We start from the raw sequence: 72089 nt of genomic DNA, 5'->3' as shown, positions 1-72089 counted from the left end.
TAACATATTCTTGCTCAAGAGTCAAAAAATTTAATTTTGTTAAGATGTCAATACAACCTATAGTGGTAAACAAATTCGACGTAATTTCTATAAAAATGCTAACAGCACAGGTTTTTTAAACAGAAATATTCTTTAAAGTTTTTAAATTTGATTATGAACTATAACTAGCCAAACACCCATGAAAAAGAGCAGCCAATATACGTTCTCATTTCAAAACATATTAAAAGCTATAACAAAACAATGTAGTACTGACACAAAGACAGATAAACAGATGAAAAATCAGAATAGGGAGCCCAGAAATGAACCCGTCTGTAAATAAGTGATCTTCCACAAAGCTGCCACGAGCACACAATAGAGAAAAGATAATATCTTCAAAAATTAATGCTGAAAACTGAGTATCTGCAATGATAAAGCTGGATTCTTTCCTTGAACCATACGCAAAAAAAAAATTAAATAAAATACTTAGATATAAAAAATAGCTAACAAATCTCTTAAAAAAAACATGGAGGAAAGACGTGACATTGGCCTTGGAATCATTTTCTTAAATGACATTAAATGCATAAGCAACAAAGAAAAGAACAGAAAAATTTAACTGAAATATACTTAGAAATTTTTGAACATCAAAAAAAAATTCAAGAGAGTGACAATGCCTCCTAGGAAATCAGTGAAAATATTTGCAAATCACATGTGATAGAAGTTAATATTCAGCATATATAAGCAACTCTTAAAACTGAACAATAAAGTTGAATAATGGGATTTAGAAATGGAAAACTAATTAAACTAAATTTTTATCAAAAGTATAAACAGGAAGAGTATTTGATCAGACACACAGAATTACTATTTCGTAGAGGAATGCATAAAAATTACAATGAAAGACAAAATAACTTCACACCCATTAGAATAGCCACTAACAATTTTTTAAGAAAACCAAATCTGTTGATGATGCTATAAAAAGGAAACCTATGTTAATTGTTGGTGGAAAACAAAGATGCAGGCATTATTTTAAAATGTTACAAATGTTCCTCAGATAATTAAACACAAAATTATAATCAATTACAGCAATCTTATTTATAAATTTATTTCCAAAGTATGCAACACAGAACCTGGAAGAGATATTTAAACGTTTATGCTTATTGTACCAGAATTCACAAAAGTCAAAAGGCTGAAAGAACTTAGATGTCCTTTGATCTGCAAGCTCCGCCTCCCTGGTTTACGCCATTCTCCTGCTTCAGCCTCCCGAGTAGCTGGGACTACAGGCGCCCGCCACCTCGTCCGGCTAGTTTTTTGTATTTTTTAGTAGAGACAGGGTTTCACGGTGTTAGCCAGGATGGTCTCGATCTCCTGACATCGTGATCCGCCCGTCTCGGCCTCCCAAAGTGCTGGGATTACAGGCTTGAGCCGCCGCGCCCGGCCTATTCAGGCTTAAAAAAGAAAATCTTGTCACATTTTAAGGTAATATTATGTAACGTGAAATAAACCAGTAACAAAATGATAGATATTACATGATTCCATTTACATGAGATAAGTTAAATAGTCAGACTCATAAAAACAGAAAGTGGAAAGGTGTTTGCCAAGGCTGGAGAAAGGGTAAAATGGGCAGTTGTTACTTAGTGGGTATTGAGTTTTAGTTTTACAAGCTGTGGAACTTCTAGAAGCCTTTTGCATAACCAGGTGAATATACTTTAACATGCCTGAAATCCACAGCTTTTTTTTTGACAGAAGGTCTCACTTTGTCACCCAAGCTGGTGTGCAGTGGCAAAATTATGGCTCACTTCAGCCTGAAACTCCCAGGATAAAGTGCTACTTGTCCTTTGGTCTCCCAGGTTGCTGGAACCACAGGTGCACACCACCATGGCTTGTTATTTTAAAGTTTTTTGTCTAGAGCAAGTCTTTATATGTTTCCCCAGCTTGTCTCAAATGTTTGGGCTCAAGTGTTTTGACCTCTTAAATTTCTGTGATTACCAGGTGAGCCACTACCATGCCTGGCCATAAAATGTACACTTAAATAGATTTTTAAATAATCAATTTTATGTTATCTGTTTTTAAAAAAATTATTTTAGAAGGAAAACTAAATGCAGAATTATAAATATTTTCTAAAATTACCTTCAAATCACAAAAGTGTTTCTCTCACACAAAGGAAATATATATTCATTATTAAACACAGGCTGAAAATAAGATTATTTCCACAACTGCTCAGACAAGATAAAACAACCACTGAAAATCGACTAAGAAAAAATATATACAAGATAAGCCATAATCATAATTGGGGTCATATTTATAGATAAAAACAGAAACATATAATCTGATGGTGATAGACATATGGCTAATTTATTTCTTAACTAAACCCTACATTGACTTAAAGTGCACAAACAGAATTGCAAATTGTCTAGAATTACAATATGTAAGTAAAACAAAAAAACACAATACACTGATATTAAGAAACGGACACTAAAAGCACACCTATAGAACTGCAAAATAATAATAAAAGTAATGTTTACTCATAAGATCTGGTATGCAACATTGATGTACCATTAAAAAAACTGTCTAGATAACTACAATATTTGACTGTATCTGTGTACTCATGGAAGGCAGGTATTTTGAATCATCGACATGCACTGCATGGCAGTAAAATTTAACAGAAATTGCAATATAATCATAAATAGAAGATTCCAATGATAAGCTTTTAATAAAAAAGCATTAAAGAAAACTAGAGGTAAATTTCATAAATGTCATGTTTATATATGCTATTCTTACACAATATATGCTACATATATTCTTGAATCTATGCTATTCTTTTTGTTTTTTTGGTATTTTTTTTTTTTTTTTTAGTAGAGAACGGGGTTTCACTGTGTTAGCCAGGATGGTCTCGATCTCCTGACCTTGTGATCCGCCCGTCTCGGCCTCCCAAAGTGCTGGGATTACAGGCTTGAGGCACAGCATCCGGCCTGAATCTATGCTATTCTTACACAAAATGAAACTGCTGTAATTTAACTTTAGAAGCAAAGAATAGTCTTACCGGGGCTGGGCACGGTGGCTCAAGCCTATAATCCCAGCACTTTGGGAGGCCGAGTCGGGCGGATCATGAGGTCAGGAGATTGAGACCAGTGTGGCTAACACGGTGAAACCTGGTCTCTACTAAGAAGTACAAAAAACTAGCCGGAGGAGGTGGTGGGCACCTGTAGTCCCAGCTACTTGGAAGGCTGAGCCAGGAGAATGGCGTAAACACGGGAGGTGGAGCTTGCAGTGAGCTGAGATCCCACCAGTGTACTCCAGCCTGGGCGACAGAGCCAGACTCCGTGTCAAAAAAAAAAAAAAAAAAAGAATACTCTTACCTTGCTAAATAAATAAAAAAAAAATCTTGCAGAATGTAATTAAAGCCTCTGATATATAAAACAAATATCTGGGAAAAACTTACTTTTTTATTTAAATATAAGCTGAAGAAAGTGAATGGAAATCATATAATTCCTTTCTGTCTGCAGCAAACTTAAATGTATAACTAAATATTATAGTAAATATGGAATGCTTACTAATTATCTAATTGACTTCAGGCATAACATGTAAATTCTAACATGTCCTAAATGTTTGAATCTAAAATAACAGAGAAATTTGAAATAGAAAACAGAAAGTAAAAATGTATAGAGTGCGACATAGTAAAATAATAATAATAATAAAAAAGGTGACCTATTTTTTTTTTTTCTGAGATGGAGTCTCTCTCTGTCGTCCAGGCTGGAGTGCAGTGGCGCAATCTTGGCTCACTACAACCTCCGCCTCCTGGGTTCAAGCAATTCTTCTGCCTCAGCCTCCCGAGTAGCTGGGATTACAGGTGCCCACCACCACGTCCAGCTATTTTTTGTATTTTTAGCATAGACGGGGTTTCACCATGTTGGCCAGGATGATCTCGATCTCCTGACCTTGTGATCCACCCACGTTGGCTTCCCAAAGTGCTGGGATTACAGGCGTGAGCCACCATGCCAGGCCAGGTGACCTATTTTTTTATCCCGATAGCAAAAAACTTGTGAGCCATCCCTGACAAAAATGTCGTTATGAAATATCCAGGTATCCTGGCTCATACCTGTAATGATAGCTACATAATACATTGAGGTTGAAGAATTTCTTCAGGCCAGAATTTCAAGAGCAGCCTGTATTATGTAGAAAGACTTCATCTCTAAAACAAGTACCTTCAAAAGAGCTTTGAGATCCAGGGATGGAGCTGTGAAACCCTCCTAAAGCCCAAGATTGAGGAATGTTCTTTTTTTTTTTTTGAGACAGAGTCTCGCTTTGTTGCCCAGGCTGGAGTGCAGTGGCACGATCTTGGCTTACTGCAAGCTCCGCCTCCCGGGTTCACGCCATTCTCCTGCCTCAGCCTCCTGAGTAGCTGGGACTACAGGCGCCTGCCACCGCACCCGGCTAATTTTTTGTATTTTTTTTAGTAGAGACGGGGTTTCACCGTGGTCTCGATCTCCTGACCTTGTCATCCGCCCGCCTCAGCCTCCCAAAGTGCTGAGATTACAGGCGTGAGCCACCGTGCCCGGCGGAGGAACGTTCTTTTTAGGAGACAGGCTTCTATTAAGGTGGCAAACTACAGAACCTCTGTTCTTGGCTATAGACCAAAAAATAACCAACCCAACTTGCTCCCACTGAGAATTCTGAACTTACCCTATAACCATTCCAAACTCCTCCCAGTCAAAACCTGAGAGAGTTTCTGCTCTTCCAGAGGCCTGGAGGAAAACACCCATTTGTAGCCATACAGTTTAACATTTTACTTCTAGCTCCAAGCCACAGTTCATGGCCAATTCTGCTGAAGTAGAATCCCACACAGTGACCTGGGAAGATGCTCTCTAGTACTCAGTGAAAGGCATCCTCATCCACATCCTGATGTAAGGCCCACCATATGCAGACCTGACTGCAACAACTTCCCCTAGTGTTTGCTCTGCAGATGAAAGTCCTGAGGGATATTCAGACTGTCCAATAATAAAATGGGAATTACAACTACCCAAGCCTTTTGTAACAAGCCAACTAAAGGTGAATCCTCTGTAGACGCAGCAACCTTGTGACCAATCTACCACCTCTGCCTATTACAAATGAAGAGGTCATTGTTTTGTTTTCTAAGACCACCAGAGCGGGTACAAAAGAACCAGCGACTAGGCAAGGGTAGGAGCAAAACTGCAAGTTTATTTTGGTCACCTAGCTTCAAGGGAAGAAGGTGGGTAGGGAGAGGTCTGTTGGCCCCCGACAAAAGAGACCCCCAGAGTCACCCGTGCAGCTCTCGGAGGGAGTTCCAACAGTCCTGACCGCAGTGGGGAACCGACCGCAGTGGGGAAGCTGGGAAGTCCGCACGTGGCGTTCATCCGGAGCCGCTTTTCTAGGAGTGGGAGGGCAATAGGCGGGGCACGGGCGTGTCGGGGGTGTTCCGCAGGTGCGACCAGGTAAATCTTGGTCTCTTCAGATTGACATCACCTGGCGCATGCCTAGTTGGTCTGCACCTTCCTGGGTCACCGGCTGCATTTTTGCGCGCGCAGGAAAAGTTGGGGGGGGATGAAGAACCCGGAAGTGCACCATCTTGCCTCCGTTCATCCAAACAGTCCAACCTTTTATTGATAATAGTGATAAAGGGGCGCCGTGGTCTGTCTGGCTACTTCCTGCTGTTAAGGGGCACTGTTAAGGTCGGGGCCCATGGTTGACATTTGGACATACGGATGAAAAATAAAATAAAGCACAGTATTAGTATAGGAACGAGGTATGGAAGCATTTGAGGGTTTGAATGTTAGTGTCTACTAGGCCTGACTTGCTAACATAATAGCAGCACTCTTCTCCAAGGAAGAGACAAGTGCCTCCTTTTTCAGCTGTAAACAAGCCTAGGGCTTGCCTGTTTTGGGCAGCTACTTGGGCTATTGAGGTAGTTTGGCGCTGCAGGGAGGCGAGGCTTCCAGCTGATTCCAATAACTAGAGGGAGGAAAACAGCCCGTTTTTGACGGAAGTGGCGTAGTGGCATGGAAAGTTGCTGGAAAAGCTCTGCTACTTCTGCCTGGTTGTATAAAGTTAGACTGGGGACCAAAGACACGGGGACATAGAGGGATCAGTTAATGGCTGTATGGTTAAGAGTTTTAGAGAGAGAGACCAGTTGCATCAGAAATAGCCTTCAATGGGGGCTGTTTAGCCTCCATTGGGTGCCTGAGTATGATTACCTCAGGATGAATTTGGAGTTGAATAATGGAAAGGAAGGATTGGGCTATTTGGATTTTGGTATAGTGGTGCCTGGAGTGTGAGTGAATTGTGGGATGTTTGACCAGTTGTGTTGAAGGCCCTGGGCAGGGGGGGCTGCCACTAGGCGGGGGCCTTCTAAAGCCTCACAGAGGAAGCAGTGGGAGAGATTGATTATATTCACAGTGTAGGTTAAGTTTAGCCTTTGGAGGATAAGTGTGAGCCATGAGAAAGGGGTCTCTATTGTGCGGAGAGAAGTTTGATAGCCTTAAGGAAGACAACTGGCAGAACTATGTGCTACTGAGTGTGTTCGGCTGTCTTGTGGCCAAGTTTCAGTGATGAGAAAAAAATTGCCATACAGTAGGCGGACTAGCAAAGGTCTGAGTGTATGAGTGAAACAGCAATATAAGTATAAAATGAGACTTCATTTTCAGTGTAGTCACGGAGTGTCCCTTGCCACTGGAGATGTTCAATGAAGGTTAGGAGACGGGAGAATCACTGCTCTGGACTATTGTCTGGAGGTAGATATGGGTCTGGGGTTATGTATTGAAAGTCTGATAGGTTTATGTAGAGGATGGTGAGAAAGCGAGCTAAGCGCCAGGGATCAGGGAGCATGAACTAGTTAAGAAAGTTTTGTAAGTTTGAGGCGAGTGGGGGAAAGTTGAACTGATGTCCACTGATTGTTCCCGGTGGGGGCCCTTTTTAGCTGGGAAATATGAATCCAATGCATGTGTCCTAGGAGTTTTGCTGCTGTATGTGTAGACAGGAGGACAATGTATGGGCCTTTCCACCTGGGCTGTAAGTCTTTGGCTTGGATATCTTTTATGTATACTTGGTCTCTGGGACTGAGGGAGAGATGTGGGTTGTAGGCGTCTGTTGGAGAAGGGTGTGCTAACTCAGCGTGTTGTCTTAGGAGTTGTCTGAGAAGAGTGAGATATGGGAGGTAGTTCGCCAAAGGGGCTGGCAGGGAAGGTATTTGTTGGAGGGTTAGGGGGCGTCCGTAGACTAATTCGAACGGACTGAGGCCTGTTGGGCTTTGAGGTGCTGCCCGCAGCCGGGTCAGGGCTAAGGGAAGGAGAGTTACCCACGACTGCCGGGTTTCGTTTGAGAGTTTGGTGAGCTGCCATTTGATGAGTCCGTTAGCCTTTTCTACCTTACCAGAAGACTGAGGCCTATAAGGGATGTGGAGTTTCCAGGTGATGTGTAGGAGGGCTGCCACGTGTTGGACTACCTTAGAGATGAATGCTGGACCATTGTCGGATTGAAGAGTGACCGGGAGGCCAAACCTAGGAATAATATGTTCAGTGAGTATAGAGGCAACAATGTTAGCGGTTTCTCCTGTGGTAGGATAGGCCTCGATCCACCCTGAAAAGGTGTCCACCAGCGTTAAGAGGTATTTGAATATTTTATGTCTTGGCATATGTGTGAAATCAATTTGCCAATCTTCACCTGGTTGGTGTCCTCTGAGTTGATGGCTGGGATGGGGATTATGCAACGCGCCTTGAGGATTTGCCTTTAGGCAGGTAGAGCACTGCTGGTTGATTGTAAGTAAGTGTTTTTATAGTATTGGACAGTGGAGGAGGGGATTTAGGAAATCATATAAGGCTTTGGGTCCTATATGTAAAGAATTATGTATGCCTGTTAGAATGGTATGGAGTTGTGTTTCAGGAATAACTAGTTTGTTATCAATATATATCCAGTCGTCTGTAGTTAGTTTGGCTGTTGGATTTTGTAATAGCTTAGCCTTTTCTTCCTGAGTGTAATTAGGGGCATACTGGGGGGAGAGAAAACAGGCAGAAGGAGGCTTAGGGGTGGAAAATCCGGCGGCTGACTTGGCAGTGACGTCAGCGAAATTGTTGCCAGCTGCTACCAGGTTAGAAGAAGTTTGGTGCCCTTTACAATGTATGATGGCTACCTTGGAAGGTGCCGACAGTGCATCTAGTAGTTTGAGTATTTGGTTTTTGTTAATAATAGGGGTACCGCCGGTGGTTAAAAACCCTCTCTCTTTCCAGATGACTGAATGGGTGTGTGCGATTAGAAAAGCATATTTAGAATCTGTGTATATGTTTACTGTTTCTCCTTTTGATAGGAGGAGTGCCTTGGTTAGTGCAGTGAGTTCTGCCTGCTGTGATGTGGTCCCTTGTGGTAGGGGTTTTGCCTCTAAAACTGTGGAAGAGGTAACTACTGTATATCCTGCCTGTCTGTTTCCTTGAGGGTTGATAAAGGAGCTGCCATCCACAAATAGGGTTAGTTGTGCATTCTGAAGGGGCTGGTCATGCAAGTGTAGGTGGCTGGGGGGTTGAGCCTCCAGAACCTCAGGACAAGAATGTTTAGTATGGGGTGGTTTAAGAGAGTCTGGTAGTAATGTGGCTGGATTTAGAGAGGAGCAAACTTCTAAAGTAACAGTGGGATCTTCTATGAATAAGAGATGGAAAAGTTGGAGCTGGGATGGAGTTAAGTGGCTAATACTTTTATGAGAGATGAGATCCTGAAGACGGTGTGTGGAGAGGACTGTTAGATTACTGCCTCTAATGAGCTTTATTGCTTCCTGGGTCAGGCAGGCTGCCGCTGCTAGCACACGCAGACAGGGTTGCCAGCCTTGTACAGTTGGGTCTAGCTGTTTGGATAGATAGGCCACAGGACGGTGGGTGTTACCGACAGGCTGGGCTAAGAGACCAACTGCCACTTTCTGCCTTTCATCTGTAAAGAGTTGGAAGGGGCGCTGGAAATCAGGCAGTGAGAGAGTGGGTTGTGAGAGAAGGCAAGCTTTTAAGCAGGTGAAATGAGTCGAGATTAACTTGGGGTTGGACAAAGGCCCATGTGGGGTTTCTTTAACTGCGGCATATAAAGGTTTGGCTAGGATTCCAAAATTGGGGATCCAATGTCTGAAGAAACCTATTAGACCTAGGAAGGATTGAATTTCTTTTGCATCTTGAGGGGGAAGAAGGTTACGTATTAGGGCCATGCGGTTGGTAGTTAGTGACCGGGTTGTTGGGGTGATTTCAATTCCTAAGTATATGACGGTTTGGCAAGAAATTTGGGCCTTGTGTTTAGATACTCTATAACCTAATGAGCCTAAATGGTTGAGGAGAGTTGCAGTGTCTAGAAGAGAGTCCTGTTTGGTAGGGCGACAGATTAGGAGGTCATCTACATACTGCAGAACTTTGCTATTAGTGAGATGGCAGGAGGCAAGGTCTTTTGCTAAGGCATGACCAAAGAAATGGGGGCTGTCCCGGAACCCTTGTGGGAGGACTGTCCACGTCAGTTGAGTGGAGGTATGTGTGTCTGGGTCCTCCCATGTGAAAGCAAAAAGGAACTGGCAGTCTGTGTGTAGGGGTATGGTAAAGAAAGCATCCTTAAGGTCTAGCACAGTAAAATAAGTAGAATTGGTGGGGATATGGGATAGAAGGGTGTAAGGGTTGGGAACTACAGGGTGCATGCGACGGGTGGCTTCATTGACTAGCCGAAGATCCTGTACTAACCTATACGTTCCATCTGCCTTTTTAACTGAAAGTATTGGAGTGTTACAGGGGGAATGTGCGCAGACAAGAATATGTTGGCTAAGTAGTCGCGTGATAATTGGCTTTAAACCTTGTAGATGTGTCGGAGAGAGAGAGAATTGGGGGCGGTTTGGGAAACGAGTGGGATCTTTGAGGTTGACGAGAACTGGTGGGTGGTGGGCAGCTATGACCGGGGTGGAAGTGTCCCAAACTTGAGGGTGTACAGAAATAGGGAAGATGGGGGGTGGGGGCGACATAGGAGAAGCGTGTGTGCTTGCACAAAGCATGAGTAACAGGTCATGAGGCAGTTGAAGGGGAGTGGATGGGTTGGTGGGAATGTATATGGAGGCCTTTAAGGTGCTCAGGATGTCTCGGCCTAGTAAGGGGGTAGGGCATGAGGGTATAATGAGGAACGAGTGCACAAAGTAGTTGTTGGCCAGGCAGCAACTGAGGAGTGGAGTTTTTCGTGGGGTGGATGGCTTTCCGTCTACTCCTACTACAGAGATATTGGATGGAAGGCTAGGTCCAGAGAAGGACGGCAAAACAGAATAGGTAGCCCCGCTATCTATTAAAAAATTAATTGTCTTACCCGCTACTAGGAGAGTTACCCGCGGCTCGGCGAGGGTGATGGGGGTCCCCGAGTCTCGGCACCTTCAGTTGTCGTTGTCGTCCAGATGCAGGAGCTGGAAGGAGCTCCCAGGATCCTGGGAAAGGGGGTCACGTGGAGACGCAGCACCTGTTCTCAGGGTGGGGCAATCAGACTTCCAGTGTCCTCCCTGCTGGCAAGCAGGGCAGGGAGTTGCTGGTGGACGAGGGTTAGGACATTCATTGGCCCAATGTCCTGACGCCTTGCACTTATAGCAAGGCTGCATTGGGACTCGGGGACCTTGCGGACACCTGCTGGCATAGTGTCCTGCCTTGCCGCACTTATAGCAGGCTCCTTTCGTAGCCTTGGAGTCTGCGGAGTGTGTACTCTCTGGTCTGGGGTTACAACTGGGCTATAAAGCCGCTGCTAGGAGCTGGGCCTTCTGTTTGAGGCGTGCCTGTCGCACTGCCTCAGCCGTCTCCTCTCTGGAGTTATAGACCTTAAAGGCTAATTTAACCAGGTCTTGTATTGGTGCCTGAGGACCATCCTCTACCTTTTGAAGTTTCTTACGAATGTCAGGAGCTGATTGAGAAATGAAATAAGACGCCAAAATGGTGGCCCCTGTGGGGGAGGCCGGATCTAACTGGGTATATTGGGTTAGAACCTCAGTCAGCCTATTTAAGAATGCGGCTGGATTTTCTTCTGGATTTTGAATAATTTCTTTTAATTTGTTAAAATTTACAGTTTTGTTTGAGGCTGCTTGCATACCAGCCAACAAACACTGAACCATTATGTCTCGCCTACGGTGCCCAGGCTGGTTTACTTGGTAGTTCCAGTCTGGGTCTGCCGAGGGGACTGCTTGCTCCCCTAGTGGGATGGCGGCGTCAGTTAAATGTAGTTGGTTGGCGTGCTGCCTGGCGGCCGCTAGGATGCGCTCTTACTCCTCAGGGTTTAGGGTGGAGGTTAGGATAACCTGGAGGTCATGCCAAGTTAAGTCATAGGCCTGACAAAAGTATCTAAACTCCTTTATGTAGATGGTGGGATTAGCTGAGAAATCCCCTAAACGCTTCTCAATTTTGGAAAGATCGGCCAATGAAAAAGGGACATGTACTCTGACTACCCCCTCCGCCCCAGCCACCTCTCGAAAAGGCGCTAACACTGTGGGAGGGTGTGGGGCAGGAGTGGAGGCATCAGCAGGGCACTTAGAGCGGGTGTGTGCAGAGATAGGAGACTCAAGACAGCCAGTTGGGGGCCCCGAAGGAAGCATAGGACTGAGTGGATTACTAGTAGGTAAGGAAGAGGAAGGAGGAGTCTGGGCGGAGGGAGGAGAAGTATAGGGCGGAAGTGAGGGAAAGCCTAGATCCTCCGGCTGAACAGAAAGGAATGAAGACTCCTCTTTTTCGGGTTCCTGTGAGCTGGCGTCCTTGGCTAGCATAACTTGGGCCAAAGAGCATCGGCTACACAGGTCGGGACGAGAGCGTAAGGCCCAAAAGCCTTGTATGTACGTAATTTCAGACCACTTGCCTAACCGCTGGCAGAAATTGCTGAGGTCGGTCAGAACATTGCGATCTAGGGTGCCCTCTGGTGGCCACTGAGACTGATTGTCTAGTTTGTATCGGGGCCATGCCACAGTGGAAAGGAAAATTAACCGCTTCCTCCTAAGGTCTTGTTCGAGCTGTAAGGTTTTACTGACACAATGGACACAATGGAAATGGAAATGGATCCCTGCCTGGCTTCAAAGCGTCCTTTGGAACCAGCAGAGACAGACCGGAGGCTCTTGATGCCAAAGTGGAGATTACCTTCAGGCGGACGTCTCCGTCCTGAACAGGTCTCCTGAGCCACTTGGTGGTTCCCAATGGACCTCGGACCTGCGCAGGATTTTGGCCGAGGGAGGTAAAGAGGAGACAAGGGCACTTACCCCAGAGAGGCCGTGAGAGTGAGGGAAGCGGGTCTCAGGTCCTGGTCCGTCTGCGGCGTGGAACGAGGAGGAGGAGGAGGCTCCCCAGACCCTGGGGGCCCTGAGGAGGGGTCTCCTCCCGGGTTTTGGCACCAACTGTTTTGTTTTCTAAGACCACCAGAGCGGGTACAAAAGAACCAGCGACTAGGCAAGGGTAGGAGCAAAACTGCAAGTTTATTTTGGTCACCTAGCTTCAAGGGAAGAAGGTGGGTAGGGAGAGGTCTGTTGGCCCCCGACAAAGGAGGCCCCCACAGTCACCCGTGCAGCTCTCGGACGGAGTTCCAACAATCCTGACCGCAGTGGGGAACCGACCGCAGTGGGGAAGCTGGGAAGTCTGCGCGTGGCGTTCATCTGGAGCCGCTTTTCTAGGAGTGGGAGGGCAATAGGCGGGGCACGGGCGTGTCAGGGGCGTTCCGCAGGTGCGACCAGGTAAATCTTGGTCTCTTCAGATTGACATCACCTGGCGCATGCCTAGTTGGTCTGCACCTTCCTGGGTCGCCGGCTGCATTTTCACGCGCACAGGAAAAGTTGGGGGGATGAAGAACCCGGAAGTGCACCATCTTGCCTCCGTTCATCCAAACAGTCATCATATAAATATGGGATCTTTGCCTCTTGTAACCAGTTTATATAAACGTGAAGAGGTTTTCGTTCAATGAAATTTTCAAAAACCAATGCAAAGCAAAACTACATTGTGCCCATTGTCAATGTTTCCATTTTAACATAACCCTGGAAATATGTAGCAGAAGAGTTAGGCAAAAATACATTGTTTAAAGCCATTGAAATTGAAGACAAGTAAAAGTTGCTGTTTGCAGATCATATAATATTATATATTTTTAAAAAACCATAAACGGTAAATTTAAGGCCAGGCACAGTGGCTCACATCCATAATCCCAACACTTGGGGAGACCAAGGCAGGCAGATCACCTGAGGTTAGGAGTTCAAAACCAGCCTGGCCAATATGGTAAAACCTTGTTTCTACTGAAAACAGAAAAATTAGCCACACATAGTGGCGGGCGCCTACCGTCCCAGCTACTCAAGAGTCTGAGGCAGGAGAATCACTTGAACCTGGGAGGCAGAGGTTGCAGTGAGCCATGATCACACCACTGCACTCCAGCTTGGGCAGCAGAGCAAGACTCCATCTCAAAGAAAAAGAATATATTTTAGCCTAAAATATTAACTCCCTGCTTCAGAAATATAAATTTTCTTGTTTCACCTAAGTTGTACCTTAAGAAATGCAATGAGACAGACAACAACATAAAAATAGTGGGGGACTTTTATAGTTTACTACAGCATTAGGCAGGTCATCATGAGAGAAAGTCAAAGAAACAAACAAACAAAAATCAATGGGCTTAAACTATACCTTAGAACAAACGGACTTAATAGATCTTTACAGAATATTCTACCTAGCAACTGCAGAATATACATTCTTTTCATCAGCACATAAAACATTCTTCAAGATAGACCATATGATAGGTCACAAGACAAGTCTGATTTTTTTTGTTGTTGTTGTTACAGAGTGTGGGGAATAGAAAGAGAGATCAGCCTGTTACTGTGTCTATGTAGAAGGAAGTAGACATAAGAGACTCCATTTGGTTCTGTATTTGAGATGCTGTTAATCTGTGACCCTACCACCAACCTTGTCCTTGCAAGAGACATGTGCTGTGGTGACTCAAGGCTTAATGGATTTTGGGCTCTGCAGGATGTGCTTTGTTAAACAAGTGCCTAAAGGCTGCTTGCTGTTTAAAGGTCATCACCATTCTCTTAATCTCAAGTAAGAGAAAAGCATTTGTCTCCTGCCCGTCCCTGGGCAATGGAACATCTCTGTGTAAAACCCGATTGTATGCTTTGTTTACTGAGCAAGGAGAAAACCGCCTTTAGGAACAAGGTGGGACTTGCTGGAGCAATGCTGCTAAAAGGTTTATGGAGAGTTTGCATATGCATCTCAAGGCACAACATTTTCCTTTAAACTTATTCATGTCACAGAGATATTTGTTCATATGTCTTATTGCTGATTTCCTCCCTACAATGATCCTATTGTCCAGCCACTCCCTTATCTTTTTGATGGTAAAGATAATTATCAATAAATGTTAAGGGAACTCAGAGGTCAGGGCCGGCATGGGTCCTCTGTAAGCTGAGCGCTGGCCCCCGGGGCCCCACTTTTCTTTCTCTATATTTTGTCTCTGTGTCTTATTTCTTTTCTCAAGTCTCTCGTTCCACCTAACGAGAAACACCCACAGGTGTGGAGGGGCAGGCCACCCCTTTAACAGAGTCTCACTCCATCACCAAGGCTGGAGTGCAATGGTGCAATTTTAGCTCACAGCAACTTCTGCCTCCCAGGTTCAAGGGATTCTCCTGCCTCAGCCTTCCAAGTAGTTGGGATTACAGGCACATGCCGCAATGCATGCCTGTTTTGTATTTTTAGTAGAGATGGGGTTTCACCATGTTGGCCAGGCTGGTTTTGAACTTCTGACCTCAGGTTATCTGCCTGCCTTGGCCTCCCAAAGTACTGGGATTAAAGCATGAGCCACCATACGCAGTCCCTCAATAAATTTAACAATATCAAAATTTTATCAAGTACTGTCTTAGACCACAGTGGAATAAAATTAGAAATCAATTCCAATAGGAACACTCAAAACCATACAAATACATGAAAATTAAATAACCTGCTCCTGAATGACTGTTGGATCCACAATGAAATCAAGATGGAAATTAAATAACTCTTTAAACTGAATAATAGTGACACAACATATTAAAACCTCTGGGATACAGCAAAAGCAGTGCTAAGAGGAAAGTTCATAGCATTAAATACACACATCAAAAAGTTCAAAAAACCACAATAAACAACCTAAGATTACACCTCAAGGAACAAGAGAAACAAGAACAAACCAAACCCAGCAGGAAAAAAAAAAAAAAACATCAGAGTAGAACTAAATAAAATTGAAATTTAAAAAATATAAAAATAGCTGGGCACGGTGGCTGAAGCCTGTAATCCCAGCACTTTGGGAGGCCGAGATGGGCGGATCACGAGGTCAGGAGATCGAGACCATCCTGGCTAACACGGTGAAACCCCATCTCTACTAAAAAATACAAAAAACTAGCCAGGCGAGGTGGCGGGCGCCTGTAGCCCCAGCTACTCGGAGGCTGAGGCAGGAGAATGGCATAAACCCAGGAGGCGGAGCTTGCAGTGAGCTGAGAACCGGCCACTGCACTCCAGCCCGGGCGACAGAGCGAGACTCCATCTCAAAAAAAAAAAAAAAAAAAAAAAAATACATATATATATATATATATATATATATATATATATATGATAAATAAAACAATAAGCTAGTTATTTGAAAAGATAAACCAAATTGATAGACTATTGGTGAGATTAACCCAGAAAAGCAGAAGGAAGATCCAAATATGCTCAATTAGAAATAAAAGATCATTCTGAGTTTTTGGCCAGGCGCGGTGGCTCAAGCCTGTAATCCCAGCACTTTGGGAGGCCGAGATAAGCAGATCACAAGGTCAGAAGATTGAGACCATCCTGGCTAACACAGTGAAACCCCGTCTCTACTAAAATATACAAAAAAACTAGCCAGGTGTGGTGGCCAGTGCCTGTAGTCCCAGCTCCTTGGGAGGCTGAGGCAGGAGAATGGTGTAAACCTGGGAGGCAGAGCTTGCAGTGAGCCAAGATCTGGCCACTGCACTCCAGCCTGGGCAACAGAGCGAGACTCCATCTCAGAAAAAAAAAAAAAAAATAGAAAGAAAGTATTAAAAGATCATTCAAAGCTACTATGAATACCTTTACATGCTCAAACTAGAAAACCTAGAGGAGTTCCATAAATTCCTGGAAATATACAACCCTCCTAAATTAAACCAGGAAGAAATAAAACTCTGAACAGACCAATAACAAGTAGCAAGATTAAACTAGTAATAAAAAAATTGCCGCTGGGTGCAGTGGCTCATGCCTGTAATCCTAGCACTTTGGTAGGATGAGGTGGGTGGATCACTTGAAGTCAGTCTGCTAGGGATGCAGAGATGATTTCACATAGGTAAGTCAATACATGTTATCCACCAAATAAACAGAATTAAAACCAAAAATTATATGATTATCTCAAAATACACAGAAAAATCATTTGGCAAAATCCAGCATCCCTTTATGATTAAAATCCTCAGCAAAATTGGGATAGAGGGAACATATTGTAAAGTCATAAAAGCCATCTATGACAGGCCGGGTGCCGTGACTCATGCCTGTAATTCCAGTACTTTGGGAGGCAGAGGTGGGCAGATCACCTGAGGTCAGGAGTTTGAGAACAGTCTGGCCAACATGGTGAAACCTCATCTGTACAAAAATACAAAAATTAGCCAGGAATGATGGCGGGTGCCTGTGGTCCCAGCTACTGGGGAGGCTGAGTCCCGGAGGTGGAAATTGCAGTGAGCGGAGATTGTGCCATTGCATTCCAGCCTGGGCGACAGAGCAAGACTCCGTATGAAAAAAAAAAAAAAAAAAAAAAAAACTATCTATGATAAACAGCCAACATTACACTGAATGGGAAAAAGTTGGAAGGATTTTTTCTGAGAACACAACAAGGCAATAATGCCCACTCTCACCACTTCTATTCAACATAGTAATGGAAGTCTTAGCCAGAGCAATTAGAGTAAAGCAAAAAATAAACAGCATCTAAATTGGTAAAGAGGAAGTCAAATTGTCACTGCTTATCAATGATATAATTGTATAGCTGGGAAACCCTAAACACTCATCTCAAATCTTTTAGGGCTGGGTACAGCGACTCAAGCCTGTAATCCCAGCAATTGGGGAGGTGGAGGCAGGTGGATTACCTGAGGTCAGGAGTCCAAGACCAGCCTGGCCAACGTGGTAAAACCCCGTCTCTACCAAGAATACAAAAATTAGCTGGGTGCGGTGGCAAGTGGCTGTAATCCCAGCTACTAGGGAGGCTGAGACAGGAGAATCACTTGAACCCAGGAGGCAGAGGTTGCAGTGAGCTGAGATCATGCTACTGCACTCCAGCCTGGGCGACAGAGTAAGACCTTGTCTCAAAAAAAAGAAAAGAAAAGAAAAGAAAAAGCTTTTTGATACATAAATTCAGTAAAATTTCAGGATACAAAATCAATGTGCACAGATTAGTGGCACTGGTGTACACTAACAGTGACCAAACTAGGAATTAAATTAAGAACTCAACTCATTTAAAAATAGCTGCAAAAAAAAATAATAATTAGGAATATGTCTAACCAAGGTGGTGAAAGATCTCTACAAGAAAAATTACAAAATGTTGCCAAAAGAAATCACAGACAATGGAAACAAATGGAAAAATATTTCATACTTATGGATGGGTACCAATCCTACTGCAACAATGATAAACCTACCAAAAGCAGTCTGCGAATTCAATGTAATTTCCATCAAAATAGCATTATTATTCTTCACAGAACTAAAAAAAAAAATCCTAAAATTTATATAAAATAAAAAGAGAGCCTCCATAGTTAAAGCAAGAAAAAAAAAAAAAAAAAAAAACCAACAAAACCAAAAACATACACAAAAAAATCTGAAGGCATCACATTATCTGACTTCAAACTATACTACAAGGGTATAGTTACCAAAACAGCATTGTATGGGTATAAAAATAGACATGTAGACCAATGAAACAGAATAGCGAAACCAGAAATAAACCCAAATACTTACAGCCAACTGATCTTTGACAAAGTAAACAAAGATATAAAGTGGGGAAAGAACACCCTATTCAATAAATGGTGCTGGCATAATTGGGAAGCCACATATTGAAGAACAAAACTGGGTCTTCGGCTGGGCAGAGAGGGTCATACCTGTTATCCCAGCCCTTAGGGAGGTTGAAGTGGGTGGATCACGAGGTCAGGAGTTCAAGACCAGCCTGGCCAAGATGGTGAAACCCCATCTCTACTAAAAATACAAAAAAAAATCAGCTGGGTATGGTGGCAGGTGCCTGTAATCCCAGCTACTCGGGAGGCTGAGGCAGAGAATTGCTTGAACCTGGGAGGCAGAGCCGAGATCATGCCACTGCACCCCAGCCTGGGACCAGAGCAAGACTCCATCTCAAAAAAAAAAAAAAAAAAAAAAAAAAAAAAAAAAAAATGGATCTTCATCGCTCACCTTATAAGAAAATTAACTCAAGATGGAGCAAATACTTTAATCTAAGACTGGAAACTACCCGAATTCTAAAGCATTGGAAAAACTCTTCTAGACATTGACTTGGGCAAAGAGTGCATGACCAAGAACCCCAAAGCAAATGCAACAAAAACAAAGACAGATGGGACTTAAACAATTCTCAAAAGAAGCTATACAAATGGCCAACGACAACAACAAAATACTGAACATCACTGATGATTAATGATCAGGGAAATGCAAATCTAAAGCACAATGTGATACCACCTTACTCTTGCAGGAATGACCATAATTGGCTGGTCATGGTGGCTGATGCCTGTAATCCCAGCACTTTGGGAGACCAAGACTGGTGGATCACCTGAGGTCAGGAGTTCCAGAGGAGCCTGGCCAACATGGTAAAACCCCGCCTCTACTAAAAATACAAAAATTAGCAGGGTGCGATGGCTAATGTCTGTAATCCCTGCTGCTCCCGAGGCTGAGGCTGCAGAATCGCTTGAACCCAGGAGGCGGAGGTTGCAGTGAGCCGAGATCGCACCACTGCACTCCAGTCTGGGTGAGAGAGCGAGACTCCATCTCAAAAACAAACAAACATACAAACAGAAAAGACCATAATTAAAACATCAAAAAATGGACTGGGCAAGGTGGCTCATGCCTGTAATCACAGCAAACTCCCTCTCGAAAAAAAAAAAGGAAAGAAAGAAAAGAAAAGGAAAGAAGGGATAAAACCCCAAATATTGTGTGTCCTCACTTATGAGTGGGAGCTAAGCTATGAAGATGCAAAGGCATAAAAATTATATAATGGGGCCAGGCGCGGTGGCTCACGCTTGTAATCCCAGCACTCTGGGAGGCCGAGGCGGGCTATCACCTAAGGCCAGGAGTTCAAGACCAGCCTGACCAACATGGAGAAACCCTGACTCTACTAAAAATACAAAATTAGCCGGGCATGGTGGCGCATGCCTGTAATCCCAGCTACTCGGGAAGGCTGAGGCAGGAGAATTGCTAGAACCTGGGAGGCGGAGGTTGCCCTGAGCCGAGATCGCTCCGTTGTACTCCAGCCTGGGCAACAAGAGCGAAACTCCGTCACAAAAAAAAAAAAAAAAAAAAAAAAAAAGATTAAAGATTGTTTCAAGTTAAAAAAATAGTCTAATAAAATAAAATTGAAAAAGTTAAAAAATTATAAGAGATTATAAAGCTGGGCGCCGTGGCTCAAGCCTGTAATTCCAGCACTTTGGGAGGCCGAGGTGGGCGGATTGCCTGAGGTCAGGAGTTTGAGACCAGCCTGGCCTCAACATGGTGAAACCCTGTTTCTATTAAAAAAAAACAACAAAAATTAGCCAGGCGTGGTGGCAGGCGCCTGTAATCCCAGCTTCTGGGCAGACTGGGGCAGGAGAGGTGCACCCGGGAGGTGGAGCTTTCAGTGAGCCGAGATCGCGCCACTGCACACCAGCCTGGGTGGCAGAGGGAGACTCTGTCTCAAACAAACAAACAAACAAACAAAGAGATTATTAAATATAAGTGAAAATCTAGAGTGTTCAAAAATGACAAATTTGATGGATTTATTTATAAGGTTTTACTAAAATTAGGTTGAGTTTTTTTTTGTTTTGTTTTTTTGAGATGGCGTTTCACTCTTGTTGCCCAGGCTGAAGTGCAGTGGCCCGATCTCGGCTCACTGCAACCTCTACCTCCTGGGTTCAAATGATTCTCCTGCCTTAGCCTCCTGAGTAGCTGGGATTACAGACACCCACCAACACACCCGACTCATTTTTGTATTTTTAGTGGAGAAGGGGTTTCACCAGGTCGACCAGGCTGGTCTTGAACTTCTGACTGCAGGTGATCCACCCGCCTCGGTCCCCCAAACTGATGCTGTTAAAGGAGTAAACCATCGCGCCCAGCCTTCGGTATTGATAATACACTCTTAGTAAAGTAAAAATTGATTTACTCTTGAACAAAAAATTATGTATTATTAACATGACAGTAAACTATATTTGTTCACATTTCGAATACATTTAAAAAGAGAGTAAAGAAGAGAAAGAATTTTCTCATGCTCTGGGGTGGGCCTGGCTAAGCTCAGGGAGGCAGCTCTGCCTGAAAAGGCTGCAGCCTTTTCTTATCGGAAGCATCTGAGAACATCTTCTGTCACTCAGGGCCCGAAGGGGCGGGGCCTTAAACATTATCCAATCAGGGACGCTGGGCTGGGACCGTCCAATCAGGCATGCAGCTGGAGCGGACAGCGCGGCTTCTGGGGTGTGGTCAGACCTTTGGCTCTCACCGCAGTCGGAGGTCAAGGTGTTGTGCTTACTGCTGTGTGTCCTCTGCACCTAGAGGCCCAGGTTCTGTGGTCTTGTGACCTGCAGGTATTGGGAGATCCACAACTAAGTCGCCAGGACCTCCTGGAAGCCTAGAAATGGTGAGTGTGCCGGGTCCGACATCCGGAGAGAGTGGCCGGGGCTGGTTGGAACCGGTGGGAAGTGGCTGTGGCAGGACTCAGGCTTCCCCACAGTAAGCTCCACAATCTGTGCCCCGAGTTCTCCTTGCCTAGCTCCACCTCAGTCCGCTTCAGCCATAAGATGGCGGCTGCGCTGACACCCGGCCTCCGGGCGTCCTGTCTCTAACCTGCGCTGTGACTGTGCCCTGGCCTGGAGACCTTTTCGGGCAGCTCTGCACCCGCAGCGCAGAGTCTCTCCCAGATGTGCAGTGACCATGGGAGGGTCGTCAGAGGAGAATCCTGACTCCGCGTGTGGGTTCATGAATGGAAAGAGCTTTGGTCCGTGAGGTTCCCAGCTCCTGTTTTCTCCTGTTAAAAATTAACGGAAGTCACCCCACAAATATTAAAGAATTTATCCAAAGAGTGATTCCAAGATTGTAGAGCACCCAGCTTGGGTTGTAGTTTATGGTCTATTGAAGGGATTTGACAGAAGAGTTTTATAAGGCGCATAATGAAGAAAACCAAATTCAATAATTGGTTAGGTACAGTTACGTAGTTTCTTAGTTTGTACTATCAAGATGGAAGTTTCTTGATTATGTAGTCAGAGATTAATTGGCAGTTTATAGTTTGTTAAGCCTGAAATTTTTTCCCCAATATAGTAATTTACAAAAAATGTATTTGAATTAGTTTGTTTTTTTGAGATAAAGCCTCGCTCTGTCGCCCAGGCTGGAGTGCAATGGCGCCGTCTGGGCTCACTGCAGTCTCCACCTACCAGGTTCAAGTGATTCTCCTGACTTAGCCTCCCAAGTAGCTGGGATTACAGGCATGCGCCACCACGCCCCGTTAACTTTGTTTATTTTTATTTTTTATTTTTTGTTTTTGAGACGGAGTCTGGCTCTGTCCCCCAGGCTGGAGTGCAGTGGCGCGATCTCGGCTCACTGCAAGCTCCGCCTTTCGGGTTTACGCCATTCTCCTGCCTCAGCCTCCCGAGTAGCTGGGACTACAGGCGCCCGGTACCTCACCCGGCTAGTTTTTTGTATTTTTTAGTAGAGACGGGGTTTCACCGTGTTAGCCAGGATGGTCTCGATCTCCTGACCTCGTGATCCGCCCGTCTCGGCCTCCCAAAGTGCTGGGATTACAGGCTTGAGCCACCGCGCCCGGCCAATTTTTCTATTTTTCGTAGAGACGAGGTTTCGTGGTGTTAGCCAGGATGGTCTCGATCTCCTGACCTTGTGATCCGCCAGCCTCGGGCTCCCAAAGTGGTGGGATTACAGGCGTGAGCCACCATGCCCAGCCATCTTTGTATTTTTAATAGAGACGGGGTTTCACCATGTTGATCAGGCTGGTCTCGAACTCCTGACCTCGTGTTTCACCCGCCTCGGCCTCCAAAAGTGCTGGGATTACAGGCCTGAGCCACCGCGCCCGGCCTCTGCATCAATTTTCTAAGAATAATGATCTCCGGCTTCATTCCGTGTTGCTGCAAAGGACATAATCTTTTTTTTTTTTTCTTTCTTTCTTTTCGTTTTTTTGTTTTGTTTTATGGCCACACAGGATTTCATGATTTCATGACGTTTATGTACCATTATTTGTTTTGAGATGGAGTCTCGCTATGTCACTCATGCTGGAGTACAGTGGTATGATCTCAGTTCACTGCAACCTCCACCTCGCAGGTTCAAGCAATTCTTCTGCCACAGCCTCCTGAGTAACTAGGATTACAGGCGTGTGCCACAGCACCCAGCTAATTTTTGTATTTTTAGTATAGACGGAGTTTTTACCATGTAGGCCAGGCTGGTCTCAAACTCCTGACTTCCAGTGATCCATCGCCTTGGCCTACCAAAGTGTTGGAATTATAGGTGTGAGCCATTGCACCTGGCCCATATTTTGTTTTTATTAAGTTTTTTATATTTTGCTATATTTGGAGACAGGGTCTCACTCTTTTTCCCAGGCTGGAGTGCAGTGGTGTGGTCTTGGCTCACTGAAACCTCAACCTCTCAGGCTCAAGCTATCCTCTTCTACCTAAGCTTCCCAAGTAGCTAAGAATATAGGTTTGTGCCACCATGCCTAGCTAAGTTTTCTTTTTGTATTTTATTTTATTTTATTTTTTTTATAGATGGGATTTTGCCATGTTGTCCATGCTGGTCTCAAACTCCTGAGCTCAGGCAATCCACCTGGCTCGGCCCCCAAAGTGCTGGATTACAGGCATGTGCCATCATATAACCATACCATATTTTCTTTATCCAGTCTACCAGTGATAGGCATTTAGACTGATTCCATGTCTTTGCTATTGTGAATAGCGCTGCAATGAATGTGATTGTGCATGTGTCTTTAAAATAGAATAATTTGCATATTTTTAGGTATATACCCAATTGTGAGGTTACTGGGTCAAATGGTAATTTTGTTTTTAGTTTAGTGAGGAATCACCACACTGCTTTTCACAATGGTTGAATTATAATAATGACCATTCTCACTGGTTTGAGATGATTTCTTATTGTGGTTTTCTTTTGCATTTCTCTAATGATTAGTGATGAGCATTTTTTTATATGCTTGTTAGCCACATGTTTGTCTTCTTTTAAAGACAAGCAGCTTTTTCATGTTTTTTATCTTCTTTTAAGTGAGGTTTTTTTTCCCTTGTAAACTTGTCTTAGTTCCTAGAGGATTCTGGATAGCAGACCTTTGTCAGAAGCATAGTTTGGAAATATTTCTATTATTCTGTAGGTTGTCACTTTACTGTGTTGATACTTTCCTTCGCTGTGAAAAAGATCATTAGTTTAATTAGGTCCCATTTGTCAATTTTTGCTTTTGTTGCAATTACTTTTGATATCTTCATCATGAAATCTTTGCCAGTTTCTGTGTCTAGAATGGCACTTCTTACCTTCTAGGGTTTCTTTTTTTATATACCTAATTTTTAAGATTAACATTTAAGTCTTTCATTTACCTTGAGTTCAGCAGTATGATCATTTTATGATAGTGATCTTTTTTATTCATGAGCATAAAGTAGTGTTCCATTTGTTTGTGTCATCTCTGGCTTCTTTAAGCATTGTTTTGTAATTCTTGTCATAGAGATCTTTTACCTTTCTGGTTATCTGTATTTCTAGATATGTTACTCTTTTCTGTGGCAGTGTGAATGGGATTGTGTTTTCCATTCAGATTTGGCCTAGATGTTCTTGATATATAGGGTTGCTACTAATTTTTGTACATTTCTTTTGTATCCTGAGACTTTACTCAAGTTTTCAGTTTAAAGAGCTTTTCTGCTGAGAGTATAGGGTTTTCCAGATGTAGAATCATGTTGTTTGCAAATAGGGATAGTTTGACTTTCTCTCTTTTTGTTTGGATGCCTTTTATTTTTATCTTTTGCCTGATTGCTCTGGCTAAGATTTCCAATTTTATGCTGAATAGGACTGTTGAGAGAAGGCTTCCTTGTCTTGTGCCAGTTATGAAGAAGGAATGCTTACAGGTTTTGTCCATTCGGTATGTTGGCTGTTTGTTTGTCATAGATAACTTACTATTTTGATGTATGTACCTTCAGTGCCTAGTTTGTTGAGGGTTTTTAACATGAAAAATGTTAAATTTTATTGAAAGCTTTTTGTGCATCTATTGAGATAGTCTTGTGGTTTCTCTGTTTAATTCCGTTTATGTGATGAATCACATTTATTGATTTGTGTATGTTGAACAAACCTTGAATCCCCAAAACAAACCGTAGTTTATCACAGTGGGTTAGCTTTTTGATAAGCTGTGGGATTTGGTTTGCCAGTAGTTTGTTGACGATTTTTTTTTTTTTTTTTTTTTTTGAGATGGAATCTTGCTGTGTCACCCAGGCTGGAGTGCAGAGCATGATCTTGGCTCACTGCAACCTCTACCTTCCAGGTTCAAGTGATTCCCCTGTCTCAGCCTCTTGAGTAGTTGGGCTTACAGGTGTGTGCTACCACACCCAGCTGGTTTTTTTTGTGTTTTTAGAAGAGAGGGGGTTTCATCGTGTTGGCCAGGCTGGTCTTGAACTCCCGACATCAGGTAATCAGCCCATCTTGGCCTCCCAAAGTGCTGAGATTACAGGCATGAGCCACTGGGCCCAGCCGTTTGTTGAAGATTTTGGCATCAGTGTTCATCAAGGATATTGGCCTGAAGTTGCCTTTTTTCTGTTTTATCTCTGTTAGATTTTGGTATCAGAATGATGCTATTCTTACATAATGAGTTGGAGAGGAGTTTCTTCTTTTTAATCTTTTGATTTTGTTTTAGTAGAAATAATTTAATCTTTTGAAATTGTTTTAGTAGAAATAATATCAGTTTCTATTTGTACATCTGGTAGAATTCAGCTGTGAATATGTCTGGTCCTGAGCTTCATTTGATTGGTAGGTTATTTATTACTCATTCAATTTTTTGAGCTTTTTTTAAATTTATTTAAAGAATAAAGTAAGTTCTTCCCAGATATTTGTTTTATATATCAGAGGCTTTAATTATATTCTACAGGATTTTTTTTTTAATTTAGCAAGATAAGACTATTCTTTTTTTTTTTTCTTTGAGACGGGGTCTCACTCTGTTGCCCAGGCTGGAGTGCAGTGGCCGGATCTCAGCTCACTGCAAGCTCCACCTCCCAAGTTTACGCCATTCTCCTGCCTCAGCCTCCCAAGTAGCTGAGACTACAGGCACCCGCCACCACGTCCGGCTACTTTTTGTATTTTTTAGTAAAGATCGGATTTCACTGTGTTAGCCAGGATGGTCTCGTGTTAGGCAGGATGGTCTCGATCTCCTGATCTTGTGATCCGCCCGTCTCGGCCTCCCAAAGTGCTGGAATTATAGGCTTGAGCCACCCCTCCCGGCCAATTTTTTGAGCTTATCTATCTATTAAGAGCTTTGATGTTTTTGTGTGTATTCAGTCTTGGGAGGATATATTTGTTCCAGAATTTTTTTGTTTCTTCTAGAGTTTTGTTTTGTTTTTTATGTGCATAGTATATTCATACAGACTTCAGTATATATATTTTTTGTTTTATTTGCTTATGTGCATAGTATATTCATAGACTTCAGTATATTTTTGTGGAGTCAGCGGTAAGGTCTTTTTTTCTCATTTCTAATTGTGTTTATTTGTATCTTCTTCATTAATCTAGCTAGTAGTTTATTTACCTTTTCTAAAAAAAATAGATTTAATGCGTGGATTTCTTGATATTTTGTAGTTTTTCATGTCTAAATCTCCTTTAGTTCAGATCTGATTTTGGTTATTTCTTGTCTTTTGCTAGCTTAGGGGCTTATTTGCTTTTGCCTGCTCTCAGTCTTTTGTTTATGATGTCAGGTTGTTAAACTGAGATCTAACTTTTTGATGTGAGGATTTAATGCTATACATTTTTCTTTTAACGCTGTCTTAGCTGTATTGCAGGGTTTCTGGTATATTGTATTTTTGTTCTTTCTTGTTTCAAAAGACTTCTTGGTTTCTGCTTTAATATCATTATTTACCAAAAAGTTATTCAAGTGTAGACCGTTTAATTTTTATTTTATTGTATGGTTTCCAGTTGTTTTATTGGTATTCAATTATATTTTTCTTAAGCTGTAGTCTGTGTGTGTGGTTTGTATCATTTTGAGATTTTTGAATTTGCTGAGAATAGTTTTATTTCTGATTGTGTGGTCAATTTTAGAGTATGTGCCATGTGGTAATGAGAAGAATGTATATTATGGTATTTTTAGATGAAGAGTTCTGTAGATGTCTATTAGGACTATTTGGTCGAGTGTTGAGTTCAGGTCCTAATATTGTTATTAATTTTCTCCTTCAATGATCTGTCCATTAGTGCCTGTGAGATGTCATCTCCGATTATTACTGTGTCAGATTCTAAGTCTCTTCATAGGTCTCTAAGAACTTGCTTTATTCATGTGAACCCATGGATTTTTTTTATAACGCCTTTCTCTCTTGTGCTTTTCCCCCCATAAACATCCTTTCAAGTGCACACAGTGTGCAAAATTCAGATGTCCAAGAGTTCAAGAACTTGTCCAGAGATCTGGCTGTTGTAAGAGAAAATATAAATTTGCAATAAGAGGTTTTATTCTCATATGTGAAAATAAGGGAGGATAACTTGCTGATTTTTAAAAAAAGGTTTAGATTATATGTATATATTTCCTCTGCTTTTTGAAATATATCTAAATCATATTAACAATGAAACAAACCTTTTGTCATTCTTTTTGACTGAGAATTGTCTTTATCTGGGACCTGAGATTCATTGCTTTCTTTTTGTCTTGGCAAAAGATTATTTTTTTAATCTTTAGTCTTTAAACTAGACACAGATTTGTTCAGAGTAAACCTCATTTCAAGAGCATTAAAAAGTTGAGCACAAAGGTTGGAATAAATTTAGCAATACAGAATAAAATAGACTAAAAGATACTGAATAAGTTCTTTGGCAGAAACCTGATTATCCAAGGTGATTATTTGCAGGCTGACATACTTACACTGCAAAAGCCAGAAGAGGTCAGTGTATAAACTGAACAGTGGAGTCTGTTGTACTTGGGTTACTTCAGTACAGTTAGTGCAGTTATGTGTAGTGTTTGTAGACAACCTGCATTCATATAAATTAAACAGTATTTTCTACAATAGTATGAATATAAGGCCACAATATTTACTTTGATTGAATTCCTTATTTTAATATTGTTATTCATACTTTTGAAATATAGTGTTTTAACTGAATTATAGTTCGGATAATTTTTTAAAATCTTACATACCTTATGACAAGTACATAAAATTAGTCATACTTATGTATTTATATCTGATATCCAAAGAAATTTACCATTAAATTGTTATAGTAGCTATTAGTCTGACATGCTCATTAATTTATCCAATAGTAGTAGTTATAGGTAAGGATAATTTTAGTGTCATAATTTACCAAATTAGTATGCTGCTATTATGGGACAAATAAAGACAGGTGATATGGCTACCCAAAAACCATAATAGCTCGCCAGTTAGCTATGTTGCAAGCTCTAATATATTCTACTATATTAACACAGATTTCAATTTTTTATAAAAAAGTGCTGGTGGAAGTTGTCAGATATATTCCAATATATCTCACATTCAATGGTTAGCAAATAAGAGAGCAGCAGAGATGGAAGATAAATCTTGTAAAATTCTGCTGAGAACTGGGCACGGTGGCTCATGCCTCTAATCCCAGGACTTTGGGAGGCCAAGGTGGGTGGATCACCTGAGGTCAGGAGTTTGAGACCAGCCTGGACAACATAGTGAAACCTTTTCTCTACCAAAAATACAAAATTCGCCAGGTGTGGTGGTGCATGCCTGTAGTCCCAGCTATTTGTGAGGCTCAGACAGGAGAATCACTTGAACCCAGGAGGCAAAGGTTTCAGTGAGCCAAGATCACACCATTGCACTCCAGCCTGGGCAACAAGAATGAAACTCCATCTCAAAAAAAAAAAAAAAAAATTCTGCTGAGAACATGCCCCCTTTATTCAATAATGCTCATGTTTCTCTTGCTGAGAGTAGCTATGCACTTTGGGTGTTTGGAGAGAAATTCTTCTTAGGGAGGTATTTTCTGGCTGACTTGATCAATCTTATATCCAATCTCAGTTTTTTCTTAAGACATTTTAACTTTTTTCTCTCAATATAATTTTTCTCAGAACAAGAGCTGTTTTTCTCTCGAATGCATTGTGTGTCTGTTTCAGAAACCCTATTAGTATCCCATGGTGTCTGTGAAAGACGTGGGCTGTCACAGTGAGAACTCTCAGAGCTGTCTCTATCTGGAGTCATGCTAAAACCCAGCAGTATTTTTTTCATGTCACCATTATAAATAAAAACTGAGGCTGAAACACTGCTCCCTTTTCTATTATTGTGAAGGTGCAGTTCTACCCAGGAGGTCTGCAGACTCTCCTCCTGCTGCTCAGGCTTCACTCTCTGATGTGGCACCAGAGTGCTGCTGTGGCAACTGGGATTCACCTAAGATGTGAGTTTCCAACTGTGAGCCCTGTGCTGTGGGCTGTGCCTCAGTGGCAGATGGTAGGGGTCAAGAGAATACACTGGCCACCAGGAGAGGGAAACAAGAGTGCTCAAGCCCAATGCTCGGCAAGTAGAGAGCTATTGCTTTAAAATTTAAATAGCCAAAAAGATAGCACCCGAATCAACAATTTTTGTAGAAGAGTCGAAGCGTACCTTCACCAGACACTGGGGTTCAAGTTGCACAACTAAATCCAGTCATGAAGATGTGAAAAGTTTATTTTGTCATTGATTATAACCATTTAGCATACATGGATGGCCTTCCCAACTACCAGGTGAATTTAGGATGAACTATGTGTGACATGGTGCTGTAAATTCTACTTGTAGACGAATTATGGTGATTGTCTTTGCAATCTCTTGAGCAAATTGACTGTAATGTCACATTCACATGTAATTGTATAATAAAACAGTTTTCTTTCTGTTCTGTTATTGTGGAGTTCCTTTGGGGCTGAAGAAAATTTTGCTTATAATTATATTTTCCAAACCCAGTGTAGAATTACCAGACATAATGGAAACACATAAGGTACCAACTAAGCTTTACTCTAGATGGGCCTTTTTGGCTTCCAGTCAATTCACAATTGTGCAGTGAAGTGCATGCTGTCCCCTAAATATGCAGGTGGAATTGCGTCTCTGCCTACTTAGTATCTATCATCCTCTGCAGTCACTTTTAGAGAGGCTAGACCAGATTTCTACAAACTTCATAGGTCAGATATTAACCATTTTACCTCTTCCGACAACTTGTGTCTTCAGACCTGAAACTGATTCAGTGACCATCAGGCACTGAAACCCAATCAGAGTAAAATATGTGCATTGAGTAGACCTGTAGACATGAGAATCTCCACTTCTCCCTCCTTCCTCATGCTAAAATGCCCACAAATGTTGAGATAACATTTACCTGAATATTGCTGCTACTTTACCCATGCAGGGCCTGAATTTGCAGCTCCAAATTCTAAATGTAGGTCTTGAGAATTGAGATGGAAAAAAAAAGTTTTTGTCTGAGGAATGCAAGTCCTTTTAGGTATCAAACTCAGAGAGACATTAAAATGAGAGCACAGTCATGTTTCTCTCCCTTTTTTTTTCAGCTGTATATCTCTTGAAACTGTTCACTGTTGCCCCAAGTAGCTATAAATTAAAGTAATTCCACACTGGACACTACATTCCATATCCTTAACCTTGATGTATATCCAATCAGTCATTAAAGTTATTTCTTTACATAAGTAAGAATTTCTCACAACCAATTTTGTATCAGTGAGCACTCACTGTTACTTTTCCTTGTTTTGCCTTTACAAATCCACTTGTAAGTGCTGCTAATCAAAGTGTAGGTTCCAGGCAACTTGAATATTTTGTCCCAAGTTAAAATCCTTAAGCTTGACCCAAATAAAATGTCTGCTTTTGTTCATGTTGTGTCAGCTTTTTTGTTGTTTTTGTTTGTTTGTTTTTTGAGATGGAGTCTCACTCTGTCGCCCAGGCTGGAGTGCAGTGGCCAGATCTCAGCTCACTGCAAGCTCCGCCTCCCAGGTTTATGGCATTCTCCTGCCTCAGCCTCCCGAGTAGCTGGGACTACAGGCGCCCGCCACCTCGCCCGGCTAGTTTTTTGTATTTTTTAGTAGAGATCGGGTTTCACCATGTTAGCCAGGATGGTCTCGATCTCCTGACCTCGTGATCCGCCCATCTCGGCCTCCCAAAGTGCTGGAATTACAGGCTTGAGCCATCGCGCTGGGCCTGTGTTAGCTTTTTTAAGGTAAAATATTATTTAGAATGTTCTAGAGCAGCATCTGTGAGGAAATCTCTCCTTTAGTTTCACTTTACTTACTGTAACACCCAAAAATGCAGAGTGAGATTGATTTCACCTAGAATCTGCAAATAAGGTCTGGCTGGCCTCTGCCTGGGATTTACAAGGCACGGCCAGACTTTGGCTTTAGAATTCATAGAAAACCAACAGGAGGCATTTTCTGCATTGTGAGATATCAACGTAGACATTTTTAATTCCTCTTTTGAGAGTGTGGCTTTTTGACCTTTTCACATCTTTTTCATTAACCTGACACAGTCATATGAGAGGCTCCAGGAGTAAGTAGAATCTGATGGCAGAATCTGTAAGTGTAAACAAGCATCTTAAGGCCACACAGTATCCAGAGCCACGACCACAACTATACCTACCTGTAAAATGTGATACTGGAGTAAAGTATTCTTGTCCTTCTACTTACCCAACAGCTAGCAAATCAGGATGGATGAGCCAGGTTCTGGAGTTCAACCAAGGCAGTTCCATTTTTTATTTAGAATCATCCTGAGTCTTCTCTGCCTGGCTTGTCTTAAAAAATTATTCTAGATAACCTTAAGGGATTTTTAAAAATTGCTTATTAGCGTATAATATAAAATTTACAGGGCAGTGGCAAAAAAATATTAAAATTATACAAACTCAGATTTAGGTTTACTTAAGTAAGCTTTAGAAAAAAGAGCTGACAATACCCCCCAGTGACATAGAGAACTTAATTGTACATCGGCTGTACACTCTGCCCCAGCCCTGTTCATATTCCCCCTTTTTGGAGTCCTTATTTATGTCTGGCTCTACCCTGGCATCTTGCCTCACAGAACTCATTAGAAGAGATGAGAGTTTTGGGTCATGAATCCTGTTGCCTTTTTAGAGCTGGTGTTCAACATTTTCTGCAACCCAACAGATAAATGGGAAATACAAAGTATGTATTATAGGATCTTACTTTTCATATTTTTTATTCAAACCAGTGCTTGCAGAAACATTATTTAGCAACTTGTTTTCTGTTCCTGCAGATCTAGTAGTTGATTCACAAGTCTCAAGAAAGTAAATATAAACACAACAAAAATTTATCTAAATTGCATTAAACTCTTTCCATCTGTATCTCTTTCATCTGTCTGTATTTACCTTTCATTCTATGCATTTTTTGAAAAAATCAATGACAGATCTACAGAAATAGAAATAAAAATGCTGGGTCCTTTAAAGCCTTGGAATTACTGAACATGTAGTATCAACTCACAGGGTGTTATTAGGATTAAACCACATAATGTGCTATCACAGTGCTCTGTAACATCCTATTGAGCACTTAGTACCTGCTTAATAAACATTGCATTAGTACATGTGCACATGTTTTCCAAATGCAGACTTACTCAGAAATTGCTCCTTTCTGTTTTCTCTGTAAACTTTAGAGTCAGCAAAGAATATAATACTTTAGAATGAAGAATGATTGTCTTCATTTGTACCAGAAGTATTTGTGTTGTGACAAGAGTGCTGGGTTATCAGCCCAGGCTTCTAATGAGTGTCACCTGGCCATTTTGCAGAACTCTCTTTACTTGTGCCCTGTCCATGGATTCTGTTTATTATTCTGAGGGAAGTATCCATGTTGTTTTAATTAAGTGGTTCATGTGACTCTAAGGTGAGGTCAGAATCAAGTAGGAGGAATTCAGAATACATTCATGAGAGTTAAGTTCCATCTTTGCATTAAAGGGTGGTTCAAGAGCCTGTTCTGTTTGGATTTGGTAGGGACAGGACAGCATGGCCCACATTTCCATTACTGTAGCAGAAATTGCTGGTGCCTGTGTCAGGGGACGGCTCCTGAGGACAAAATAAAGAAAAGCATATTTTTATCTCTGGAGCTACTCATTGTTTCTCAATCTCTTCTGCTGTAAAGGGCAGAAGTGGGTGGAGTTTCTGTGTCTTGGTTCTTCTGCCTGTGGATGTGGTGACAGCAGGTAGACCTGTGGTGCTGACACTTTTAAAGGCATGTTCTCAAGATTCAGGTATAATTTGTCCAGAGAATTTTATCTGAGAAAGAATCCTAGAGAAGGAGGAGAAGGAGAAAAAAAAAAATGGACTTTTTTTTTTTTCTTTTTTTTTCAGCTAAATATGTCTCAGATCAAGATCTGTGTCCACTGTGCTTTCTCCAGGAAACATGTTTGGTACTTGCAAACCTGTACTTCTCTACTTGTGTTTTTCCTCCCTAATGAGTTTGTCTTAACTACTTTAAAAAATTCTTACAATAATCAAAGTCTCTGAAAAATATATTTCTTCTATATACCAGAGCCTTCTCTACATTATGGCTTCTTATATGCCATGCAGAAATCTCACTATGAGTTTATAATCTGCAATATTAAAAATGTCCTTTTGTGGCTGTTGAACATGGGAAGGTGTAGATACTCAAAATTCCTATTGGGGAAACCTGGGGTTTTTAGTGAAGACAGAGAACATGTAATGTTCAGGTTTCATCTGTGTTCTTTTTTTTTTTTTTTTTTTTTTTTTGGAGACAGAGTCTCGCTCTGTCGCCCAGGCTGGAGTGCAGTGGCCAGATCTCAGCTCACTGCAAGCTCCGCCTCCCGGGTTCATGTCATTCTCCTGCCTCAGCCTGCCGAGTAGTTGGGACTTACAGGTGCCTGCCACCTCGCCCAGCTAGTGTTTTGTATTTTTTAGTAGAGATGGGGTTTCACCGTGTTAGCCAGGATGGTCTCGATCTCCTGACCTCATGATCCGCCCATCTCGGCCTCCCAAAGTGCTGGGATTACAGGCTTGAGCCACCGTGCCTGGCCTCATCTGTGTTCTTTATTATGTCTATGCAGTACAGGATTAAGAAAACACCCATTGAAGCAGTATGGTATTTATTACCGAGAAAATTATAAAAAAATTGATAGGAGATAACTGCTCTTTACAGTGCTAAAGAAAGACTGTTTAAAATCACTGTTAAAAATTACAGAACATGGGAGATACCTGTATCTTGAACTTTCCATAAAACTAATGTTTCCTTATGGTTAAATTCAGACTGTAATTTACCTTTCAGGGGACAATATCTCAGCAGTAATGCTGTGTCCTTCTGGGTGCATCAGGACATTATAAAAGTTTGTTCTAGTGTAGTTGATGTCAATAAATCACTTAGTTGATAAGCTTTCTGACACATTTTTTCACTATAGAATTAATTATTTTTCTCTTCATTGTTAAGTATCTTTATGCAGCTGATGTGAACAAACCACCACATTTAATCTGGCAGCTGCCCTTCTTTCTTAGGTTTCCTTTGTGTTTGTCTGTTTTTGGAAAATGAAGGCTCTCATATTTATTTACAAACCAGAAAAACACAGGCTCATTCAATTACTGGATATTTGAAAAAATAGTCTTTTTGGGCCAAAAACATTGGCATACTGATGAGCTTGTTAAAAATTCAGCAACTCAGACTTTATCCCTGATCTTCTGAAAAAAAAAAAAAAATCTGCATTAACAGGATCTCCAGCTTATTGTACACATTAAAATTTGAGTGATACCTTCTAACTCAACATGTCTATTCCATCTGAGTAATATACAAAACTATGTCTTTTCCATCTGAAGAATACAATCCTTTTTTTTTTTTTTGAGATGGAATTTCAATCTTGTTACCCAGACTGGAGGGCAATGGCGCAATCTCAGCTCACCACAACCTCCGCCTCCTGGATTCAAGTGATTCTCCTGCCTCAACCTCCCAAGTAGCTAGAATTACAAGCAGAAACCACCATACTCAGCTAATTTTGTGTTTTTAGTAGGTACGGGGTTTCTCCATGTTGGTCAGACTGGTCTCAAACTCCCGACCTCAGGTGGTCTGCCCGCCTCTGCGTCCCAAAGTGCTGGGATTACAGGCATAAGCCACCATGCCTGCACACAATTAATTCTGTATGATGTAAATATAGCACTCAAAATTGTACATGTGTTTATGCCCTTAATTTTATACTTTATTATCCAGAAAAATACTATATATACACTGATGTTATGAATATTATAAAACTTTGTTTTCTTAGAGTTAGAGAATACAGTAGAGAATATTTCTAGTTGAAAACTATTTTATTGAATTATTTCAGTCACTCTTAGAAGTCAGAACCAGCTCTCTTTACTCTCTCCATTTTACGTCGAGTAAAATTAAAAATTATGCCCATGACCACTTGGTAAATATGTGTGTTTGTGTGTATTTTCCAGGGATCATTGTCATTTTGGGATGTGGCCATAGAATTCTCTCTGGAGGAGTGGCAATGCCTGGACACTGCACAGCAGAATTTATATAGGAATGTGATGTTAGAGAACTACAGAAACCTGGTCTTCCTGGGTGAGAATAACTTTAATATGTAATTCCTAGTATACGCTATAGGTTTCATTTTGCTGCGGACTTTATTGGCCTGAACAAAGGAGGATGAACGCGGGAATAAAGACAAAGACGGCACCAGGGGTCTCCTTGCTGCTAGTGAACAAGGGCCCTGAACTTCTATAGCCCTTCATATTTATTGAGTAAAGGAGATAGGGAGAAGGGGGAGGTTGTGGTCAGCTACTAGACTTAGTGACTGTATTCTTTAAACAGTACTCTCCAGATATTCTAGTGGATAACCTCAAGGAGCATGGCACCAGGGAGTGACTCTCCTCAGTGTACCTTCTAGCGGCATGAACAGAAGCAAGATTGCCCACATTCTGCGTTCATGATAATCAGTTTGCTGTTTGATCATATAGCCTCCAGTGGAATGCTGAGTTGGTCACAACCCTCAGGCTTTTGGCTCCCAAAAACATTTCTCTTTTGTATAATTTCTTTTTGGAATTTATGCTTTCAGATGTCTGTTTTCAAGAAAATCATAGAGATTTTTCCACAGAGAAAAAAATTTCAAAATGTTTCATCTTGACCTGAACTTACCACATTCTTGAGCTCCTCTGTGTCCTTCACTTTAGATTAATGGTAATTTCAAAATTTTACTGGCATAAAATATTATTGCTCACACTTTAAAATCTAATTGCCACCACCAATTTTTAATTCAGTAGTACCAGGTGATAAAATTAAGAACCTACAAAATTAGAGTATTTTCTAAATATTTAGAAATTTCTGTTGTAATTTAGTATTTTGGAATAAATATATTAGAATATTGTGTTACATCCTCTTTACTGAGCACATTACTAAGTTATTAATTGGAGAATATGAGCAAGATGCATGTTACTCATTTTTAATGAAACAGGTATTGCTGTCCCTAAGCCAAACCTGATCATTTTTCTGCAGCAAGGAAAAGAGCCCTGGAATATGAAGAGACATGAGATGGTGGAAGAATCCCCAGGTAGGTGAGAATGAATACAGCAGACAACATGGATGAGAGGTCCAAGGTCAAGGAGAAAGCCAGTCCTTAAAGGGATATGGGAAGCAGTGTTCCAAAAGAAACAGTTTCTGGAAAGCCTAATTTTTATTTTCATTTTTATTTTGAAATTTTCTCTCACACAGGGGCATCTTCTGTCTTATGCTTTTAAAATATCTAAGAATTCTTCTTTCCCTTCAGTACTCTTCCTTCAAGTTTACAGTGACAGCCAAAGTACTTTTCATGGCATACAAGCGAGTGCACAATCTGAGTTTTTTCTGTTTTTGTTTTTCTGGACATGATATTTGTGTAATTTTAAGGTACTCCATGTTAAACTGTCTTTTAAGTTCTCTTTTCCCATCGTCTCTGAAATATGTGAGAGTAGTGGTTTCTGTATTAATTGGGTGTTCTTTGTTCATTTTTCTGCACATTTCATCCTGTTTTTCTTATAGTCTTGAAATATAGTTTGGAATTATGAAGTATGATGTCCTGCTTTTTTCTTCAAGATTGCTTTGGCTGTTCACAGTTTCTTGTAGTTTCATGTCAATTTTATGATTGTGTTTTTCATTACTGTGAAAAAAAACCACTGGAATATTGATAGTTTATTGAATCTAGAGATCACTTTGGATAATATGGCATTTTATCATTTATTCTTTGAATCGATAGACAAAATAAATTTATTTGTGTTCTCTCATTTTTCATTGATAAATCTTTCACTTGATAAGTTTTTCAGCTCCTCAGTTAAATTTGTTCTCAGATATTTATTATTTTAGTGCTATTGTAAATAAGATTGTTTTCTTCCTCTATTTTACCAGATAGTTTAAGTGTATGGAATCATAACTTGTATGTTAATTTTATATTTTGGTAATTTACTGAGTGTATTTATTAGTTTTAAAAGGTTTTAATGTACTGTTTATGGTTTTTTATAGAGAACATTGCATGATCTACAAGCAGCAATGTTTTACTTATTTGTCTTCAATTTCAATGACTTAAAAATTTTTTTGACAACTTTTTCTTCCACATACATCAAGTGCTGTGTTAAAATAGAAGCACTGACAATAGGCACAATATACTTTTGCATTGTTGTCTTAATTTGAAGGAGCAAACACCTCAAAGTTTTGATAAACTGGTTTCAGAGGGTAAAAATTTCTTTTCTTGGGCCCCCAGGGTGATAGAATGCCTTTGGGTTTGTAGTAGAGTGGGGTTGTACCTTGGTCACAAGGCTGCTGGCTCAGCACTATGGTTGGCTTATTACAGGGGGCTTGGGTAATTGTAATTCCCATTTTATTTTTGGACAGAGTAAATATCCTTCAGGACTTTGCTCAGTAAGGTAGACTCTATGGCAGGTTTCTGCAGTCAGGTCTGCATATGGTGGGCTTTATATTAGGATGTGGATTAGTATGGCTTGTACTGAGTACCAGAGAGGATTTCTGACGTCACTGTGGGTTTCTACATAGGCGGAACTGGCCATGAACTGTGGCTTAGGAAGCTGGAACTGAGTCATGGAACTGCTATTGGGACCAAGATCTGCAGGCCTGCCAGCATGGCTCTAAAAGGATATCTCTCCAGGCCTCTGGAAGACCAAGACCTCTCACAGACTGTGGCTGACTGGGAGGAGTTTGGGATGATTACAGAGTAAGTTCAAAATTCTCAGTGGGGCTCTTTCCGCCATCTTTCCGAGCCGCCACAATGGTGCGCATGAATGTCCTCGCTGATGCTCTCAAGAGCATCAACAATGCCGAAAAGAGAGGCAAAGGCCAGGTGCTTATTAGGCCATGCTCCAAAGTCATCGTCCGGTTTCTCACTGTGATGATGAAGCATGGTTACATTGGCGAATTTGAAATCATTGATGATCACAGAGCTGGGAAAATTGTTGTGAACCTTACAGGCAGGCTAAACAAGTGTGGAGTGATCAGCCCCAGATTTGATGTGCAACTCAAAGATCTAGAAAAATGGCAGAATAACCTGCTTCCATCCCGCCCGTTTGGTTTCATTGTACTGACAACCTCAGCTGGCATCGTGGACCATGAAGAAGCAAGACGAAAGCACACAGGAGGGAAAATCCTGGGACTCTTTTTCTAGGGATGTAATACATACATTTACAAATAAAATGCCTCATGGACAAAAAAAAATAAAAATAAAAATAAAAACAATTCTCAGTGGGACGGAGTTGGGTGGGACATTTTTTGGTCTGTAGTCAAGAGCAGGGATTCTGTAGTTTGCCACCTGAATGAAAGCTTGCCTTCTGAAAAGGGTGCTCCTTAATCTTGGGCTCAGCAAAGTTTCACAATTCCCTCCCTGGATCTCAAAGCTCTCTTAAAGGCACTTATTTCTGAGATGGGGTCTCACTGCATAACCCAGGTTGGTCGTAAAATTTTGGCCTGAAGCAATTCTCCAATGTTACTGTACCATGTAGCTGTCATTACAGATGGTAACCATGATGCCTGGTTCTCTCATTAAGACATTTTTGTCATGGATGACTGACAAACTTTCTTGCTGTTGGGGGTTTAAGCAGATAGGGCACCTTTTTCTTTTTATCTGCTTCTAAGAGTGTAAAATGCTTTATATCTATCGATCTCTTAAAATCTTTGTCTTTTTGAGGCTAACTCATTTTGCATAACGTTACCAAGATTTATCTTCATAATTGGTAGAATATTTTCTACTTTTTGAAAACTGAGTGATATTCCAGTATTTTAATTTTTTTTTTTTTTTTTCTTTTGAGACAGAGTCTCACTCTGTTGCCCAGGCTGGAGTGCATTGGCGCAATCTCGGCTCACTGCAAGCCCCGCCTCCCGGGATCACGCCATTCTCCTGCCTCAGCCTCCTGAGTAGCTGGGACTATAGGCGCCCGCCACCTCACCCAGCTAGTTTTTTGTATTTTTTAGTAGAGACGGAGTTTCACCGGGTTATCCAGGATGGTCTCGATCTCCTGACCTCGTGATCCGCCCATCTCGGCCTCCCAAAGTGCTGGGATTACAGGCTTGAGCCACCGGGCCCGGCAGTAGTTCAAATTGTATTTACTGAATGATTTGGTGACAGAAATTTGCATTGCCTTTACCTATTAGTTTATAGTAATAATTACTGCTATGTAAATGACTCCTCATATGACCATACATGTTAAAGTATATATATGTGTTGCATTCTATTTCATTAGTCTAACTTTCATCATTATACCAGATTGTTTTAATTCTGTAGCTTTGTGGTGTCTTTTAAAATCAGGAACTTTAATGCCTGCAACATTGCTTTATTATTATTATTATTTTAAGATTGTTGGGAACTTTACTGTCTTTTGAGATTTTATATATTTCTGGGGTTGCTGTTTCTGTTTCTTCAAAAATACAATGAGAAATTTGAAAAACATTTTATTAAATTTGTAGATTACATTGACCAGGATGAACATCGTTACAATAGTAACTATTATAGCCTTTGTATAAGAGTGTGCTTGAGTGTTTTTTTAAATTCCTATGTGTACATATATAGGTTTTTTTTTTTTTTTTTTTAGACAGTCTTGCTCTATCTCCAGGCTGGAGTGCAGTGCCACTATCTGGGCTCACTGCAACCTCCGCCTCCCGGGTTCAAGCGATTCCTTTCCCTCAGCCTCCTGAGTAGCTGGGACTACAGGTGCGTGCCACGAAGCCTGGCTAGTTTTTCACATTTTGGTAGAGACAGGGTTTCACACTGTTAGCCAGAATGGTCTTGATCTCCTGACCTCATGATCCACCCACCTCAGCCTCCCAAACTGCTGGGATTACAGGTGTGAGTCACCATGTTTGGCATTTTTTTTTTCAGGTTTTTTCTATTACTGTTGTATACTTGTATTCGTGTTTAGTCATAGAAAATAAATCATAAAATTTCAGTTTTAAAAAACTTGGTAAGACTTCTTTTTTGGCCCAAGAGGCGGTCTATCAAGAAATATGTTGCATGAGCTATTGAGAAGGGTGTGTATCCTGATGTTGAGGAGTGTTCTCTATACCTCTGTCAGATATAGTTGTTTTATACCACTTTTAAGTAGTCTGTTTCCTTATTAATATTCTGTTTTGATTTTTTTAAATTATACTTTAATTTCTGGGGTACATGTGCAGAACGTGCAGGTTTGTTACATAGGTATGCACGTGCTATGGTGGTTTGCTGTACCCATCAACCTGTTATCTACATTAGGTATTTCTCGTAATGTTATTCATCCACTAGCCTCCCATCCCGCCACAGGCCCCGGTGTGTAATATTCCCCTTCTTGTGTCCCTGTGTTGTCATTGTTCACCTCCCACTTATGAGTAAGAACAATGTGTGTTTGGTTTTCTGTTCTTGTGTTAGTTTGCTGAGAATGATGGTTTCCAGCTTTATCCATGTCTCTGCAAAGGACATGAACTCATCCTTTTTTATGGCTGCATACTGTTCCGTGTATGTGCCATATTTTCTTTATCTAGTCTATTACTAATGGGCATTTGGGTTGGTTCCAAGTCTTTGCTATTGTGAATAGTGCTGCAATAAACATATGTGTGCATGTGTCTTTATAGTAGAATGATTTATAATTTTTTGAGTATATACCCAGTAATGGAATTGCTGGGTCAAATGGTATTTCTAGTTCTAGATCCTTGAGGAATCGCCACATTGTCTTCCACAATCGCTGAACTAATTTACACTCCAGCCATCAGTGAAAAGCATTCCTACTTCTCCACATCTTCTCCAGCATCTGTTGTTTCCTGACTTTTTAATGATCACCATTCTAACTGGGATGAAATGGTATCTCCTTGTGGTTTTCATTTGCATTTCTCTAATGACCCATGATGATGAACTTTTTTTCATATGCTTGTTGGCCACATAAAGATCTTTTTTTGAGAAGTATCTGTTCATATCCTTTGCCCACTTTTTGATTTTTTTTTTTCTTGTAAATTTGTTTAACTTCTTTATGGATCCTGGATATTAGCCCTTTGTCAGATGGATAGATTGGAAGATTTTTCTCCCATTCTGTAGGTTGCCTGTTCACTCTGATAGTTTCTTTGGCTATGCAGAAGCTCTTTAGTTTAATTAGCTGCTATTTGTCAATTTGGCTTTTGTTGCCATTGCTTTTGGTGTTTTAGTTATGAAGTCTTTGCCCATGCCTGTGTCCTGAATGGCGTTGTCTAGGTTTTCTTCTAGGGTTTTTATGGTTTGGAGTGTTACATTTAAGTCTGTAATCCATCTTGAGTTAATTTTTCTATAAGGTGTAAGGAAGGGGTCCAGTTTCAGTTTTCTGAATATGGCTAGCCAGTTTTTTCAATACCATTTATTAAATAGGGAATCCTTTCCCCATTGCTTGTTTTTTTCAGGTTTGTCAAAGATCAGATGGTTGTAGATGTGTGGTGTTATTTCTGAGGCCTCTGTTCTGTTCCATTGATCTGTATATCTGTTTTGATACCAGTACCATACTGTTTTGATTACTATAGCCTTGTAGTATAGTTTGAAGTCAGGTAGCATGATGCCTCCAGCTTTGTTCTTTTTGCTTAGGATTGTCTTGGCTATATGAGATTTTTTCTGGTTCCATATTAAATTTAGTTTTTTTCAAAATCTGTGAAGGAAGGTAATGGTAGCTTGATGGGGATAGCATTGAATCTGTAAATCACTTTGGGCAGTATGGTCATTTTCACGATATCAATTCTTCCTATCCATGAGCATGGAATGTTCTTCCATTTGTTTGTGTCTTCTTTTATTTTGTTGAGCAGTGGTTTGTAGTTCTCCTTGAAGAAGTCCTTCACATTCCTTGGCAGTTGTATTCCTGGGTATTTTATTCTCTTTGTAGCAATTGTGAATGGGAGGTGAGTCATGATTTGGCTCTCTTTCTATTATTGGTGTATAGGAATGCTTGTGATTTTTGCACATTGATTTTGTATCCTGAGAGTTTGTTGAAGTTGTTTATCAACTTAAGGAGATTTTGGGCTGAGACAGTGGGGTTTTCTAAATATACAATCATGTCATTTGCAATCAGAATTTGACTTCCTTTTTTCCTATTTGAATACCCATTATTTATTTTTCTTGCCTGCTTGTCCTCACCAGAACTTCCAATACTATGCTGAATGGGAGTGGTGAGAGAGGGCATCCTTGTCTTGTGCCGGTTTTCAAAGGGAATGCTTCTGGTTTTTGCCCATTCAGTATGATATTATCTGTGGGTTTGTCATAAATAGCTCTTATTATTTTGAGATATATTCCATCAATACCTAGTTTATTGAGAGTTTTTAGCATGAAAGTGTGTTGAATTTTGTCAAAGGCCTTTTCTGCATCTATTGAGATAATCATGTGGTTTTTGTCATTGATTCTGTTTATGTGATGGATTATATTTATTGATTTGCATATGTTGAACCACCCTTACATCCCAGGGATGAAGCCGACTTGATCACGGTAGATAAGCTTTTTGATGTGCTGCTGTATTCAGTTTGCCAGTATTTTATCGAGGATTTTTGCATCCATGTTCATCAGGGATATTGGCTTGACATTTTTTGCTGTTGTGTCTCTGCCAGGTTTTTGTATCAGGATGATGCTGGCCTCATAAAATGAGTTAGGGAGGCTTCCCTCTTTTTCTATTGTTTGGAATAGTTTCAGAAAGAATAGGATCAATTATTCTTTGTACCTCTGGTAGAATTCAGCTGTGAATCCATCAGGTTCTGGACATTTTTTATTGGTAGGCTAATAATTACTGTCTCAGTTTCAGAACTTGTTATTGGCCTCTTCAGGATTTATTTTATTTTTATTTTTTGAAGGTTTTTTTTTTTGTGTCTCTCTCTCCTTCTGTTCTGTTCTTAGTTCTTTGTTATCTTCTGCTAGGGTTTGAATTTGTTTGTTCTTGCTTCTCTAGTTCTTTTCATTGTGATTTTAGCATGTCTATTTTAGATCGTTCCTGCTTTCTCTTGTGGGCATTTAGTGCTGTAAATTTTCCTCTAGACATTCCTTTGTCTGTGTCCCAGAGATTCTGGTATTTTGTGTCTTTGTTCTCATTGGATTCAAAGAACTTTTTAATTTCTGCTTTCATTTAATTATTTTCTCTGTAGTCATTCAGGAGCAGGTTGTTCAGTTTCCGTGTAGTTGTGTGGTTTTGAGTGAGTTTCTTAATCCTGAGTTCTAATTTGATTGCTCTGTGGTCTGAGAGACTGTTTGTTATGTTTTCCATTCTTTTACATTTGCTGAGGAGTGTTTTGCTTCCAATTATGTGGTCAGTTTTAGAATAAGTGTGATGTGGTGCTAAGAAGAATGTGTATTCTGTCGATTTGGGGTAAAGAGTTCTGTAGATTTCTATTAGGTCTGCTTGGTCCAGAGTTGAGTTCACATCCTGAATATGCTTGTTAGTTTTCTGTCTCATTGATCAGGCTAATATTGACAGTAGGGTGTTAAAGTCTCCCACTATTATAGTGTGGGAATCTATGTTTCTTTGTAGGTCCCTAATAACTTGCTTTATGATTCTAGGTGCTCCTGTATTGGGTGCATGTATATTTAGGATAGTTAGCTCTTGTTGTTGCATTGACCCCTTTACCATGATGTAATGCCCATCTTTGTCTCTTTTGATCTTTGTTGGTTTATCGTCTGTTTGATCAGAGACTGGGATTGCAACCCCAGGTTTTTATTCTTTTTTTTTTTTTTTTTTCTGCTTTCCATTTGCTTGGTTAAATATTCCTCCATCCATTTATTTTGAGTCTTTATGTGTCTTTGCACATGAGATGGGTCTCTTGAATACAGCATTTAGATGGATCTTGACTCTATTCAATTTGCCAGTCTGTGTCTTTTAATTGGAGCATTTAGCCCTTGTATTTAAGGTTAATATTGTTATGTGTGAATTTGATCCTGTCATTATGATGCTAGCTGGTTATTTTGCCCATTAGTTGATGCAGTTTCTTCATAGTGTCGATGGTCTTTAACAATTTGGTATGTTTTTGCAGTGGCTGGTACCAGTTGTTCCTTTGTGTGTTTTGTGCTTCCTTCAGGAGTTCTTGTAAGGCAGGCAGGTCTCTCAGCATTTGCTTGTCTGTAAAGGATTTTATTTCTCCTTCACTTATGAAACTTAGTTTAGCTGGATATGAAATTCTGGGTTGAAAATTACTTTCTTTAAGAATGTTGAATATTGGCTCCCCACTCTCTACTGGCTTGTAGGGTTTCTGCAGAGAGATCCACTGTTAGTCTGATGGGCTTCCATTTGTGGGTAACCCGACCTTTCTCTCTGACTGTCCTCAACACTTTTTTCTTCATTTCAACCTTGGTGAATCTGACGATTATGTATCTTGGGGTTGCTCTTCTTGAGGAGTATCTTTGTGGTGTTCTCTGTGTTTCCTGAATTTGAATGTTGTCCTGTCTTGCTAGGTTGGGGATGTTCTCCTGGATGATATTTTGAAGAGTGTTTTCCAATTTGATTCCATTCTCCCTGTCACTTTGAGGTACCCCAATCAAACATAGATTTGGTCTTTTCACATAGTCCCATATTTCTTGGAGACTTTGTTCATTTCTTTTTATTCTTTTATCTCTAATCTTGTCTTCTTCCTTTATTTCATTAAGAGAAAAGAGAAGAAAAGAGATCAGAGATCTTTAATCTCTGATCTCCTTTCTCTGCTTTATCGATTCAGCTATTGATAGTTGTGCATGCTTACGAAGTTCTCATACTGTGTTTTTCATCTCCATCAGGTCATTTATGTTTTTCTCTAAACTGGTTCTTCCTGTTAGCAATTCGTCTAACCATGTCATAAGACTGTGTTTGCAAATCACTTTTATCTTGGAGCTCCCAAGATTCTCTTTTTGTCTGTAACTATTGACATTGTGATGATAAATATGTTTTTGTTATAAATGTATTTGTATGTATTGTAATTTGCTTTTTGAGCTTATTTTTACATATTTTTTCTTAATTTTAGAATCTTTCAGTTACTTCTTTTTGTATTTTTATCACCACAATTTAGATATTTTTGTTCTTATCCTCATTTTTCTAACTTTTTATAGTCTTTTGTGTTCCCGTTTCATGCATTGAGTATTATTCCATTTTAAAAATTAGTGTATAAATTTTTAATGGTTTCTTTTTGAAATTTTTATAATATTTATGGTGGGATTATATTGCCCTATTTTGTATAGATTGTAATCTTTGAGATTTGGACATTTAAAAAGGTTACCTGTCACAAAATTTATAATGTGGCTTTCTCCTGGCATAGTCAGAAAACAATGGTCTTGACTAGAGATTGTGTGGGTCTGTCAAACATGTTCTTCAGATTTGTCTTGTGTGAAATTTTGTGCTTACTTTTATTTTAAAGAGATTATGTTTCTTCTGAAAAGTAATTACCTGGTACACCTGTTCTCTCTCTGCAGCACTGCAGTGCTCTGCTGCAGTGTATTTACCTTTGGTCTCAGCAGCCTCAAACTGCCATTTGAAAGTATACCATCATTTATCTCAGCAGTTTATGTCATGGGAAACAGAAACCAGTGTGTGGAAAGCCCAGTAGAAGACAGAAATTAAATTGTACATGCCAATATTTTACTATCCTTTTAAAAAAAAAAAAAAACAGAATTTGCAATTTACTTCTGACGGGACTAGGTAATACTGAGGAACAGAAAGAGTTGTAATGGGTAAATTTAACAAACTTTTCTTTTTGTGTGTGTGGTTCTTTGCATTGGGTTTAATTCAGACACTGTACACACTTAACTCATGTATAAATTATCCACATACGTATTTTGGTCTGTATGTTTTCATTACATTTATGTCTGTGACCAATTACGGCCTGTGTCATATTGCAATGTCATCTTGCTTATGTAGTTTGATTAATTGTATAGGTTAGATTTGGAAACTGTGTTTATCTGAGTCTAATAAGTGGACTAATTTGTTATTTTTATTTCTTTTCAGTTATATATTCTCATTTTGCTCAACACCTTTGGCCAGAGCAGGGCATAGAAGATTCTCTCCGAAAAGTGATATTGAGAAGATCCGAAAAATGTGGGCCTGAGAATTTACAGTTAAAAATCGGTTGTACCAATGTGGATGAGTGTAAGGTGCACAAAAAAGGTTATAATAAGCTTAACCAGAGTTTGACAACTACACAGAGCAAAGTATTTCAATGTGGCAAATATGCAAACGTCTTTCATAAATGTTCAAATTCAAAAAGACATAAGGCATACTGGAAAGAAGCTTTTGAAATGTAAGGAATATGTCAGATCATTTTGCATGCGTTCACACCTATCTCAACATAAAAGAATTTATACTAGAGAGAATTCCTACAAACGTGAAGAAGATGGCAAAGACTTTAACTGGTCCTCAACCCTTACTTATAAGAGAATTCATACTGGAGAGAAACCCTACAAATGTGAAGAATGTGGCAAAGCTTTCAACCAGTCCTCAAACCTTATGGAATATAAGAGAATTCATACTGGAGAGAAACCCTACAAATGTGAAGAATGTGGCATAGCCTATGGTAACTTCTCAACCCTTAGTAAACATAAGGTAATTCATACTGGAGAGAAACCCTACAAATGTGAAGAATGTGGCAAAGCCTTCAGCTGGCCCTCAAGCCTTACTGAACACAAGAGAATTCATGCTGGAGAGAAACCCAACAAATGCAAAGAATGTGGCAAAGCCTTTAAGTGGTCCTCAATACTTGCTACACATAAGAAAATTCATACTGGAGAGAAACCCTACAAATGTGAAGAATGTGGCAAATCCTTTAGTACGTTCTCAATCCTTACTAAACATAAGGTAATTCATACTGGAGAGAAACACTACGAATGTGAAGAATGTGACAAAGTCTTTAGCTGGTCCTCAGGCCTTGCTGCACATAAGGCAATTCATTTTGGAGAGAAACTCTACAAATGTGAAGAATGTGGCAAAGCCTTTAAGTGGTCCTCAAACCTTATGGAACATAAGATAATTCATGTTGGAGAGAAACCCTACAAATGTGAAGAGTGTGGCAAAGCCTTCAGTAGGGTTGCATACCTAACTACACATAAGGTAATTCATACTGGAGAGAAACTCTACAAATGTGAAGAATGTGGCAAAGCCTTTAAGTGGTCCTCAAACCTTATGGAACATAGGAGAATTCATATTGGAGAGAAACCCTACAAATGTGAAGAATGTGGCAAAGCCTTCAGTAAGGTCGCATACCTAACTAAACATAAGGTAATTCATACTGTAGAGAAACCCTACAAATGTGAAGAATGTGGCAAAGCCTTCAGCTGGCCCTCAAGCCTTATTGAACATAAGAGAAGTCATGCTGGAGAGAAACCCTACAAATATGAAGAATGTGGCAAAGCTTTTAACTGTTTCTCAACCCTTACTAAACATAAGGTGATTCATACTGGAGAGAAACCCTACAAATGTGAAGAATGTGGCAAAGCCTTTAGTACGTTCTCAATCCTTACTAAACATAAGGTAATTCATACTGGAGAGAAACACTACAAATGTGAAGAATGTGACAGTCTTTAGTTGGTCCTCAAGCCTTGCTACACATAAGGCAATTCATGCTGGAGAGAAACTCTACAAATGTTAAGAATGTGGCAAAGCCTTTAAGTGGTCCTCAAACCTTGTGGAACGTAAGAGAATTCATATTGGAGAGAAACCCTACAAATGTGAAGAATGTGGCAAAGCCTTCAGTAAGGTCACAAACCTAATTAAACATAAGGTAATTCATACTGGAGAGAAACCCTACAAATGTGAAGAACTTGGCAAAGCCTTTAGCTGGGTCTCAGTCTTCAACCAACATAAGAAAGTTCATGCTGGAAAGAAATTCTACAAATGTGAAGAATGTGGTAAAGACTTCAACCAATCCTCACACCTTACTACTCATAAGAGAATTCATACTGGAGGAAAAACCCTACAAATGTGAAAAATGTGGCAAAACTTTCAATTAGTTCTCAACCCTTACTGAACGTAAGGGAATTTATACAGAAGGGAAACCCAACAAATGTGAAGAACGTGGCAGATTTTTTAACTGTTCCTCAATCCTTACTAAACATAAGGTAATTCATACTGCAGGGAATTCCTACAATTGTGTGGAATGTGGTAAAGCCTTTAACCAGTCCTTAAGGCTTACCAGATATGAGACAACTCATAGTGGAGAGAAACCATACACGTGTGAAGAATGTGGGAAAGCCTCTAACAGATCCTCAATTCTTAACAGACACAGGCTAATTCATACTAGAGAGAAACTACAAACCTGAAAGATGTGACAATACTTTTGGCAACACCTGAAACTTTTCTGATTATAAAATAAATCATACTGGTGAGAAATCCTAGAAATGTGAAGGATGTGACAAAACATTTTAGTGGCTGTCACACTTGATTGTAGGTAAGCTAACTCATATTGGAGAAAACTACTGGTATGAACAATATGGCAAAACGTTTAACCAATGCTCATGCCTTATTGCAAAGGAAAACATTTATACTAGCCTGGACAACAGAGGGAAACTCAGTCTGGAAAAAAAAATTGTGAACATCATTTATATCTTCTCACATCTTATTCAATATCAGAGAGTTCATACTAAATAAAAGCATTAAAAGTGGAATTGGTGTCAATAGATCTTTCAGAAAATATAAGCCCTTAAAGTACAGAAGAATATTTATTTTGAGGAAACACATTACAAATATAAAGAGGGTTGTAGTACCTTTACTTGTATCACAGGTTTCATTGTACACATTTTGTACTACAGGAAAACTCTGAGGTAGTTGTTCCAACTTTGCTCAACATCAGAGAATTTGTATTGAAGAATAACCCTGCAAATTTAATGAATTTGGAAAATCATTGTTTCAAAAACTACAAATTATAAAACACAAAAGTTTATACTAAAATATATTTTTGCAGATACAGTAAATATTTTAAAAATTTAATCCAAAATTAAGTAAATATCAGAGAATCCACAGTAGAAATACCTGTCTCTCAAACTTCAGACATTACCCTTAATCAGGTTGCTTAGTATAGGAAAAAATTCAAAACTAAAGTTGGTAAAAAGAAAAATTATTTGTATGTAACTTTAAAAGAAGTAGATCTTTGAAGATTATAATTTCATTTAAAATATACTTTTGTCCAGAAAATATAGATTTTTTTTTTTGCCAGACACAGTGGCTTACACCTGTAAGGCCAAGATTTTGGGATGCTGAGGTGGGCAGATCACCTGAGTTCAAGACCAGCCTGGTCAACATGGTGAAACCCCATGTCTACTAAAAAGAAATATAAAACTTAGTGAAGCATGGTACACCTGTAGTCCCAGCTACTTGGGAGGCTGAGGCATGAGTATCACTTGAACCTGGGAGCCAGAGGTTGCAGTGAGCTGAGATGTTGCTACTGCATTGCTGCCTGGGTGACAGAGCGAGACTGTCTCAAAAGAAAAAGAAAAAAATAAAACAGCTTATTTGGAAACTGAATAATGATGGAATTCCACCCTTAAATTACTTCATGCTATTTCTTCGTTTCTGTTGTTTTCACATGTAAAACCTGTGACCAATTCTTTCTGCATCACAGATTTGGGAGACTTTTATTAGGTGGTCATTATTTATTACTTTTCTTATGGATGACTAAGGACATTAAAATGTAAGATGCATGATGAAAACCTAAGTAGAAGGGCTATTTGTGGTTAACTTATAGAATTGAGTGATATGTGTGAGGTAGGCGTTCAGAGTATTATTCTTTTTTTTTTTTTTTTTTCTTGAGAGGGAATCTCACTCTGTTGCCCAGGCTGGAGTGCAATGTCATAATCTCGGCTCACTATAGGCTCCTCCTCCCAGGTTCAAGCTATGCTCCTGTCTCTGCCTCCCAAGTAGCTGAGATTACAGGTGCCCATGACCACATCCAGCTAAATTTTGTGTTTTAGTAAAACAAGATTTCACCATGTTGACCAGGCTGTTCTTGAACTTTTGACCTCAAGTGATCTGCCTGCCTTGGCTTCCCAAAGTGCTGTGATTATAGGTGTGAGCCACTGCACCCAGCCCTAGGTAATATTCTAATGCATTGTTATGAGTGAAAATCGTTCTTCGTTATAGTTAAAATTAAATCAAAATAATTAAATTAGTATGTCATTTTACTAATTGTACTTCTATGTGATGAAACTGCATTTTTAAAGTTTTAAATTGTGTTAATTTTTAATTGAACATTTATGACATGTTCAATACTGTCATACATTCAGTAAAGTGTTACTATGTCACTAATTTTAACCTATTCCACTTTACTCAAGGGTATAGCTATAAGATGGTAACAATACACTATTTGGTAACATAATAGACTAATATTTTTAGTATTCTTTTTCAGTGGCTTTAAACTGCAAATAAGTTAAAGAATGTGGTTTCTGTGGGTTAATTTTTTTTACATTTAAATTTATTTTTCTTAGTTGTTGTGTGTACATATGTGTATATATGCCATATATGGCATAGTTTGATACAGTCATATAATGTATAATAATCACATTATGATAAACAAGGTACCTATAACCTGGCTTTTATGTTTTGTATTACAAACAATTCAATTCTACAGTCTTAGTTATTCTAAATTGTACAGTTAAATTGTTATTGGCTACATGGTTATTTTTATGGTATCATGAAAATTATATATAAGCATAAATAAAATCAATATATTTCTGAGTCCTGAATAATTTTCAAAACTTTATTATGTATTTTTTGAACATGTGGCCTCTGCCTGAGAGCACAAAATGGAGTTTTAGTTTTGACTTACATACAGTTAAATATACACATCTACTAGTCTAAAGATATAACTTAGGTTTAAGGAATAAGGGTGTTTGAGTATAAGTTTGTAACTGTTTTCAGAAGAAAAGAGCAATATTGAAACAAAACAAAGCATTTTAATAAGATGTCTAATTTACTAGAAAACAAAAATCCTCAAAAATGCTAAAAGCAAATGTGTACTCTGCTTTGTATTCAATTTATTACATTATCTTACAGCTTATCATTTAGAATCGTTCCATGCAAATTTTCTGTTTTTACTTGCGTGATACTCATGGTAGACCCGTAATCTTTTTTTTTTTTTTTTTCTGAAACCAAGTTTCCCTCTTGTTGCCCAGGCTCGAGTGCAATAGCATGGTCTTGGCTCACTGCAAGAACTCAAATGATTCTCCTGCCTCAGCCTCCCGAGTAACTGTGATTACAGGCATGTGCCACCATGCCTGGGAAATTTTTGCATTTTGAGTAGAGATGGGGTTTCACCATGTTGGCCAGGTTGGTCTCGAACTCCTGATCTCAGGTGATCACCCATCTCAGCCTCCCAAAGTGCTGGGATTACAGGAGTGAGCCAGCACGCCTGGCCTAGACCCATAATCTTTTTGTTTCTAATTTTTTTGTTTTATAGTTTATGAAGTATTTATTATCTGAACTCATTTGTAGTTATAAGAATAATTTTTATAAAATTTCATCATGCACACAAAATTATTTTTAGAAGTAATTCCACAATTTGTGTATTGTTATGTTTTATTTAGTTAAAACATTCCATTAGCTTCTATGGGAGAACCCTATATAAGCTTACTTTTCTTTAATTATTCCCTTAACTTTTTATAAGTGACATAAGTAAATTTTATTTATTGAGTCAATTTGTTTCAGTAAGTACTAGGGAAGCTTCATAAGTCATGTGGATGCTTTTATATATAAATGTTGCAAACAAACATGATGGTGTTCAGTGTGTAACAGATGCTCCATAATTAGTCATAAATATTCCTGCTAAAGTTAGTTTGTAACTTCCAACTCAGAGACGGAAAATATCAATTGCAAAGAAATAACATTTATTCTTCATGTGAGAACATTTTTTCCAGGCTGCAAAGCTGAATCTTGCTGAATTTAAAGAGAAATGCTTCATTCTTGTCCTAATTATCTAAGTTTTATCTTTTTATGTGCATTCAAACCATATACACATCACAGACCTGCTTTTTCTGTGTTATGACTACAGTTTTCTCACCGTTGTTTTCCTGCCATGTGGTTTCACACGGTATGTTGTAGGTTTTAAGGAGGACATTGGTATTTTTTAATGCACTGAAAAATTGTTTTTAACTGGAAAGTTAAGATAATAACTTATCTTTAAGTTATTATCTTAAAGCCAATAACTTTAAGATTGGCTAAGTAACAGAAAAGACATACACTTTCTACCAAAGAGAGGATTAAATCTGTATGGTGTTTCTTTGTAAAAGAAAAATGTTAGGCTTTTATACAAAGTGTGGCGAATATGTAATCTGCTAGAACATACATATAAAAATAAATTTTTAAGAGAATTAATAGTGAGCAATTTTAAATTTAGTTATTTAGGATGTTTTTACAGAACAACTTACATTTCCATGCAAAATCCTCTATTTTAAAGTGTGAATGTTAAAGATGGAAAAAAATAAAATAACCACTGTAAATTTGGAATAATACTTATTTTTCATATTGATATTACAATTTGGAGAAATTTATCACTCGTTTTTTAAATAAATGTTTTAGTGGTTGAAGTTTAGTCTACAGTTTATATTCTTAGGTCACCTAACTGTAGTGATCTCCTAGATGATTTTCTCTGAAAACTTTTGGAGATAATGGCAGCTTTTGGATTAAGACATTACCTGTTGGTTTGCATGCAAACCAGTTTACTGTGGTCACACAGTGGCCAATCATGTGAGCATAAGCAAGCCGGCCCTTTTCGTGTCTTTCATACTATTACCATAAGCACCAGTAACTCTAGGTGCCCCAAGCTTAAAATAAAAGCCCTAAAGTCTTTGACTTCTCCCATGCACTGTGCTGGGTTCAGAACATGCTGTTAAACATCAGGGTTCCTATGGTTATGACCGACAAATGAGAAAACAGCAAAGAGACAGTATTTGAAACATTGTTATCCTGTAGTGTCTTAAAATTATATTTTTAACTTGACAAATGTGTATTTCTTTCGTTAAACATTTTGAAGTATATATATACATTGTCAAATGCTTAGAACTAGGTAATTAATGCTTTATCTTGTTAACATTTTTGTGGTTAGACAACATGAAATGTTAAGCATTTTTCAAAAATACAAATACATTATGAACTATAGTCACCATGCTGTACAATAAATCTCTTGAGATTATTTCTTTTTTCCAAGTATAATTATGTATTATTTGACAGACATCTTTCAATCCCCCCATTTCTTCTAAATACCTTGGCATTTGGTGGTCACCAGTTTACTCTACATCGATGAGATTAACTTTTTAGAATCCATGTGTAAGTGAAAACATGAGACATTAATCTTTCTGTGCTTCCCTTATTTCAACGAATATAATGTCTTCCAGGGTAATCCATGTGATTGAAAATAATGGAATTGTTGTTGTTTAAAGATGAATATTATTCCATAGTGTATCTCTACCACATTGTCTTTACTCATTAGATGTTGCACTGTTGATTTTGTGTATTTTACATGTGAAGAGTGCTGCAAACAACCTAGAAGTGCAAATGTTTCTTTATTCTAATTTCATTTTTTTTGGATATACAGGGGTGCGATTGTTATATGGTAGTTTGATTTTTAAGTTTTTAAAGAAAACTCTTGTTTTTCGTAATGGCTGTCCTCACTTACATTCAAACAAATAGTGTACAAGCATGTTCTTTTCTTCAGAATTCTACCAACACTTTTTCTTCTTAATTAGAGTCCTTCTAACAGAAGTGAGTTGATACCTCATAGTTCTTTTTTTTGCTTGCGTTTCCCTGATAATAATTGACATTGAGCATTTTTAAAATATATCTGTTGGCCATATGTATGTCTTTTTCTGAAAAATATTTAAGCCCTTTTCTCATTTTTAATAATTAGTTTTTTGTTGTAGTCATTTGATTTTGTTACATAGTTTTGATATTAATCCCTTGTCACATCTATGATTTGCAAATATTTTCTTCCATTTTTTGGTTGCCTCATCCTGTTGATTGTATTATATTCTATGCAGCAGTTTTTAAATTTAAAATAATCTGATTCATGTATTTTTTCAATTTGCTTCTTGGGATTTGAGGTCAAATTTTAAAAGTCACTGCCCAACCAGTGTTACAGGGCTTTCAGTCTATGTTGTTTATAGTAGTTTAGACCTTACATTTAAGTATCTATTTATTTTGTGTTTTTATTTTATTTAAGTATCTAATTTATTTATATATGGTATGAGTTGACGGTCTTATTATATTCTTATACATGTGGATATAAAGTTTCTCAACACCATTTATTGAAGATAATTGCCTTTTCCCTAAGAAATTGTCACCTTTATTTAAAAGTCAGCTGGCTGTAAATACATCAATATATTTCTGGTCTCCTTTTTCTTCTCTACTCGCCTGTGTGTCTGTTTTAATTCAGGTACCATACTTTTTTTTTTTTTTTTTTTTAACTATAGCTTTTTAGTATATTTCAAAGGCAGAGTGATACCCTCACTTTTTCTATGGCTTTGGCTATTCAGGGCCTTTTGTGGTACCCTATAAATTTTAGATGTATTTTTTAAAATTTGTTAATTATGTCACCGGTATTTTGATAGAGGTTGCACTATAGCTGTACGTCATTTTGTGTAATACAGATATTTAACAATATTAGTAATGCCAATTTATGAATCATATTTTTCCAATTGTGTTTAATTTCTTTAATTTCATTTAGTGATATTTGTCAGTGTGTAGAAATTCTACTGACACTGGATGTTGGTTTTGTATCCTGCAAGTTTAATAAATGTTAGTCCTACTAATTTTTAGTAATGTCTTAGGTTTTCATTTACTTAAAATTATGTATAGAAATAAAAATTACACTGGAGTAATTTAACATTTTTTCTAATCTCAGTGCTTTGATTTTTATTTTCCAATTTTTCTGTCTTGGATAGTTAGTACTATGTTTAATAAGACTGAAGAAAGTGGGCATTTTAATCTTGCTCTTAGAGTAAAAGCTTACAAGATTTCCCTGTTTAGTATGTTATTAGCTGTGCTTTGTGTGTGTGTGTGTGTGTGTGTGTTACATGTGGCATTTATTGGCTTGAGGTTCATTTGTCCTATACCTACTTTTTTCAGAAATTTATGAAGAAATGTTGAACTTTGTTAAACTCATATTCTGCATTTAAATGTTAGAGATGAGAAATCACATCTGATTATACATAGATTTTAAAATATCCTCAGAGACTTCTATGAACATGCATGCAAAATAGAAAATTTAGAGAAAATAGATAAACTCCGGGATACACAAAACTTCCCAGTATTGACAGAAAATAACAGAAGTCTTTAACAGAGCAAAAATGTAAAATGTGTAATGACATTGATTAAGTAATAATAAAACTAACCATAAAAAGCCCTGGATCATACGAAATCACAGCCATATTTTACTACATATACAAAGATAAGCTGGTCCTAATCCTACTGAGTATTCCAAAAAATCAAGGTGGCATTTCAACCAAATTGTATGAAATCAGTGAAATATATGAAACTAAAACCTAGTGAAGACATAACAAAGGAAACTACAGGTCAATATTCTGGGTGAACATTGGAACAATAATCCTCCATGAAATATTAGCAAACTGAATTCAAAAGCAAATCAAAGTTATTTTACTACAATCATGTGAGCTTTATTCCATAAATACAAAGATGTTTCATCATATGCAAGTCTGTGATTCACCATGTGAAGATAATTAAAAGAAAAAATATATAACACTGTAGGGGCAGAAAAAGCATTCAAGACAATCCAATATTGACTCAAAAATATTCTCAACACACTAGACATTGATGAGACATACCTCTAAAGAATGAGTCATCTATGACAAATCCTTGTCATACGAAAAAAGCAAAAACTAGATGCATTCTCCATAAGAATAAAAAGACGAGAATATCCATCCTAAGCAGTCTTACTGAACATTGTTTTGGAGTCCTAGCCAGAGAAATAAAAGGAATCCGAATAGAAAGCAAAGGAAGTCAAATTATCTTTATTGATGATATAATTCTCTACTTACAATACCTTAAAGATTTCACCAAAAGACTCCTAAGCCTAAAGACTTCAAAAAAAATCTCAGAATACAAAATCAACACAAATACGTAGAATTTCTGTACACCAATAATAAACTGAGAGCAAAATTTTAAAAAGCTCTATTTACAATAGCCACAACAAAAAAAATGCCTAGAAATAGGTTAAGGGGGTAAAATATCTCTACAAAGAACCAAAATGCTGAAAGAAATGAGAGAGAGAGAATGCAAATAAATGGAAAAATACTGCATGCTCATGGATTCAAATAATATGCTTAAAATGGTCATTCTGCCGAAAGCAGATTGACCTACAGATTAAGTGCTGTTTTTATCAAGACTATCCATGACGCTTTTTTACAGAATTAGAAAACTATTCTAAAATATATACCAAAGAATTAAAGAGTCCAAATAGCCAAGACAACTTCAGACTAAAATAATAAATCTGGGACGAGCGTGGTGGCTCACGCCTATCATCTCAGCCCTTTGGGAGGCTGAGGCGGATAGATCACCTGAGGTCAGAAGTTTGAGACCAGCCTGGCCAACATGGTGAAACCAGTGTCTACTAAATACAAAAAATTAACCAGGTTTATCACCGAAACAAGTGCTCTTCATCATCATTGAAGTAAGAAGAGCATTGCCTGCTTTCCTGGAAGGAGCTGGCCTGTTTTCTACTGATACAAAGTGGAGAAGGCATTGAAATAGTGAAAGAGGATGATATACATTGAATACTTATATGAAATACAGTTTCAGTCCAAGGGCTTTTAGGTAACACTGAGGTATAGACTCAGCCAGGAACCTTCAGTTGCCCTAAGACCTCCTTTCAATTCCACACAATGGGTAGGCCCTTCATGAAAGGAAACTGGATTAGAACAGCGCCAATGTTTTCAAGGTTGTTTTTGAGAGAAAAAAACTTAGGATAAGAAGCCTCAGAAAGTAGTTGAGGACAAGGAGCATGACTCCTAATCACCCCTTTGATGAATTCCTTTTCCCTGGCCAACACACCAAAATATGTTGTAGTTTTACCAGTGCACCAAGATGTAACAATCTCTGTTGTTTGAATAATACCCAGAATTATTTGTGCTACATTCAAGAAGATTAAGATACAGGTGTGAGTCACCGTGCCCAGCTATTTTTTTCAATTTTTAGTTGAGATGAGGTCTCATTATGTTGCCCAGGCTTGTCTTAAACTCCTGAACTCAAACAATCTTTTCCCCTTGGCCTCCCAAAATGTTGCTATTACAGGCATGAGTCAGCACACTTGACCCAATAAGTACTTATAAAAATATGACAGAGAGCACTTTGGGAGTCTGAAGCAGGAGGATTGCTTGAGCCAAAGAGACTGAGATCAGCCTAGAAAATATAGCAAGACCTTATTTCTGCAAAAACAATCAAAACAGAGAAGGCTTCTTCTATATGACCTTCTAGACCTTCAACCAGTGACTTTTCTGCAGGTAAACACTGTATAAGTTCATTTTATCTTTACACAAATTTGCATGCGTATATGTGATTCTATGGACCTGTAGAAATAGTATTGCGTGTGTGCTTCCCGGATGACACCATGTGTTCAATGGTTAGAAGAACAGGCTCAGAGTACCTGTGTAACCTTGGGCAAGTTTCTCAACTTCTCTGACTCATTTGTTACTCAGGAATAATAACATGTGAGTAAAATTAGTGCTGTTCTTTGAATGTAATAATGAAGTAGATAAACTATTTCAAGGGGAATGAAAATTTTACAAAAGACAAAAGAGGACAGTTAGAGATACATTCAAGATTCCAACATAATATATTTTTTAAATGTCCTGACATTACATTTGAAAAGTTAGATGAAATATTCTATTTTCCAGTAAAGTATGTGACAAAGACTGATTGTGGAAGAAATATATGAGATACACAGAAAAATCAAAAATTATGTTTTTAATTTTACACACATAAAAAGCACACATATTATAAAATAACACCTTTATAAATGTTTACAAAATGCAAATACCATGAACCCAGCACCCAGTGATGGACGAGTCTGAACAACACAATTTCAACTGGGGACTGCATCCATGTGCCATATGCAGGACCTCACCAGTGGTCTCTGTTCATGTGTGAGAGGGACAATCCTTACTGTTGGCTGGGTATGCCTATAAGAATCACAATTTTAACTTTGTGCTGGGGTCTGTTATGACACTCTGTGTACAACCCAAGGAGTCGTACAATATGCGTGAGTTTTGTAATCTTCTGTGAGCTTTATACAAGTAGAAAGCCCAGAACCTTACCCATTGCTTTAAGGCTACCTACAAGAGTCAACAGATCTCCTATGGCTAGATCCGGGTATGCAAGTCATCACCATGCCTCTGAGGTGAGTCTGGAAATTAGTCACTGTTCAACTTGTTCTCAGATCTACATGGGACAATCAGAATTTTAACTGTGGACTGCACCTGCATGTGAGATTCAGGACCTCACTAGTGTGTTGCTTTCTTGTTTGGAAGTGATAATCCTAATTGTTGGCTTAGTATGCCTGTAAGAGTCACAATCTCACTCTGTGCTGGGCTTTTATTATACTGTCTGTATTACTCAAAGTATTTATAGAATATGCTTACATTTTATCAACTTCTATTATCCTTCTAAATGTAGGAGACTGAAGACTTTATCCACTACTCAAAGTCTAGCTAACAGAGTCAAAATCACTCCTAGTGGCTGGTTTTCTATATGAGCATGGTCATAATGCCCGTGAGCTGGGAAAAAAACATAGGTTGAAATTCAACCTGTGAAAGGGGGACAGGCAAGATAATCAGATCACCTGAATGCTGGACCAAAAAGATGTCAATATCCACTCTCTGGGCAGGGCCATGGCAGTAAAGTCACATAACCTGGGAACTGGGCCTATCAGTATGTCACAATGCCTTCTGTGGGCAGGGTTCAGGCAGAAAAATTACCTGTGTGCAGGGCACGGTATTGTCACAGTAATATGGCACAATCCACCTTGTGTACAGGGCCCAAGCAGAAAAGGAGAGTCATAATACCTAGTTGATGGGCCCACTGATATGTCACAATGCTCATATTGGAAGGGCCAAGGCAGGAGCATCATATCATTTGAGTGCACGGCTCAGTGCTATGTCACAACCCACACTGAGGCAGGGCCCAGGTAGAAAATTAGAGTCACATTACTTAAGTGATGGGTCCACTTATATGCCATAACTTTCTGCATTGGCAGGCCCAGGCAAAAGAAGACGATCATTTAACCTAGGTGATGGGCCCAGTGATATATCACAATCTCCCCTGAGGACCTATGCAAGGGAGTAAAATAACTTACATGGTGGGCTCAGGTATATGTCAAAATTCCATTTGTGGGCTTTTCCCTGGCAGGAGGGTCAAATAATTCAAGCGCTGGACAAAGGTATATGTCACAATCACACCAGCAAAAAGGTCCAGAAATAAAATTTAAACTTTCACACATTTTCTGGCTCCAGGTATGAAAGTCAAGACCTCCTGTGAGTTGGATCTAAGTACATGAGTCACAGTCTTAATAGTGGACTGTATCCCTGCATGAGAGCCACAATTCTGAACACAAGTTTCTCAGTGTATGAGTCACAGCCTCCCAGGCATGCTGAATCCTGGTCTTTGAGTCACTACCTTACCTGTGGACCAGAAGTATTCATGAGAGTCACAATTCCAACTTTTGACTACCTGCACATGTGAGGTTCACAGCCTCAACAGTAGACAGTTTCCATGTGAGAGGGTGACAATGTTTAGTGTTGGCTGAGTGTGCATAGGAAAGTCACAATTTCACCTGTGTCCCATGTCCTGTTATGACACTCTCTGTACCATCCAAGGGCTTTATGTGGTATGAGTAATAGTCACAATCAGCTTTGAGACCTTCATGCTGGTATGAACCAATGATCGTACCCATTGTTCTATTACCAGGTATGTGTCAATATCTCTCTTATTGGTCAGATATATTTATGACAGTTATCACAGTGCTTGTAAGCTGCCTCCATATCAAAAATAAGTCACCATATCAACTGTCCCAGGACAGAAATGAAAGTCACAAATCCAATTGTGGACTATGCCTGTGAGATTTAGGACCTCACCAGTGGGCTCTGTCCATGTGTGAGGGTGACAACCCTATTGTCAGCTGCGTTTGCCTACGAGAGTAATAATTTGACGTGGGTACTGGATCCTGTAACTAAACTCTAAATGCCACACAAGGGCTTTAGAGAATATGGTTGAGTGTCATAATCTTATGTGACCTTTCTTCACTCTGAACCTCATGCTTCTTCACCCAGAACCTATCCATTGCCCTAAGCTTAGAAAATAGAAGCCAAATCTCCCCTATTCACTGGGTCCATATATGAGGGCTATCATTACACACACCTCTAAACTCGGCCTAGATATATGCTACAATGCCTCCTGTGAGCAGAAATCGGAGAGTCACATCACTTTGGGGCTTGGCCAAAGATATGTCACAATTTCACTCATAAACAGGACCCAGGAAGATGTGTCACAAATGGCCACTGTAGGCAGGAGTCACATCACCTGGGTTGTTGACCCAGCTATATGTCACAATCTATTCTGTTGGCAGAACACAGGCAGGAAATGAGAGTCACATCACCCACATGCTGGGCCTAATTTATATGTCACAATCCTCCTGGAAGCAGGGTCAAAGCAGAGCACAAAAATCATATCACTGAAATGATGGGCCCAGTGATATGTCGCAATTCCCACTAAGGGGAAGGCCCAGGGGAAAAAAAGAGTCAAATCACATAGGTGATGGGTTCAGGTATGTCACAATGCCTTTTGTGGGAACAGCCTAGGCAGGATTGGAGAGGCATATAACCTACATATATGGCCCAAGATATGTCACAATCCCCCCTGAAGAAAGAGCCCAGGCAGGAGCATCACATACTCTAGTACTTGGGCAAGATAGATGTCAAAATCTCAACTATAGAATGGGCTTCTGCAGGAGAGTGAAATTCATCAGTTCTCTGGCAAAGATTTATGTAACAATCACCCCACGGGAAGGTCCAGACACAAGATTGACAATCTCGCACTTGTCCCAGCTTCAGGTATGAGAGTCAAGTACTCCTGTGAGTTGTGTTCAAGAATGTGAATCGCATTTTTACCCATGGACTGGATCAGTGCCTAAGAAAGCCAACCCCAACTCTGGACAGTGTTTCAGTGGGGCAGTCACTGCCTCATAGGTGTGATACATTTTGTTCTGAGGATACAATCCCAACTGTATCCTACCTGTCACCATCCTTCCTGTGAATCCGATCCACCTATGAGAATCACAATTCCAACTTCCGAATACCCCTGAATGTGAGATTCAGAGCCTCAGCAGTGGGCTGTGTCCATGTGAGAGGGTGACAATTCTTACTCTTGGCTGCCTGTGCGTACAAGGGTCTCAATCCCACTTGTGCTGAGCCCTGTTATGACACAATCCATACCACCCCAGGGCTTTATGCAGCATGCATAAGAATTGAGATTTCCTGTAAGACCTTAGTGCTGATAGAAGCCTACGATCTTACCCATTGCCCTAAGCCTAAGAGTCAACATTTCTCCTGTTGACTGGGTCCAGGTATGAGAGTCATCCCTGTGACTGCACAAATTACCTTTGTGCTTGTCCAAAAATATGTCACAATCCCCCTCAATTGGTGTGGCCCAGAGAGAATAGAAGAGTCAGAGCATCTAAATTATGGCCACAGAGATATATCACAATACCTCCTGTGGGCAGGGCCTAGGATAGAGGGTCACATCACCTGCAATCTGGGCTCAGTAAAATGATTCAATCTCCCCTGTGGCCAGGGTCCAGGCAGAAGAGGAGAATCATATCACCTAAGTGCTAAGACCTGTGGTATGTCACAGTCCATTTTGGGGGGACAGAATGCAGGCAAAAGAGGACAGTTACATCACCTAGGTAATGAGTTCAGAGGAATGTTACAATACCTACTGTAGGCAGGGCCCAGGTAGGTGCTGGACTCAGTGGTATCTCACAATGACTCTGTGGCCAGCGTCCTGGCAGAAAATAAGAGTCACATGATCTAAGTGCTGGGCCCAGTAACATTTTACAACACCCTCTGTGGGTAGGGCTCAAGCATGAGAGCCATATCACTTAGGTGTTTGACCCAGGTATCTGTCACAGTCCCCTCTGAGGGCTGGGCCCAGACAGGGAAGTAAAATTACTCAGGTGCTAGGCTAAAGTATATGTCACAACAACACTTGTGGGAAGGTCCAGGGCTAAGATGCACAATTCCACACATGTCCCAGGTTCAGGGAGGAGAGTCAACACCTCCTGTGAGTTGCATGCAAGTACATGAGTCACAATCTCAATGATGGACTGAATCCATGCATGAGAGTCCCAATCCCACCTGCAGGCTGTGTCCTGGTGTCAGAGTCAAAGTCTCACCAGTGTGATGAACCCTGATCCTAGAGTCATCATCTACCTGTGGACAAAATCCACAAGTAAGAATCACAATTTCCCTTTTCAACTGCCTCCAAATGTAAAATTCAGAAGCTCATCAGTGGTCTATATTCATGTGAGAGGGTGACACTTTTTACTGTGGGCTGGAAGTGCACATAAGAATCACAATTTCAGTTGTGTTCTGGGTCCTCTTATGACACTCTCTTTACCTCCATAGGGCTTTACATTGTTTGGGTGAGAGTCACAATCCCCTCTGAGACACTAGTGCTGTATAAACTCACAATCTTACCTCTTTTCCTAAGTCCAGGTGTGAGAGTCAACACCTCTCATATTGCTGGGTCCAAGTATGAAAATCATGACTGTGCCTCTTAGTTGGGTTCAGAAATGAGTCACCCTCTTACCTGTGGCTGGATCCACACATGACATTAAAAATTCAAACTGTGGACTCATCTGGGAGTGAGATTCAAGACCTCACCAGTGGGTTCTGTCTATGTGTGTGGATCACAATTCTTATTCTTGGCTGGGCGTGCATTTGAGAGTCACAATCTCCACTTTGTGCTGAGTTATGTAATGACACTCTCTGTACTACCCGACGGCATTATAGAATATGAGTGAGTTTGATAATTTTCTGTGACCTTCATACAAGTGAGAAACCCAAAACCTTGCCTCTTGCCCTAAGCCTAAGAGCCAACACATTTTCTATTGGCTGGGTTCATTGTGTAAGTGAGTTGGGTTCAGAAATTTGTCACCATCCACCTGTGGCTGAATCCACATATGACTAAAAATTTCGATGGTGAAATAGGTTCATGTATGGATTCAGGACCTCAGCAATGGGCTCAGTCTATATGTGAGGGTGGCAATTCAAACTGTTGGCTAGGTGTGTATAGGAGAGTTACAATCTCACCTGTGGACTGGGCCATGTAATGACCCTCTGTATTCCCCAAGAGCTTTATACCACATGTGTAAGTGTCATAATCTTCTGTTACCTTCTTACAAGTAAAAGACCCAGACCCCTAAGCCTAGCTACCAGAGCCAACATCTCTCTTATTGACTTGGTCCAGGTTTGAGAGTCATCACCATTCCTGGGAGCTGAGTCCAGAAATGAGTCAGCATCCTGCTTCTGGCAAGAAATACGTATGACAGTCACAATTCCAGCTGTTGATGTGTTCACATATAAGATTCAGGACCTCGGCAGTGGTCTTCATTCATGTGTTATGGTGACAATACCAACTGTTGGTTGGGTTTGCACACAGAAAGAAAAATTTCATCTGTGTGCTGGGGAGCAGGGACCAGGCAGAAGGGTCAAATCATCTTGGCTCTTGGCCAGGGGCATGTTATAATTCTATCTTGAAAGCAAGTCACAGGCAGCAGAGTCATGTCACCTGAATGCTGGTTCAAACAATATGTCACAATGCTCTCTATGGGCAAGGCCCAGGCAGTAAGAACACATCTTCTGGTTGCTGGGTCCAGCAATATGTCACAGTCTATTTTGTGTCAACGTTTTAGGTGAAGAGTCAAATGTTTTAGGTAATGAATGCAAAGATATGACACAAGGTGCACTGTAGGCAAGGCCTACGCAGCAGCCTCTCATTCCCCAGGTGTTGGGCCCGGTGCTAAGTCATAATGCCCAAAATATGGCAGGCCCAGGCCAAAAGGAAAGTGACATTATCGAGATGCTGGGTCCATGACACATCACAATCCTCTCTACTGACAGGGCCCAAACAGAAGAGGAGAGTCACATTACTTGATAATCCATGAAAATATATGTCATAATACCTTTGAGGGCAGGACCTATGCAGGAGAGTCGCACCAAGTAGGTCTTAGACTCGGCCATATGCTATAATACACCAAGTATGCAGGGCCCAGGCAGAAAAGGAGAGACATCACCTCGATGCTGTGCCCAGTGATACATCACATTCCCTTTTTAAGCAGAGCCCAAGCAGTGGAGGAGAGCACATCACATAGGAGCTGGGATCAGCAGTCTGCCACAATCACCCCTGCGGACAGGGCCCATGCAGGAGAGTTGCATTACCTGCATGCTGGGCCCAGTGACACATCACAACTCCTCCTGTGGGAAGAGGCCAAGCAATAGGGAAGAGTCACATCACCTAGGTACTGGGTCAAGCAAATTGTCACATTACCCCTGGGTGGTGGGGGGGTTCAGGTAGAAGGCTCACATCACCTAGGTAGAAAAACTTAACACAATGCCCCCTGTGCACAGGGCTCAAATAGAAGTGGAAAGTTGCATACCTTTGACAGTGGTTTCAGCTACATGTCACCATCACTTTAGTGAGCAGGGCCCAGGGATGTGAAAAAAGTCACACATTTAGGTGCTCAGTCAAGTGAGATGTCACAATATTCACTGTGCACAGGGCCCAGGCAGAAAAGGAGAGTAACATCAAATAGGAGATGTGTCCAGGAGTATGTCTCCTGTAGGGAGACCAGGCAGAAGGATCACATTACCTGTGTGCTGGGCCCAGTGATAAGTTACTCTCTTTCTTGTGAGCATGGCTGGGGCGAGAGAGAAGAGTCACATCACCTAGGCTCTGGGCCCAGAGGTTAATCACAATCTGCCCTATGAGCAAAGCCAAAGCCAGAGATGAGAGTCACATAAAATAGTTAATTAGCGCAGAGATATGTCACAAAGCCCTCTGTGAGAAGGCCCCAGGCAGGATACTCACATCACCTTCGAGCTGGGCCCACCAGTATATCACGGTGTCTTTTGAGGGCAGGGCCCAGGCAAAAGAGCAACATCATGTTGGTGTTGGGACCAGGAATATGTCACAATCTTCCCTGCAGACAGAACCTAGGAAAAAAAGAGTCGTATCAGCTAGGTGCTCGGATCAGTGATATGTCAAAATCTCATTTTGCTTTTTTGGGTTTTTTTTGTTTGTTTTTTGAGACAGAGTTTCACTCTTGTTGCCCAGGCTGGAGTGCAATGGCATGATCTCAGCTCACTGCAACCTCTGCCTCAAGGGTTCAAGTGACTCTCGTGCCTCAGCCTCCCAAGTAGCTGGGATTACAGGCATGCACCATCACACCCGGCTAATTTTTGTATTTTTAGTAGAGACAGCATTTCACCATGTTGGCCACGCTGGCCTCAAACTCCTGACCTCAGATGATCCCCTCGACTCAGCCTCCCAAAGTGCTGGGATTACAGGCATGAGCCACTGCATCTGGTCACGGTCCCATTTTGGAAGAGAGTCACATCACCTTTGTGATGTTCACAGAGTTGTGTCACAGTGCCCTCTGCAAGCAGCAGCCAGGCAGAAGAGTAACCACCTGGGTTGTAGAGCAAGAAATATGTCACAATGGCCACAATGCGCAGATCCCAGGTGTGGAAGTTACATAACCTGTGTGTAGAGCCCAGGGATATGTCACAATGCCCCCTGTAAGCAGTGCCAAGGCAAGAGAGGAGAGGAGAGGAGAGTCATCAACTGAGTGTGAAGACCTGAGTGTGATGTGTTATATGCCTTCTTTGGACAATGCCAAGGCAGGAGAATAGAATCACATTACCTAGTTGTTGGGTCTAGCAATGTCACAATCCCATCTGTGGGCTGGGCTCTCACAGAAAAGTAAAATAACTCAAATATTGGGCAGAGGCATATTTCACAATCACACCTGCATGAAAGGCCACGGATGAGATTAACAATCCTGCACATTCTCAATTCCAGGTATGAGAGGAAACATTTCCTATATGTTGGGTCTGTGTACACGATTCACAGTCTCAACAGTGGACTGGAGCCGCGCATGAAAGCCTCAATCCGTCCTGCAGATGGTCTCCTTAGTGGAGTCACAGCCTCACGAGCGTGCTGAGTTTTGGTCTGAGAGTCACCAACCCCTCTGTGGACTGGATTTACATACGAGATTCAATTTTCCAACTTTCAACTGCTTCTGGGTGTGAGATTCAGGACCTCAGCAATGGGCTGTTTTAGTGTTAATAGGCGACAATCTTTACTGTCATCTGGGCATGCGTACAGCAGTCACAATCTCACCTGTGTACTGGGTCCTGTTAGGATACTCTCTGTGCCAGCTGAGGGCTTTTTATGGTATGCGTGAGAGTCACAATCTGCTCTAATACCTTCAGGCTGGTATGGGCCCATGATCTTACCTGTGGCCATAAGCCCACATCAACATCTCTCCAATTGGCTGGGTCCAGATGTGAGAGTGCTCAATGACCCTATAAGCTTAGTTTAGAAATGAGTCACCATCCCATTTCCATCTGGATATTCGCATGTGACTGTCACAATTCTAACTGTGGACTGCATCTTTTAGTGAGATTTAGGAACTCATGAGTGGCATCTGTCCATGTGCAAGGGTGACCATCCTAACTATTGTCAAAATTTGCATATGAGAGACACAATCTCACCTCTGTGCTGGTCCCCTTGATGACACTGTGCCACCCAAGGGCTTTATGTGATAGGCAAGAGCATGACAATCCACTGTGATTTTTGTAAAAGGATATAACCCAGACTCTTGTTTTGCTAAACCAAGCTACAAAAGACAGTATCTCTCCTACTAGTTGGTTCAGAGTATGAGAGTAATCATCACACCTGTGATATACAATGACTTCTGCGGGCAGGGCCCAGGCAGAAGAATCAGACAATTAGTTCAGCAAACTTGGATTCAATCAAACAATTATCTAAACAGCGACGGCAGGTTCATCAAGTCAGGTCCAAAATGGTGGACGTCACAGCGCATTCCTCCACTGAGAAGGTAGGCAGCTTCCTGAAATGCTAATCTGGTCATAAAGCATTAAATTGCTATACCATCAGCTTATTTCAAAGACCTCACTTTTGAAAGTGAAGCTTTGTTTGTGTTTATGTAAACGACATTGTACGGCAACATACAATTCTGGGTTTGTATTGTGGCATAGAGTAGGGTACTAAGTCTGTATCTGCATCCTGATTGTATACTAAGGTATTGAAAATGTCTTTTTGTGAATGTCCTGTGTACACCTAAATATTTACATAGATGTACTTACATAATTCAGTATGTGTGTTTATCTACCTATGAATATCTATATCCAGATATATTTATTTTTGTATTTTTATTCATAAAAAGTAAAGATGTAGAAGGTGGAAATGTTGATAGGTATTGATACTGATAGTGATATATAACGATAATTCCATAGATGTATACAACGTTCTGGCCTACAAACTCTGTCTAGGGAGTAGTACACACATGGAGGTATGCTATAACGTCCATCCATCTGCGTTTAACTTATACAAAGTAAGCATTGGTCCTTGTTGCTGACTTCTGGGAGATGAAAATTCACTAAGGCCATGAGAGTGATTCATGCCAAATCAAGGATAACCCATTGTATTCTAGTGAACACAGAACCAAAAATAAACTAGCATCTGCTGAAAAGCCCTAGCCCAAATGTGCAAATGCTGAAAATTTTTCTTTAAAGCTTCCACCAATTCTGGCGATTATTATTTTTTTTGAATATATGACCGAAAAAATAAATTCTTGTCTTTTGGTTTGTTGGCTGGAGAAGCAACTTTATTTGGTAGGGAATGAATAGTAGAGGTCTGTGACTTGAAGATACACTGCTGTACTGAGTGAATTTTTGTTTCCTTGGACGCTTTCTTCTGTAGGTTATATAACATGCAGGGTTATATAAATATGTGTATGTAATGACCATTTATGAGTATGTCTTGGAAAAACTAAAAGTATGTCAGAGGTCATTACCCTATGCATGCTTCTCAACACACGTGAATACAATCAGCCAATTAGCTCAGCCCAGGTGATTCATATTAGCCGATTAGATCAGCCAAAATGATTCTAATCAGTCAATTAATTAGCTCAGCAAAGGTGATTTCAGTCTATTAATTAGCTAAGCCTAGGTGAGTTTAATCGGCCAATTTTGACACACCAGGTGATTCTAATTAGTCAATTAGCTAAGCCCAGGTCATTTCAGCCAGCCAGTTAACTCAGCCTAGGTGAACTTTTTCTGAGACAGGGTCTCACTCTGTCACCCAGGCTGGAGTGCTGTAGCGCGATCTTGGCTCACTGCAATGTCTGTCGCCCAGGTTCAAATGATCTCCAGCTTCAGCCTCCTGAGTAGCTGAGACCACAGACATGTGCCACCATGTGTGACTAATTTTTGTATTTCTTGTCGAGATGGGGTTACCCCATGTTACCTAGGCTGGTCTTGAACTTCTTTTTTTTTTTTCTTTTTTTTTAGTCTTGAGCTTCTGTGTTCAAAAAGATCCGCCTGCCTCGGCCTCCTAAAGTGGTGGGATTACAGGCATGAGTCACTGTGCCCAACCTTAAGCCCAGGTGATTTTAATCAGTTAGTTTAGCTCAGGTGAATTCAGTTGTCCAAGTAGCTGAGTTCAGGTAATTCCAATCAGCCAATTAGCATAGGTCAGTTAGACCCAATCGGCAAATTATCAAAATGGTGACGATGGGTACTTCAAGGCAGGCCCAAAATAGTGAACGAGATTAACATGTTCATACACTCAGAAGTAAAGCAGAACTCGGAAATGCTAACCTGGACATAAAGATTTACATAGCTTTATGGTTAGTTCACCTTCCAGACCTTGCCTTTAGAGACGAAGCTTTGAAAATATTTACACAAACAACATTGTATGGCTGTGTTCTATTCTAAATTGCTATTGTGCCAGAGATTAGGGAGTAAGTCCACATCTGCATTTTTAGTATGTAGTGGGGTATTAAAATGTCTCTTGGTGAACATTCTGTATATACATAAATATTTACATAGATGTACTCATATAATCTAGTATGTGTGTATTCATTTATCTAACTTCCTATGCAAACTTACGTCCAAATGTATTTATCTTTGTCTCAATATTGGTAAAGTACTGATATGTTGCCAGGCATGGTGGCTCACACCTGTAATCCCAGCACTTTGGGAGGCTGGGGCGGGCAGATCACGAGGTCAGGAGTTTGAGACCAGCCTGACCAATATGGTAAAACTCCATCTCTACTGAAAATACAAAAATTAGCTGGGTGTGGTGGTGCGCACCTGTGGTCCCAGCTACTTGGGAGACTGAGGCAGAAAAATTACTCGAACCCAGGAGGCAGAGGTTGCAGTGAGCCAAGATTGCACCACTGCACTCCAGCCTGGGCAACAAAGTGAGACTCCACCTCAAAAAAAAAAAAAAAAAAAAGAACAGATATGTAGAGAGTAGAAGTGTATACTATATACTGATAGTAATATACAAAGGTAATAGTAATATACAATATTAGTATACTAATATTGTATACTATTATACAATAGTATAATGTTAATAATGCTATTCATAATAGTAATATACACAGATACTTTCATAGATGTATAAACTTATCTGCCGTATGTCTCAATTAGTACACAAATGGAGGTATGCTATTTGCGCATCTCTCTGAATTTAACATATAAGAAGGAAGCCTTGGTCTTTGTTTCTAACTTCTAGGCGATAAAAATACAATAAGGCCACGTAAAACATTAACTGCTAGGTCAAGGTGACCCTTTTTCTCTGATGAACGCAGGACTAGAGATAAAGTAGCCTCAGCTTAAAAGCCGTCCTTCAAATTTGAAAGTGCTAAAAAATTCTCTTTACAGTTTCCATCAATTTAGAGGATTTTTCCCCCATGGGAAATGAAAATATAATTATCTGTATTGTATTTCTTTTACTGGCTGAAGAAGTGAGTTTTTGAGTAAGGCAAGAACATTTAGGAGTTCTTACTTGAAGATAGACTACAATACTTACAGCAAATTTCAGAGTTTCTTGGATGTTTTTCTCTGTAGACTTAGATACAGATATAAGACATGTAGATAAATACACACAGGGTTCTATAAATATGTCAATGTAATGTTCATCTGTGAGTATGTCTTGTAAAAAAGCCCCAAAATAAATGGGAGTCAGTGATTCATTTCCTACTATGCTCTCTCATGACAGGTGAATCCAATCAGGTGATTCAAATCAGTAAACTACTTCAACTCTGGTGAATACAATCAGCCAATTAGCCCAGCCTATGTCATTCTAATGAACCAAACTGCTCAGTCCAGGTGAATCTAATCAGCCAATTAGCTCAGGCTGGGTGATTCTAAAAAGTCAACTAGCTAAGACAGGGTGATTTCAGTAAGTCAATTGGCCTAGCCCATGTAAATTCATTTGGCCAATTAGCTCAACACATGTGCTTCCAATAAGCCAGTTAGCTCAGCCCAGGTGAATACAATCAGCCAGTTAGCTAAACCAATGTGGTTCCAAATAGCCATTTAGCTAAGTCCAAGTGCTTGCAGTCAGTCAGTTACCTCATTGACATACTCATATAATTCTGTTTCTGTGTCTTTTAAAATCTACCCATGTATGTCTGTATTCAGATGTATTCATCTTGGTACCTATATTCATATAGAACAAAGACATAGAAGATAGATGTATTGGGAGGTATTGATAGAGAAATTAAAAAAAAAAACCTTCAATGCACATACAGACTTATCTGTCCTGTAAATGATGTCTAGAATAGTACACAAATAAAGATAGATTGTGAAATGCCTCCTGTTAAATTTAATGTGTATATATGTGTGTATATGTATATACACACACACACATAGAGAAAGCAGTGATCCTTATTGCTCAATTCTGGGAGTTAGAAAAGCCCTAAGGTCATGCAAGTCATTCACTGCTAGGCCAAGAATGATCTTTCGTATATTTGTATATACTAATGTATTCCAGTGATACATTAACCCCATTTCACAGGCTATAACTCAAGTGTGAGAATGCCCATTTCTTCCTATTAAGGTTTCATCAAGAAAAGGGCTCTTGTTCTTAACTCTGAGCGTTTGATGTAAAAATACACTTTCTTATTTTTTTCTTTGTGGCTGCAATATGGTTTTTATGGTAATAAAAAAATTAGGTCTTTTTTCAGAAGATAGACTGTGATGTTGAACACAAAAATATTGGTATATGGTACTTGGCCAAATTTCAGCCAGACAATAGTGAACATGCACAGAAGTTCCAAAGGTAAATTTTTTGGAGATGTCAAAGCTTTCTTGTGAGAAAGGTCAGGCTCAATGTTTTCAGGCATCTCTGGTTCCTCATAAATGCATGACTACAACCACACTACGCTGGTTTAATGAGACACTACATTACAAACAACTGGGTGCCAGGTGACAAGGACATTTTTACATTTATAAGAATAATGTGATGTGTGTGGCTTGGATTGGATCAATTTTCACTGAGTTAATTAATTGGATTCATCTGGCCTGGAGGGAAAGAAAATTCAAAGTATTTCTGACCTGATTTTTTCTTGGGGGCTTTTTTGTACATATAGATAAAAATATAAGACTAATGAATAGATAAACATATACACACAGAATGGGTCCCCTGTGTATGTTCATGCAAAGTCCGTGTATGCATATGTCTGGTGAAAAAGTCTCAGGAGGCCGGGCGCGGTGGCTCAAGCCTGTAATCCCAGCACTTTGGGAGGCCGAGACGGGTGGATCACGAGGTCAGGAGATCGAGACCATCCTGGCTAATACGGTGAAACACCGTCTCTACTAAAAAATACAAAAAACTAGCCGGGCGAGGTGGCGGGCGCCTGTAGTCCCAGCTACTTGGGAGGCTGAGGCAGGAGAATGGCGTAAACCCGGGGGGCGGAGCTTGCAGTGAGCTGAGATCCGGCCACTGCACTCCAGTCTGGGCGACACAGCGAGACTCCGTCTCAAAAAAAAAAAAAAAAAAAAAAAGTCTCAGGAAAAAGTATGTCAGAAGTCATTTTCCTTCACAACTCCTGCAAATCAGGTGAATTCAAGAAGCCAATTAGCTCAGCCAGGAAAATTCGGTTGGCCAATCCACTCAGCGGAGATAGTGTGAATAGCCCATTAGCTAAATGTGAAAAACGAATCTGTGCATCAAGGCAGGCACAAAATGGCTGACATGAACAACACAGTCATAGAGTGAGTAGAAAAACAGGGCCCTAAACTGTTAAGGTCAACA

General features: G+C 40.1%; 2 pseudogenes across 1 annotated transcript; both read left to right on the top strand.

The window, feature by feature from the left end:
- Positions 1-20592: 20592 nt before the first annotated feature.
- LOC115900745 lies at positions 20593-47667 on the top strand (annotated as a pseudogene).
- Positions 37519-37974, top strand: LOC115892121 (annotated as a pseudogene). The gene has a single exon (XR_004052011.1). The product of XR_004052011.1 is annotated as a 40S ribosomal protein S15a pseudogene (transcript).
- Positions 47668-72089: the final 24422 nt, after the last annotated feature.

This window comes from Rhinopithecus roxellana, chromosome 12 (genome assembly GCF_007565055.1).
Source record: "Rhinopithecus roxellana isolate Shanxi Qingling chromosome 12, ASM756505v1, whole genome shotgun sequence".
NCBI classification, from domain to species: Eukaryota; Metazoa; Chordata; class Mammalia; order Primates; family Cercopithecidae; genus Rhinopithecus; species Rhinopithecus roxellana.
This window is presented reverse-complemented; position numbering and strand designations above follow the sequence as displayed.